General features: G+C 43.3%; 1 protein-coding gene and 1 non-coding gene across 2 annotated transcripts; both read right to left on the bottom strand.

Moving 5' to 3' along the window:
- Positions 1-18,526: 18,526 nt before the first annotated feature.
- Positions 18,527-48,338, bottom strand: NDST1 (N-deacetylase and N-sulfotransferase 1). The gene is made up of 14 exons (XM_063120867.1): positions 47,799-48,338; positions 43,533-44,015; positions 41,295-41,382; positions 40,052-40,206; positions 36,751-36,936; positions 30,603-30,731; positions 28,069-28,251; positions 27,326-27,422; positions 26,198-26,321; positions 24,827-25,001; positions 23,653-23,823; positions 22,878-22,987; positions 19,685-19,787; positions 18,527-18,802 (listed from the first exon to the last, which is right to left on the bottom strand). The coding sequence occupies exons 1-14, from the start codon at positions 48,303-48,305 to the stop codon at positions 18,683-18,685; spliced, it is 2,631 nt and encodes an 876-aa protein (XP_062976937.1). The 5' UTR covers positions 48,306-48,338; the 3' UTR covers positions 18,527-18,682.
- Positions 48,339-51,240: 2,902 nt separating this feature from the next.
- Positions 51,241-51,402, bottom strand: LOC134397057 (U1 spliceosomal RNA). Its single transcript, XR_010025338.1, has one exon. It is a non-coding gene; the product is annotated as a U1 spliceosomal RNA (small nuclear RNA).
- Between the last annotated feature and the right edge of the window lie 20,687 nt (positions 51,403-72,089).

Raw genomic sequence — 72,089 nt, 5'->3', positions numbered from 1 at the left:
ATTTTGTGTGTGTGTGCGCACGCACGCATGTGTTGTCCATGTTCTCGGGTGAGCACTCTACCATATAACAGTGAGGCTGAATACCACAACTAGTGCTCAGCATAATCTGACTGTACATCTTTCAGAAACCTCTTTGTATTGCAGATGTGCAGGGATTTCCAACAGAAAGAGGTCTCTGAAAGTAAAAGGCTGCTACTGTGCCTCATTCACGAAATTTGGGGTTCAGGTGTTGTGATCTCCCATTTGGAACCCTCGCATGCTTTGCAACAACTTCTTCTATCTTTTTTCTTACTATAAACCTAAAGTACAGAACAATACTGAAATCATCAAATTGACAAATTAATCCACATGAGGGGAAAACCAGTTAAACGATCAATTTTCATTGTTCTTTGGAACACTAGATATGCACAGATGGCATGATTATATTACCTGAAACTCTCCATAATACTCCATGCATCTGATGAAGTGAACTATAGGCTACGAAAGCATCTGCCAGAATAAATGTACTAGTCTTTAAGGTGACACAAGACTCTGTGTTGTTTTCACTGCGGCAGAATTGAGGGAAATATAGTATAAGATTTTAAATTGTAGAATGTTCCACTCTTCTTTCCACCGTATGAGAGGATAAATGCATGTCTGCTCCACTGAGCTACTACGCAAACACCTAGCTCTAGGGGGTGGATCTTGGGGATTTAGTATAAAAAAACTAAGTAGATCCCATAAGCCTGAGGTGTCCCCACTCCTGTCTTTCAGGACTCCATAGCTGCCAATTTCCATGAAGTAGTAACACAGTACAGTGGAGCCTTTGGTTGGAAGCTCTAGCAAGCCAACCAAAGCCTGGCCACCTCCATCCCTAATGCTGGGAAGCTTGTGTTACTGGTAGAGGAGAGGGGTGATGCCTGGCAGATAGGGAGGGGTGGCAATTGGATGGTACCCAGAAACAAGCTGGAGATCTCCGCAGCAGCAGCAGCAGAGGGAGAGTTTAAAGGCCAAGGACTGGAAGATTGGCTCTCTTCCTGCTGGGAAGCAGTGGCATCCAAAATTGTCCCAGTCCCCTGCCCTCAGCCAGCTGGTGTTTGCCTCGCCTGTACATTTTCCACAGATGCAGAAACTAAGGAAATGTCTTTGGCAAGAGGCTGGGTGGAAGGAGGTGTTTCAGTTCCTGCTTTGTCATAGGCATCCTCCCCACCGTCCAGGCCCCCCGTTTGCCAGAGAACAGCAAGGCAGGCAGGCTGTGGCTCCCAGGATCCCCATGCACCATTCCAACCCAAGGGAAGCTGTGCGGAACTGGCTGCAGACACCGCCTTGGCCTTTGAGGCTGGTCCAGGACTCCCAGTCTTCTCGCACGTAACTGAAAGGGATATGCACAGTTCTTCTGGCTTCAGTTCAGCTCTTTTCCTCGCCCTCTCCTGCACCTAAATATTTCAAGCCAATGACGTGGGCGTTTTTCTTTTTTCACTCCAGCTATTGTTGTTGCTGTTGTTGTTTCCGGCCCTTTTTTCAAGGACCCAAGGTGGCTCACACAGTCCTTCTCCTCTCCATTTTATCCTCACAGCAACCCGGTCAGGCTGAGAGCAGGTTACTGGCCCAAAATCACCCAGTGAGCTTCATGACCAAGTGGCGGGGACTAGAACCTGGGTCTCTTCAGTCTCAGTCCAGCACTCTAAGCCATGCACCGTATGTCTCTTGACTTCAGGCACCATCACTTCGTGCACCATCACTTAGATGCTTCCTGAATGTGAAGGCAGTCAGTGAGGGTTTCAGGTGAAGCAACTTCGGAGGGGGAAGACCGAGGCCCAAATATCACATGACATCACATTGAAGTTCTTACATTGAATTTTCTTCTACAAAAAGCATTCTGTGTGGGACAATTTGGACTGTGGCTGAGGTGCAGGAGGAGTTAAGCTGTTGTCCCTGTGCCAATTCCCCAGTTGAAATTACCCCACTCTCCGAAGACTGGGTTCACACAATACGCTAACCCACACTCAATCGTAGAGTGTGGGTTGTTGTTGAATCCTGGGTTGTCTGAGCCTAGGACATTTTCTATAGCGTGGGTGGTTAACCATGCAGCGTGGCTTATTTTTCTTGAACAAGCCACCTTGAGAACCCATGGTTTGTTTTTGGGTTGTTCAAGGTGGTTAACAAGCCACCCAGCAGAAAATGTCCTGAGCCTCAAATAACCCTTCCAAATAGCTTTATCCAATCGGGTAGCCTTCCCCAACCTGTTGCCCTCCAGATGTTCTGAACTTCAACTCTCATCAGCCCCAGCATGGTCTATGGTCAGGAATGCTGGGAATTGTACTCCAGATATTCTGGAGGGTACCAGGCTGGGGAAGGGTGCCATGTCCTTTCAAATGTGTGTTTGTGAAAGCAAAACCCTTGGCGGGGAACAATTTGGAGCAGAAAAGAAGAGGATACGCCTTGCTGCTTCTCTGCTCTCAACTGCCCCTCTGAAACTGCTTTTCTAATAAATCAAAAAGTTTTGTATTTCACATAATGGTCAGCTAGGTAGAGACTCCCATAACATACCTTTAAACATCTACGATAGGAGGTTCCCTGCCCTGAACAGGGCCACTTACCCTGCTCATCCACCTCTGGTAAACTCCTGGTACAATCTTATGGATGCTTACTCAGAAGTAAATCCTACTGTGACCAATGCAACTGGCTTCCTATATAAAAGTGTGCAAAGGTATGAAACACTCTTCTGGGTATATCAAGCTCCCCTATTTCCTCTCTTGCACATATAGCAGGATATGAAAATTTCAGGTCCCTTTTCTCTGCCCCCCCCCCCCCCCCGTGTCAGATGCCCGGCTTGGAGCCCTAACTAAACTGCACTTCATTTTTCACTCAGACAGGTTAAAATAAACCTCTCTAGTACCTAGTCTGTTATTCATTAGGCTGATTCTTAATTTCCTCAAGCATTTTCCAACAGCCTGAGTCTGGTGGGGCTGAGGTGGAAAGGAAAGTCGAGCGAGTTTCTATCTTTTCATCTGAAGTGGACCCCAGTTTGAAGGCAACATAACAGCATGCCAAAGCACTCGGGTTCAGTTTACACTCTCTCCCCGCTCCTCCACCGCCCCCGGGGTGACCTGTGGGGACCACATCGCAAGGGAATCTGTGCAAAGTCTGGCGCCAGATGGAAAACCAAGCAGCCAGTGAGCAAAAATGGACACACATCACTTCCCTTCTGCACTAAAGCGCAGTGCAGCAAGCACCCGGCATATCCAACTCCACAAGGGCCATTTTGTCGATTGTGCCACTTTGCCGCCAGGGGTGCAGTCACTGGAGTTGCAGCCGTGTGTGGCTTCCCGATATATGTGCAAAGGTGAAGCATGTTTATCTGTTTCACTCTTTGCATTTCATTTATTTATTAAAACATTTGTATCCCACCCTATATCATTGGGATCTCAGGGAAGCATACAGATAAAATAAAAAAAAATATGAAACAATAAATAACGTACACAGCTAAGAATGTATTAAACTATTAACTAGCTAAAAACGGTAAAAAATAAATAAAAGCAATTAAAAACAATTAAAGCTATGTGCAGCTTTAGTACATAGCTTTTGCATTCGTATTTGTACACCAAATAAATTGCCCCCAAAGTAATTGCTGTGAATCCATTTGTGATGTACTGCTGTGGTCCTGCCATTGTCATGAAATGGAAACTAGCACAGGGCATTATAAGCAATGGGTCCAGCCATACTTCTCTCCAATGGAGGAAAGCATGTTAAGGAAACAGATGCTAATTTCCTCCAGCTTGTTTAGTTTTTATAATAAAACAGGAGTGCTGGGGAGGGAATATGGTTTACAGAATCATGAAGACTATTTTGACAGCATTCCTTTCTAATCAGAAACTTGTTCCAGGAACTCAGACATCCGTCGTTAAAAAGGAGAAGGCTCTGTCTGCAGTTAATTGGAGATATTTCTAATCTTGAGCCATCTACTCTCAGATCCTGTGACAGTGGATGGAGATTTTAAAAGTCACACACACACACACACACACACACACACACAGAGTGAGCCTCCATCTGTGCACTGAGGCATCTGTTCAAGGGTGCAGGTTAAGAGGTAGGGATGGCAGACATCAGCTAGTTACCCAAATAGCATTGTGAATTCAATAAAGCATGTGAGAAACATTGGGTTGAATTATTCTAAGCCATTGGGTTGAATGAAGCCATCCCATGCTATTATCTGCAGTTACTAAGAGCATACTGGCATTAGTGATATAAACAACTTCCACAGTATTTCATAGGAATGGTAGGAAACCAGCTAAAAAGGGGTTTGGACCGTTGGATGACAAGGGAGTTTAAGGAGTACTAGAGGAGAACTAAGAAGATTGCAGAAAATGACTTCTCTGAGTTTTGCAGTGGAGTTCTCCAATTAAATGCATACAAAAATGTGCTCTTTATTTATTAATTACATTTCAGTACTGCCCAATAACTGAGGATCTCTGGAGAGTTCACAACAATTCTGAAAATAGCATTAAAATGCATTATATCAGGAAAAATGCTTGTGAAAAGATGAGTAGACTAGGCAAAATTAAGAGAAACAGATGCAAAAATGCATGTGAATTTTCACTCAAGTTAAAAAAAAAAAACCTCAACAAAAATTCAGGATGATCTGAAGATTAGAAAAATGTGAATCTGAAGCCCTAGTCAGGTGTTCTAATTCAGGTAAGGTAGATATATGAGGGAACAAGTGCACTAGCTCTGTCCCCTTTCCCTTTTGGTCACCCTTGACATATAGAGCTTCCTGTATTTGTGGAGTTTCTCCATGAAATTTTGAGCCCTGGAAAATCAGGCTTCTAAATATCTGGGAAAGCCTCCATGGAAGCAAAAGATGCTCCCCTGCAGAAAGTTGCCCTCTCTATGTGGAGGGTGGCAAAAGTGGTGACAGCGGGGGCTGCAGAGGTAGCATGCTCATGCCCACCCTCCCTCATCATGCATTTACCTTCCACAGGTTAGAACACCTGAATAGGCTTGAGTGAAACTGTACTGGACAGATGAGTTCATCCCTAGTCTCTAATCGAGCCAGTTTCACCAATGTTCACAGCGAATCAAATGCTGACCATACCAGAGGTTAGACTCAAAATCTAAAAAGACACCACACACACACGGATGATGGTGGGGGTAAGATGGGAAAGGATGATGGTGATGCCTGATTCAGTTACCCAGATGGATGGGAATATGTCAGTTGAACTACGGTTTTACACTGCATCTATTGCCTTTCTGGACTCTTTCCTTTCTTCGCTTCGGCCGTTTTTCAGCCTCATCTGCTTCTTCTCCCATCCCTTTAAGGCAAGAGGTTCCCTCAGGCACCCTGCTCTTATGTGATCTGTTATGTAGGTTTCACTAGACAGGTGAGTTGTTGTTTGCGGCATGAGGGTGTGTCGCTGCTCGCTGGTGAAGGAGCTGCTGCAGAGAGCAGGGGCAGGGATTGTATGGCCCTACCCAGCATAGCCAATGGTGACGCTTCATGGGAATTTCAGACCAAAAACGTCTAGAAGGCCACATGCCCCCCATCCTTGGCATATTGGACATAAATTCAAACTTACATGCACATGAATGCTGGAATGCGAGAAGTTGGACATTTCAGAATAGGGGCTTTCACCTGAGCTTACAGAGGAAATCCCGCCCACACACACTCTAACACAAATACAGTTAATGAGAACATATGGACTATAACATGGCTGCCTACAGCTTTCAGCAAATACTTGTGTATAGATCTAGCCATAGCCAGGGCTTTGTTTTGGATTTTAACATTTAAATCCTGGGTTCAAGCCTGCTCAGAAAACATCACTGACTCTCAGCATGTACTCGAAGGCACGTTCTTCTATAACTAGCCTCTGGGCACAGAGAGAAATGGCACCAGCCACACACAAGGGGGCAGTATCAGAAGGCTTTGGGGGGTCCCAAGGTTTGCAGAAATAGAAAAGAAGAAAAAAACGTGTGTGTGTGTGTGTGGGGGGGAAATACCCTAAAGTGGGAGGGGGCACCAAAACAGCCCGACAAGGACTTAGCATGTGGTCACAGAATGTGGGCTATTGAGGAGAGGGGACGGAAAACTGGGTGGCAGGACTGGAATGGGGATATCCTGGAAGAGGGCACAGCTGGCTGGAACTCTGAACAGGAGCCCTCCACACAGTAACATTGTGTTGCAGGTCCTATTTGTTGCATTCTGTGGCAGAGCACCAGCTTCCAAAACAATTTCCGGGGAGTGAAAGAACTAAAACCCTGATACAGACTGAGCTTAGAAGTCAACCAGAGAAAGACAAACTAAGTGACCACGTTGCTTGTTTGCACCCATTCTTGTTGACAGAACTCTGGGGTTTCATTAGAGGAACTAGATCCATGAAACAACAAACAAGGCCAGAAACCCCCCAAAACAGATTAGCTGAAACCACATCCCCCTCACAGGGTCTGGGAAATGTATTGGTCTCCTTGTCATCTGACCTTTTTTGAGAGCACATTCCAGTGGGGGAAATAAACACAACCCACAAGCCCCCAACACACTCCGGAGTACAAACTTGCTTCCTCGGCTGCTGTGCAGCAGAAGCTACACGGAAAGGCCAAAGAACAGATATCGACTCTGCAGACATCCCATCTGTATATCTGCAGTTCTGAAGAGGACATTGCCACCAAAAACATCCAACATGCAAGGCATTCTGTTTCCCCTTTAAATATGCTGCTTGTGCTGCCAAACTAGTAAAAAGGAGGTCAGAAAGTCTATTTGTGGTGAGCATTCCAAATAGCTCAAAGACCAACCCTGTGCTGTATTAGCATGAAGGCAGCAGAAGATTGAAGTGAGGCGGATGTTTTCAGAAACACAACCAAAGTCCAACATAATGGAAGCAGGCTTCTCTTTTCAGACCAGGTTGTGCCATGTAATGTAAAATGTGCATGTGCCTAGATCATACCTGCACAATCCAGTGCAAAGCTACACACACACACACACACACTTTCTGCACAATCCTCCTTGAAGGTACTTCATCTAGTATCCACTGGAAAGGATATAAGCAGGAGAATGTCTTCTTATGGAGGTTGGTCAATTTCATCAAAGGAGGAAATGGAAACTGACAAGACCCAGCTTCTGCATTCTGAAGGACAACCTTCCATTTAGTTTTCAACCAACTCTGGGCTAAGAGTGGTTTGTCATAGCAGCAAATTCTGGTTACTCTTGCAGAGTGGGAGGACTTCCAAAATAAAAAATAAAATAAAATGTGCTGCCCATAAATACGTAAGGGTTAGGATCAACCATCAATTAAGGACCATAGAATCAGAAGTGGAAGGGAAGCAAATGCCAATGTGGGATGCCGGTTGGGATCACCTATCCACCCACTCCAGGCCAACCTGTTCTGTCCAGACCACATGTGCCACAACCAGGAGCAGGCAGGCTGCTTGAGATGACTCATGCAGGCAAGCCAATTCATGCACCACAGAAGTAGGCATAAACTGCATCAGTCTCTGCCTGGATACAAATTCCCATTGTGTGCAGGCAATGAGATCCTTACATAGGAAGCTGCCTTGTACTCAGTCCATCTAGCCCCATACGGTTGCCATTGACTGGCAGCAATGGCTGTCCAGAGTTTCAAGCAGCATAATTTACTAGCCTTACCTGGAGAAGCCGGGGATCAAACCTGGGACTTTCTGAATGCAAAGCAGGTGCAATCCCACATCCCTTTGCCCATCCTCTTCTCCTATGATGAACTATGTGCATCACTTCCATGTTGGTACTAACCCTGACCACCCTCTCTGCTGCTCTCAAAGCATGCAGGAGACCAGCAGGGACAATGAATTAAAGATCACACCCAGCTCTGGGCTCAGTGTGTGCCCTTCCACAGCCCAGTGCATCCCCAGCCATTAGAATCAGAACCCGGAGAGGACAAGAAACCCATTTTTCATGGAATCCATCAAGTCCAATCCCCTGCTCAATGCAGGAATCCACCTCAAAGCATCCCTGACAGATGGCTGTACATCTGCCTGTTGAAGGCCTTTAGGGTGGGAGAGCCCATGACCTCCCTAGGTAGTTGGTTCCATTGTCATAGTGCTCTAACAGTCAGGAAGTTTTTCTTGATGTCCAGTCAGAATCTGGCTTCCTGTAACTTCAGCCCGTTATTCTGTGTCCTGCACTCTGGGATGATCGAGAAGAGATCCTGGCCCTCCTCTGTGTGACCACCTTTCAAGTACTTGAAAGTGTTATCGTGTTATCCCCTCAGTCTTCTCTTCTCAAGGATAAACATGCCCAGTCCTTTCAGTCTATCCTCATAGGGTTTTGTTTCCAGACTCCTGATCATCCTCGTTGCCCTTCTCTAAACCCCCTCAGGCTTGTCTGCACCCATCTGGAAGTATGGTGCCCAGAACTGGATGCAGCAATCAAGATGAGGCCTAACCAGTGCTGAATAGATGGGAACCAGTATCTCACACAATTTGGAAGCTATACTTCTATTAATGCAGCCCAAATTAGCATTTGCTTTTTTTTTTTTTTTTTTTTTTTTTTGCAGCCACATCACACTGTTGGCTCATATTCAGCTTGTGATCTACTACAATTCCAAGATCCTTCTCACTTGTAGAATTGCTGAGCCAAGTATCCCCCATCTTGTAACAGTGCATTTGGTTTCTATTTCCTAGATGTAGAACTTGGCATTTATCCCTATTAAATTTCATTCTGTTGTTTTTAGCTCAGTGCTCCAGTCTATCAAGATCACTTTGAACTTTGTCTTCCTGGATATTAGCTATCCCACTCAATTTTGTGTCATCTGCAAATTTGACAAGCGTTCCCTGCACCTCCTCTTCCAAGTCATTAATAAAAATGTTGAAGAGCACTGGGCCCAAGACTGAGCCCTGCAGTACCCTGCTCGTTACCCCCCCCCCCCCAGTTTGAGAAGGTACCATTGATATCCTAAGGGGACATGCTAAAACACTGCCACACAACATCCTAGCTCTATTTATGGCAGCTACAGCTTCCCCTGAACACATGGGGGCAAAATCAAAGTTCACATCAGCATGGGGAATTCCAATGAGAGGCTGTGAAAAATACTGGCAACATGATCTAGCCAGTCTATGTTAAAATTGCTCTGTACAAGCTTCTCTTGAATCTGCTGAAAATGGAATTGAGACATTTGGTGTGTGTGTTTTTTAAAAAATGGCAATGCTTACTGTACTGCTTTAGGATAATGTAAAGTTATGCATCTTATGATTCATGTTAGAAAATGGCACACCGTATTCATTTTTTATTTGGCTGGTAGAATTGATCTCTTTTTGCAATTGAGCATGCCCCAGTTATCCTGAATTGCCTGGCAGTTTGCAAGAATTTGTTTTGCATCAGGAATGAATTCAAACTTGGCCAGGATTCATCTAGTGTGGTTTTTCTTTGAGCCAGACCTCCATCTTCAAACACATGTATTGGGATATGTATTTCTTATAAACCACATTGAAAGCTATTGGAGGAGTGCATAATAAATTAAAACACACAACGCAGAAGTTCCGGTTACAACAAACAGATCAATAAAACAGTGGATGGAATTTACTCATCAGTCAGGAAATGTTTGCCTGAAAAGCCTTCAGCAAATGCCCAAAACAAAGAAGCATGGCTGGTGTCTGTTGAGAACCTTCCATAAGATGAGAGCCATCCTATGGAATTAGAAGCTGATAATAGCTGGGCCCCACCAATGAAGCACAGTATGATTGTCTAGCTAGGTTTGGGTGACCAAGTGACTTTCTGAGAAACCATACATCTTTATTGCTTCAACTTAGCTGGTGGGAGAATGAAATCCGTATCAAGGAGAAGTCAGATACTCTCCATTGACACAGGATTCAAGCACTCAAACAGAGAACCATTTATTGCATGGGAAGGCTCCTTAAAGGTATTCCACCTGAGGAGGTGGGCCATTTGTGGACTTGAGCTGGTGCATTATCACTCATTCTGCTGTCTCTGCCCACTCCCTCCCCGGACAAACATAACCCATGATTTTCATTTGGGTGGTGGCAATTCTCTTCACACTCAGTAGCCAGAACCTACAGAAATAGGTCACCAAACAGTATATTTTTAAGCAGGTGTCACACAAAACATAGCTCCAGAAAAGATGGTGTAGGTTGATTGAATGGTATACTGGGTGGATTGGGAAAGCGTACCTGTCTGTTCAGTTCCACTACTACCCTAGGCAGAATTTGGCTATTCAGGAGCATAATGCACATTCTATAGATTTGAAAAGGAAACTGTCTCCCACATATGCTAGTCTTTCTTGGAGCATTGTGACTTGATGGGACCCTGGGGTCCTGCCCTTGCAGAGGCAATAACTAGGAGAGCATTTATCCCTTAAGTAGTAATCACCAGTCCTCAAAGCCCATGAAGCAAGAACTTCCTTCCTTCCTCTGAGCAGGAAAGCTTTAACTTCACTGATGTGGAATCCTGTGGCTACACATGTTGTTCTTTAGGGAAATCTATTGGCTCCTGAAGAACTTGCTGCTGCTTTGATAATATGAGATTATTTTCCCCACCCCATCCAGGGTCATAGCAGGCCTTCAGTAACAGGGAATGGAAACTTGATAATCAAGAAGGAACCTTGAACTGCAGCCATCTTCCCAAGTGCAGCAAAGTGACAGAGGTTTCTACAGAGACCAAGGCAAAGATAAGTTTAGTATTTTATTCAGGGGATCTAATTATGTATGGCACAAAACTGCAGTAGGATGCCCTGATTTCTTTGCATGTGTGTGTGTGTGTGTGTGTTTATACTGACATCAGAGAATGCAGAGAATATCAGTGTTCTTTTTAGTTCTACCATCTCTTTGTTAGAAAACTATGTAACACAAAAACATTTCTACAAAAGACCTGCATGATGCTTGCATGTGCTCAAGCCAATGCAAGATCGTCTGACAACTTAACTTCTTTTAAAGTTGGCAAGGAAGACATTCTGCTCCCTCTGTAGGGAACAAGTCACAGGAAGTGCATCCTTCCCAAATATTGCATTAGAAATTTAAGGTGGAACATAAAAGGAGTAAGAAAAATCAGCGTGTAAAGGCAGATTCACACTATAAACGGCAGATTATAATGCAGCCTTCCCCAACCTGGTGTCTTCCGGGTGTGTTGGACTACAACTCCCAGCATCCCTGGAGGGCACCAGGTTGGGGGAGGCTGCTGTAGTAAAACACTTCCTGGTGAAATCTATGTGGGAAGTTATTTTGTGCATAAAGCTAATTTGATTCTCATGCATAATGCTAATATTTTCCCATTCAATCAATTGGAACAGGCAGTAAATGGAAGAGTTCTAGCAAAACACAACAGTGCTCAAACAGAAAACTTCACCCATGTTTATGATGAAGCTTACAATATCAGTATCATTTTAAGGAGGCCCAGAAAAAACACATACTTTTTATCCCTGGGGATCATCGGTTATGATGGACTTGTTCTGAAGAATGAACATCATCAGACCTTGCACCAGTGAACAGTTGCAAAAGCCATCTTGTAGTAAAAAACAAAACAGTAAAAGTGTTAGTTACAGACATTCAGAAGAGGAAATAAGGTTTTTTTAGTCTTCTGAGACATTCTTGCCAAAGGTGCAGCAGTTTGGCTGCTGTGTGCCCAGTTCTACCAGCCAAATCCCCCTCAGAGACGCATTGCATTATGTCTCCATCTGTACTGTCCTTGCTCCAGCTGTTGGCCCATACGCAAAACTCTTGGATTAAGAGTCCCTGTGGTGGGGAAGATGAAGATGGCTAAACAACAAGCAACTTCTAAACCTGTACCTCTGACAGCGACAGCTTTTTCCCAAGCCACGCAAGGATGAATATATCCTACAGCTAATGAACTCGGAGAGTTCCTCTCCACATCAGTGAATACTGTGTTTTGTGGAGTCCTTGGCAACAAGATTCCGAATTCCCACTATGTGATGTAAAGAACAAGCCACTGTGGCGTTGGAGGGGGTAGCGTGAGCCTGTTAAGTACCCACAGGAGCAACACCATCAACAGGAAAACTCCCTACATTGCTATTAATTAGCACAGTGGAAATGGCACCAGCTAAGATTGGGAGGTCACACTTTCAGGGACGCGTGAGAAGGCATGTAGCCAGTGCTCCTGTACCTAAGAGGAAAGGCAGAAGCAGAAAAAGTTCTCTGGTTTTGGATGGCAGCAATCGCACCTCTCCTCCCTTAGCGAATAGCTGCCATTGTTGTCATCCCTAGTTCCTTCTGGATCTCCATCCATCAGAAAGGCCTTATGGGCAGGCCTACCCAGTTGAATTTTAGGATGCCTTTTAATAATGTGCTGTTTTTAATGATGTATTAGTTTTGAATGTTTTAATTTATATGTATGTATGTATGTATGTATTTGCATTTGTATTGTACCCCGCCTTGATCCGGAGGGAGAGGTGGGTAACAAATAAAATTATTATTATTATTATTATTATTAGTAGTAGTAGTAGTAGTAGTAGTGCTTAGCAGCAGTGCATACCCACCCACGTTTCTTGGCTATCTTAAGCCAAAGGGTGGAATCAGAAGGGAAGTCTTTACTTCTGAGGCCCTGATTGCCCTCACTTGTCTTGCACATGACTAGCAACACACTTTGTACATGATGGGGTATACAGCATGGTTGCTGGCTGCCTAGAAATGTGGCTGCAAACACAACCATTTCAATTATGTCAAGGGTTCATGAAGGTGTCCCCACAAGGTGGCAGCATCAGCTCAGAGTTAAAGGCAGATGGTCCTTAAAAGTGTGTAACCGTATTTGTACCTGCAACCAGCCATATGAATGCTGGTGGAAATGCAATGGCATGAATTGCAAAATGTAGTCAGAGAAGAAGAGTGTACTGATGCTCCTTGTGGAAATTTCTACCATTTGCAATGGTATAATCAAAATGGCTGCAAACATGTAAGGAACCACTTCACACAAAGTGAAAGCTACATTCGGCTACACCCAGGCGGTTTCATCTCAACCAGCATCTTATCACTGATCTGGAGCAAACACAGCTATTCTACAGGCTTGGTTTTGCCTGTCAGCTGCATTTCGTTTCCAAGTTAATGCTGCCACCTTCTGGGGAACACCATCGTTAATAGTTTGCACAACACTAGCCGTTCTAAGAATGAGCCATAATAACTTTAAAAAACAACATTTAACAGATTCCGAAGTTGGAATCGAGCTAAAATAACAATAATTTTAAATATTTAATTTGGTAAAAAGAAAAATCAGCATTTCACCGTTGGAAATTCAACAGCTGGTTGATAATTACGCTGTTACATCACCACTGGCTTTAGTGGTTGCCTCATTATGATCATATGAAAAGCAAGAGCTCCCACAAAGCATGTCTAAGCTGGGAAGTTCAGCCTTGCCATACATCTGGTATTAAGCCGAGCAGCCAGGTCCACTGAAATGAAGAGGCTTATTCCTCTGTTGAGAACTGGTGGCCCTCCAGATGTAGTTGGACTCCGTTTCCCATCAGCCCTAGCCAGCATAGGCAATGGTGTGCAATGATGGACACAGTAGTCCAACAAGTTCCCCACCTTTGCTCTACTTGTTTGCAGCACTTGAAAAGTTAAGTGATGCCATGACCAGACTTTTGAACACTACGTTTTGGTTTTAAAATTGAACACATGCAGATTTGATCTTCCTACAGTCCAATTCTGAACTAACACACCAGAGCCTTGCTTTGGCAATACTCTTTGCAGCCAGAAATGCATCAGCTGCAACTTGCCTATGTCCTCACTCAAAGCTGTGGAAGCTGGGAGCCTGAGCATCCTCTAAAAACACCCAAGCCCTTTAAAATTAAAGCAAGATTTATGTTTTCCATTTGGAATTCAAGAAGGTGGAGAGGGACAGCGCGCACGCACGCACATGCGCGCGTGCACACACACACAAACAGACCGCACACTTATCTAAAAACAGACAACCCCGTTTTATTAGCAGTTAGTTCAACAGGACCTTACATTAGTGACACTTTTTTTTTCTGAACCCAAAATGAGCTCAAGTACAGATTAAAAATATGGGAGAAAGACTCTTAAAAGTATTCCTTTCCCTTTTCCTCCCTCCCACCATGAAAATACCCTTTCCCAATGGGAAACCATACAGAATCTCATGCAAACGTAAATAAAAAATAAAAAATGGGAATCCCAACTGGGCTCCAACTTTCACCAAGAACCAAAAGAACAAAAAACACCACCACAAACTAAATGAAACCAAAACTTGAGCTTTTTAAAACCCAGGTATTGACAAGTTCTTTGTGAGGTTTACTTAGCCATGGAGAGTGGTGCTTTGTGACCATGGCTGACCAACTAAGCGGAAAGGCAGACTTCTCCTCAATACAGTGCAGGCTAAATCACACTAGCATTTTGGGAGCAGTACAAAATCAATACTTTCAAACAATGAGCATGTATACGATCAGATCTTTTTGTCTTTGTTGCTTCGGCGATTTGATGCCACACACTGTAGATTGCTACCTTCGGGAGCTAAGCCCAAATTTATTTATAAAATGTCTACACCATTTTGTTATTTAGAAAGATACAGACAGTGGTGCACAACGATAATTGCAAAACTCATAATGAGAACGAACTTTTGAGCAGCAGCTACCATGCCCTCTGCAGATTATCTGTTAAAGCGATTTCCTGAAGTCTCTCCTGAGGGCCATCATGTGCATCCTTCATACGGACAAAAGAGGCCATGATTTCCATGTTATTCAACATCTAAACCTGTGGCTTGACCTTTATGACATGGGGGGGGGATTACAGTGCACGCAGAAGTTGGGGATCAGGAATGGGGCCGGAGGCTCAGGAGCCTCCTGCTCTTAAGCCGTAAAGAGCATCCCATCTATAAAGGGAAGGACATTATTTTGCAGAAGATGTTACACTAAAACTGTTTCTTGCCTTAAACTGAAGTCAAAATGTATTGAACGGGAATGTTAAATCTGTTTGAGCATTGAAATTGTAGAAGAATCAATGCAGGCCCAGCTGCCATCTCTCCTAGAAAAGGTCTCTTAAAAAGAAACTCATCACTGTAGGGCAAATATAGAAAGGACCCTTCCCACTCTACTAACTGGAGTTTCTCCGTGCTAGCACTCACACTTACCATCTCTTCGCTGAGTGACTCACATCACAAGTGATTTGGCAGAGCAATTCTCAGAGCCACATTTCAGCAGTAATGTCTTTGTCAGAAAAGCAATTTAATTTGGAAGGGCTTGCACTTCCTGTTATTGTAGCTTATTTTACAAGGCTGCAAACTATAGTGAAAACCTGTGATTGTAGCATTCTAGGTCTGACACTTTCATTAATTCTATCACTGGCCAAAATTGCCTAACTAGTGCACCAAGTCATACGAACAGCAGTGGTCAATGTGAAGAATTCTGGGTGATCGGTAGCAGATCAGCCAGGATTTTCTGAGAGTGTGGCTGTTTTTACACCTGCCTTTCTACCAGGGATCATCCCGGGATCATCCCTGTGCATGCAAATGACACACAGGGGATCCCAGGAGCAGGCAGGGATGATCCCTCCATTTTCCTGGGATAACCCTTAGTTGTAGAAAGGGCTTCAGAAAAACTGGCTGATCTACTGCAATTCACCCAGAGATCTAGGACCTGATCTACTTCCTGCCCACCCTTGGGACATGCCAGATGTATGAAGCACTGACCTTTGTATTGTTTTATCAGAAAGGGAAAGTGTGTGTCTGGACGAAGTGCCTGGCTGGAAAGGATCTCTTCATTGCCAGCACATTTTGCTTTTAACTACTGAAAGCCTCTTGGTGCAGAAGGCCACAAATAATATACTAAATAGTGTACTAAAAAGAGCCATTATCTCAACATAAATAGCCCTCCATGACCCCCAATTCAATTCTCTACATTGCTTCTACCCCGGTTGGGTATTCTTTATTGGTATAGTTGTTTAAATAAACTCATTACATAAAAGTTAAAAGATGAAAGGCCACCTTCATTTGCCGAGTGATCCACTAGATGGTGCTCAGGCACAGTGTAAGAGGGAAGAATATGCTTGTTGTAGGGATGTATAACAATTTTGTTTCAGTTTGCAAATTACTTGAAAATGCCCTATTTGCAAGCCCAAATGGGAGCACATGTTCTCAGAGAATGTTTGAAAATTCCCAAGCTTTTGCATTTGCATTCAAAAATGCACACTTTCCTCATTCAAATGAACTGGGGGGGCACAGGCCTCAAAGGAGAAGGGGGGAGAGCTGAACTGAGCTTGAAGAATTTTGGCCAGCTTGAGCATCCCCTATGTCTATATGACTGGGAATCATCAGATAGTGTGAGACGCATTACTGGAATCAAGAGACAAGGCGCTAGGAGTAATTATGCCAGAATGTCTCTGCCTCTCCACAGAGTTGAGCCAGACTGAGGTAGTAGGTCTCTCTAGCCTTCCTACTTCAGCAGCAATTACACTGAGAAAACCGACTGAGCTTAGGAAGAAATTTCACTGATTTCTGTCACCTCACCCCCTATGCCCAGGTCGAGAACTGTTCATTACTTAACATGGTGATAGCTAATTTGAACGACACCCGCAGAAGAATAGAAAAAGATCCCTGTTGGATCGCTCTACTCCAGCATACCATTTCCAATAGTGTGCAGCAAGAAACTTTAAGGTGGACCACAAACAAGGGATGATGGTGATCTGATGGGATAATCATCAGTGGCCCCCAATTCCCCATAGCACTGGAAAACATTTTCCTATGCTTGATTCTTTGAGTTGCTATTCTACCAATGCCTTCCATTAGCTTTGCTATCAAGTATTTCTGTTAGCTCTATCCAAATTTATATTCAAACAGGTGCCTGTTGAGCCTATAGTGTAGGTCACGAGTAGTGAACAATGGCACCAATGTTCCCCTGGACACCTTTCTTGGTGTCCTCCATGGTGCTCCATCCCTCCCAATTGCTGTTGTTTAAGTTAACACATTTTCTTACTGGCACCTGAAATCACTGCAAAGCAACCCGAGGGCTGCTCAATCCCTGCTGTCATCTTCATTTCCCATGAACGCCTCTGGGCAACATGGCGAGGTTCAAGGACGCTCCTAGGAACTGAACATGGTGGGAGTCCATAGCAGCCATTTTGTGATGCCCAGGATAAGTTCTCAAATTGCCAAATGTGCCCACGGGCCCCAAAAGGTTGCTTACCCCTGCTCAAGTGCCTCAATCCACCACTGAGACACATTAAAAAAAACCACACAACTCCCAGCACAACCTCAGGGTTCCCAGCCCCAACTGAACTGCCAGGCTTGCATAGTTTCCCTATGAAGCATAAGACTGAGTAAGCCAAATGACAGCATCTGTGGTTCTATTTAACTTGTCACCTTGGCCCAAATGAGAACATACATGAATAGCTCTGTGTGTGTGTCCCTGTGTCCCTGTGTAACTCACAACGCTTATACCCTTTCATTAGATTCATGCACTTAGGAAACTACATCGGCTGGCTGAACCAAGTTTCTCAAGCGCAGCTCCAATAGGAAACACTGGAAGAGAGGCGTCCATTGAACTGGACTCGTCCTTTAAAACTCTTCTAATATATAGATACCAACCAAATCCATGGGCCACCTTTTTTTGTAACAACAAACAAACGGGACAAAATAAAAAACTATTATCTGAAATACAAAGTCCGGCATTCAAAAAATGCTCAAAAAGAAAATTATTTAAAATACTGTTCTCTTCATGCTAAAGAGGCTTACCGTTCTTAAGTAATCCTTTGGGGAGCCATTATTCCAAGGCCTACATATCTGGCTAGAATACCATCCTGGTGTTTTGAGTTGGCAGGTTATGTGTGCTAGAAGGAACTAGGATACTGAATGGCCTCTGTCTGGCATCACAGGAACCACCTCTCATATTTAAAAAATAATAATATTGTGACTGCAGACAGAGGTATGTGAGGAGACATGAAGATAACCCTCCAGAGCAAGCTCTTCTGCCAAGCACTTTGCCAGATGAGTACGTGTTCCCCACTTGTATTCCTCCCATCCCTTCCCCAATATGTCCCCAAATAAGAAGATAAGATGGGGGGAAAAATCCATCTGGGATAATCTAAATATTGCCAGCACCAAAGTCTTTCAAAGTCACCTTGTATAAAAACAAAACATCTTTTAGCTATGCACTCAACTCCATAAAACCATCTGGGTCCAGTCTGGGTTTGAGCCCAAATTGCATAATTAGGTCCATGCTTGCAGCAGGGCCCCCTTCTGGCTCCAATGTCATGCTACCCATATTGTCCTCCAAATGGTGCAGGAACTATTACCCCGGCGAGTCCTTCGTTCCCTTCGTTCCCCGGTCATCTGATGAGAAGGAGTCTGCTTGCTGTAATACTATTTCAGCTGTCGGGACTGAAGTGTGGAGAAAGAGCTGACGATCCTTTGTGGATCCTCTTCGCCAGGAGGCAACCTCAACACTAGCAGTAAAGCACGGCTCCCGGGCAAACTGGAAGAGGCCTGTGTTGCGCCGGCTTGGTCCCGGGGCGTCGCTAGACATCAACTCCGGTAGGTTTCAGATGGTTGACTTCTTCCAAGCTACAATGCTAACTGTATGGGTCTTTTTTCCATTTCTTTCCCCCACCCCACCCCACCCCCGAAGACCTTGAATGGATATTGCTCAAAATGCTTCCTCCCTGGTTGTGTAACCGCACACCCATCACGTGATTTTGGCTCGGCGTCCAGGTTTGAGATCCTCCCCACGGACTCGTTCTACTATTGCTCAATACAAGAGATAAGAAGTGGCTATCTAGTGTTCTGGAGTTCCTCCCGCAGCCAAGTCGGCAGCGTCTGGCCCATTTTGTACAGTAGCTTGGATAGCTCTATGTTGTGGTCCCTGTAATAGTCCCTCAGGAACGCTCTTGACTGCAAGGAGAGGGGGGAAGGAAAAAGCAACAAAATGCCACTGTTATAACCGCAATATGAAATGGACATCCTGCTTGAGAGGGAACAGAGTCTAAGGTGGAGATGGCTGAGCAGCAGGCTTCACACCTGAAAATAAAGCCCCTCCCAAAATAGAAACTTCATGGAAGGCAATGTATTAATGTTCGATCAGTCCACTCAAAGGAGCTCAATTTCCCCACCACCAGCTGCCCGTCCATCCTAGTCCCCATGGGAGCCAAGATGGAGTAGCCGACTCTAGTGGTGGCACCTTCTTGGACTGGAGCACATGCACGCTGCCCCGTTCTTTGAAAGCTCCAGAAAACAGCATATCAACACAGCCGCACGCACCACCACCCCACACTTCTGTGCAGACCGCCCCCCTCTGCCCTCCCTGCAACTCCCAAATTGGCTACAAAGAAGGCAACTTCAACCCCTGGCAACTAGCCACCCAAATTCAACAGTACACTTCCTGCCATTGCACCGCTGAATTTGGGTGCAAACAACAATTTATATCCTGCTTCTGCCACCAGGGTGCAAATTTCAGTGTCGGATTCAGCAGCACGGCAGTGGCAGGCAGGAAGCAAAATTGGGCTCCGGACCCCCCGATGTTGCTCATTCTCGTATTAGGAAATAATAATGAAATGTTGTGAGTGTGGTGGTGGTGCGGATCTGACAGGTCCTGCTCACATTTCCCACATTGAGATGCTTACTAAAGTACCATAAGGAGGTGGCTTCCACAATGCGAGCTGCAAATGTAAATGGAGCCTGCAGCCAATTCAGCAGTTGCACAATCAATCTTGCCAACATCTCCAAAAAGACACAAAACAGAAGAGTTCTCGTGACTTCAATGTTTCTAATACTTACATCTAAATCCATCTCCGGGTATTTCCTTCCTTTGCTTTTCCCCAAGCACTTGGTTTTCCCTCCTTCCAGTAGTTGGCACCAGAAACCTTTTTTGGGATCAAACCTACAACAACAAACCGCAAAGAGGGACGAGTGAACAATAATAACCAATAATGTCCTTGTCCCCTTGCCTTGGAACTTGGAATGCTTTAGCTGTTTTTACAAATTCACCAAGTGCAAACTGAAAAATATGGAAAGCATCCTTGCATTTTTCCAACAGATTATGTGAATTTAACCCATTAGCACTTTTGAGCCAGTCTGTCTGTTCCTCAGTTTCAAACTCAGCCACAGAGGAAAACTTGTAGGAGGGATGGAGGGAGGAGAGGGAGAGAGGGAGAGAGCGAAGAGACTGGCATCCCCATGCTTCAAGATTTGCCTTTCTGAAATGTCTACTAATTTCACAGCATCAGGGTGCTGTTTTTTTTGTTTTACGTACTGGGTATAGGAGCGGTGACAGTATTTAAATTGCTCATTTTTAATTTAGGAGCTTCTCCCCATCAAAGTGACACATGCAATACAATCAGCTTTTATATAACTATGCCTGCTCAATTAATGTCTGTCTGTCTGTCTGTCTATATATATATAATAAAAAGCATTTGATGCCACTTGATTTACAAGTTTTTCCTTTTCATTTATTTTACACAGTGACACTATGATACATTGGGCAATGTAAAATTAATTGTTATACTTATGCAGTATTTGTAAAGAAAGAAAAAAATGTGTAATTTGCCATGCAAATGCTCTGAAGGAGGGTACTCAACAGGTACCCTGATTTACCCACCAACCATGTACTGCTTTATTCAGAAGTCATGCCTATACCTCTAAACGTGGGAAAGAAAGATTCAGTGGATTCTGTAACAGTAGCTCAGTGGTCCTTTACAAGAAAGAAAAGAAGAAGCCGTTTAAGGGGAGAGTGATGGGAGGTGAGGGTGCTTAACAGTATTTCCAACTGCTACCTCTCCCCCCTAAATCACGCCCCACCCCCAGCAGTTTTTCCCTCTGCATGAGTTCAGATGCATCGCATATACTTTAAATCCCACTGGGAGGAACTGCTTGGGAGTGTGTTTTCGAGCAGGCGAACAGCACGTGTGAAATGCTGACCAATCCTGCTATTTTGCTCCAAGTTCCCTCCTCCAAAGTGGTTCATCAAGAGGTGGGGGAGCGTGTGGGGCTACTCATTCATGAGAGTTTCTTGTGTACTTTGACCTCAAACTATGTCAGCAAAATGCACACTACCATATAGCCAGACATTTATGTAAGCACAGGAAGTGCTTAACGTATTTTATGCATTTGCTACAGCAAACATCAAAATTAGGGCTCGGTTCTGCAGAATACAAGCATTATTGCTATTGCAAATAAGGTAAAATGAACTTATTTCTCTCCTATCCATAATTATTGTGTGCTTGCATTTTCATTGGCCTGGCAGATTTGCAAACCTCTAGCGTGACTTCTGGGCTGGCATTAAGGGTGGGTGAGCTGGACGGTTGTCTGTAGCACTGAGCTGAGGGGAGGGGCCAAGGTAACCTGAAGGGGGGGCAAGGTGAGCGAAGGGGGCTTTTTCTTCTTTTCTTTTTCTTTCTTTTAGGGTACTGTCTGCAGTGAGCGAGGGTTGCAAAAAGCAAGTCTGTGTAAAAGTTCTACAGGTTCTTTAGGTACGAACTACAAAAATGTTTGTCCTTCAATTCACTTAAAAGTCTATTTCTTTTTCAATTTCCACTTTGACGTCATTTGCCACACACAAGCCATACAACTTGGTAACTCTGCAAAGCTGTGGGTGGGACTGCCCAAAGGTGGGGGGGGGGCAAATGGGGCAATTTGCCCCAAGCCCTCACAATGCAAGGCCTCCTCCATCTCAGTTCGTGTGTACCATTGGCCCCTGCCCTGACCCTGCCACATTGCTCACCAGAACTATTGGTATCTTGCTGAAAGTTTTCATGAAAAGAGGAAATGGTATTAGAGTGTAAGATGACACTGAATCTCAACATGTAATTATGAGATAAGAGAACTTCCCCCTAGCCACGATGAAGTAAATATTTTACATAGTTGTACTGTATACGAAAAAGAATACATGCCAATATGAGGCTTAAGCTGGCTGTAAAATGTCGCCTTGGGGGTCTGGAAGAGAGGGAGGGATAAAGAGGGAGAGATAAAGCCATCACGGTAAGGTAAAATCTTTTGTTATGTCTGGGCAGCCATAGAGATAAGATTGGCCAGGCAGGCTTATGATTGGCCTAGGTCAAAGAGTCTCAGTTACAGAGTTTGTTGTAAGGAGAGAAGGAGCAGGGAAGGCTTTCAGGAGGGATTCAGTGGCAGAATGTACTTCAGGAGAACTGTTCTGAAACGGCCTGTTCTGGCCACAGAAAGAACTCCAGGCCTGCTGGGGAAGAGTTCAAGGAGCAAACGCCACCTAAGATTTCCAGATTGTAAGCCTATGCGGCAGGGTCTTGCTATTTACTGTTTTACTCTGTACAGCACCATGTACATTGATGGTGCTATATAAATAAATAATAATAATAATAATAAGGTGCCTCTGGAGAGGAATTATTCTGTGCCTGCTACCGCAGGGAAGGCGTAAGAGTGGTGTGAGGCCAGGCTGTCAGGGAGGAATCCTTCTTGAGTGAAGCATGGAGAAGGCCAGGAGCAAGCCAGAAGCAGATGACTTGAGCTTCAGGAAGCAGAAAGAAGCTCTGCCGGGATTTGGAGAGGCACTCAGAAGAAGCACAACCCAATCCCTATTCCCTTATCCCCATGTAAGAAAAAATTAAGCACATCTCTCATTCTGCTTGATCCCAGGGCAAGGAGGAGCTGCAGGGGAGAATCCTCAGACACATTTTGTGCATGCAAGAATACACATATGCAGCCCTCAGCTTTGTACACATATGCATGGGTCCTTGTAAGGGCACAGCAGCATGGCCCCCAACATCACACCTGCCCTTGGAGTAGCCCTGCAAAGTTGACTGAGGTACTCCTCGCCCAGGGCACTATTTATCCTAGGGCCAACATTACAGTTCTCCTGAAGTACATTCTGAAATCAACTTCTCAATGGCCAGGGAGAAAATCTATGCAATGAGATGGTTCCCAGCAAACAGAACAGGCACTGGAAGTATATTCAAGGACTAAGTTGGTTCAAAGGGAAGAGAGGGGAAGGACTTACGCTAAAGTTTTGTGGTAATCTATGACGTTTGTCACTCCAAGAAATTTCTGGACTGTATCCATCACTTTGGCTGGTTCTGTGCGTAGCAGCTTGCCATCCAGAACAAGAATCTGAAAGGACAACATCGGGCTTTCTTAGGCCAATATATCAGGAGTTTGCATGTTATTTAATTAAATTTCTATTCTATCCCTTCCCCGGGGCACAGATCAGGTAAGGTGTGAAAACACACGCACAGTAACTACTTTAAATTTTGGACAGACTATAAATCCAACTCCATGGTACTGCAATGGAAATATGCACGACCCTCTCAATACACACACCTTTTTATGGCAGGCTAGGCCTCATTTTCCAAATGAACAGAGCAGAAGCTCTAGATATCAGCCCCAAACAATACATGTCAATAGCAATGTAGCTGATGGTATCCAGCGAGAAGTATTTGGGAGCTTAAGAGAAGAAAATGCTTAACGGTTAACACTCTAACACACTCAGATCAGGTGTTTACGTCTTGTCTGTGGTTTCACTGCAAAACAGGGTATTTCATCTAATTCACATGGCTCCCTCTTTACAGACTCTATCAGGACAACATGGATGAAACCACAAAAGTGTCTCCTGCCAAGACTCCAGCAAAGATATGAATCAGCCCTAAGAGACAAGGAGATTCCCTCAGAGGTTACTGTGACAACAGCTGCCATCTCAAACACTCCCTTTCCTAACAACAAACCCGCTCCCACGTGATTTTTGTGAGGATAACGCAGAGCATTCTAGTCTTTCCTACCTGGTTGGCATGGAAATTATTCAACCAGCGTTCAATGTGGGTAGCATACCAGCCTGGTACTAGGCAACGGTTCTGTAATGTCCGGAGCTTCTGAGAAACCTCAGGCCCAGCTGTAATCACCTCATGAAATGTGTACTTCAGGGCGACTGGGTCATCGTGTGCTCGCTGATGCTATTGAGAGAGACGGCATTTTAGAGAGTGTTACTGAAAGGGGGGCGGGATAAGTACATTTCAATTACATGATTTCATAATATGCCAGTCACGCGTGAGTCAACAAACATGCAAAGTAACAGGCAATACCAGGGTAAGTCAGAGGGGCCCAAATGGGGCCTAGCCTCACCCAGAAAGCTTTGGGCCTCATGAACTGGCTAAAAACATATGATCAATGCAGCAGAAGGAGCCCCTGCTCCAGAACACCCTGCAGGTTAGGGCCTTCCACGAGTGCATATGAGGCTTTTCTATGCTCGCAGTGGTGTGAGGCTCTTTACAAAAAGGCTTACAGCCCTCCCAGCAGCACTCCCCTGATATCCTGTGATCACATGGGCTTCTAGGAAGTGCTCCTGGGCTGTGAGTCTCTGGTGGGGTTTAGACAACAAGGGTTGAGCATAGGCTGAATGTGAGTGACCCTTGAACCATGGGTCTTGCCAGGGAACTCTGTAGCCAGTGGGAAAAGTCAATGCAATGGAAAACTCCATGGAGCCCGCCACACAACGGTTGTGCAGGAACTCTCTTCTGCACAGTGTGGATATTCTGCATGGAGTGGGTTTTTTTTTTTTTTTTAAAAAAAAAAACCTCCTCCACTGTTGCGTGGAGTTTTCCCGCCAGACAACACATTTCTCAACGATGGTGTAAAAACTCCACCGTGGAGTTCTAAAACCACCGTTGAGAAATGTGTTGTTTGAACTGAGCCAAGAACTTGTTTAATATTTTTTCTGTCCACAAAGTCCAGTAGTTGCAAAGGATATTTTAAAACAATGTATTAAAAGCACAGCAGTGCAGAACAGCCACCACCATTTCTGCTCAGAAGGTATTATATTTTTCTGCCATGTAACCAGAAAAAATGTAACGTATCTCTAGCCTCACTATTCAATGCCCTGGCAAAAACTCAACACGCTTTAGGACAAACCCCCACCCCCACCACCCCCACCCCACAAAAAAACCCAGAGTAACTTACCTGGTACCAAGAGTACGCCCGATCTGCTGGGTTAATGAGGATGGTGATTATTTTAGCCTTGGAAAGCAATGCAGCTGCCCGCCTGGGTGCTACTTCCGAGTCAAAGTAATTGGCACTCTTCTCAAAATAGAAGTCAGAAGTGGTGTTGGAAGGGATGGGGAAAAACTCCATATACCTTCAGAAACGCCAGTGGCAGAAAGGGAAAGATACACAGCATTGGGTGAAAGCAATACAGAAATGGTTTCAGCTCCTTCCCTAGTGCCAAATGTTTTACAGACGTAAGTCAGGATTTAATAGGTCAAGGCCCTGTTTCAAAAATATTCCAGAGCAAAACCAAAGTAATGAAGCCAAAGTAACACCTCTGTGGGAAAATGATGTATTTTATTCCACTGAGACATAAAATGTTGTTGTTCAACTATTGTTCTTCTCAAACAATAGATTATCAGGCTGTGATTTCTTGCATTTATAGGGAAGACTAATCACGATCAACTGTGCCTTTAACCACTGAAGAGAATGGTGGGGGAACCAATTACTGACCATCAGACTTGCAATGCAGTAAGCAGATTGTGTGATAGTGTATGCATGTGGGGTTGCAATATACATTAGATACAATATACTTATCTTTTTGGTTGCTCACGATGCAACACAATAAGTCAACGTATGCTTATTAGGGCAGCATCACAGATGCTTGCTCTAAGTGCAGGGAGCAGATAAAACACTTCTGTATTTCATGCTTATTGGGATGCTCTGCATTTATAGGAAGATCAGCACAATAATTCTTAGCACATTATCACTCCCAGAATAAAAATTAAAATGCATGTTTCTTCCTTGCTTGTTAAGCATCCGTTATACTTGCAGAAACCTTTGGCCAAGTAGACTGAAAAATGATTACCCAGTTGCAATGTGGGTTTTGGTTCCATAGAAGTGTCATTAGTAGGGATGTTGGAGAAATCTGCAATGGAACCAAATGTGCTTTGATTTTTAAGAATCTGACTTGCCAATTCTGTAGCGGACTGGCTTTTTCCCCATCGGATGGAGTCCGCGGACTTTCCTAACCTGAGCATATTTCATCATAGAAAAATGCACACACACACACAAAAAAAAACCTTTCTCTGATAGTCTAAAGCATGAAAATTCACATTTTGAGGAAATTTGCACATGTGCAACTTTGCGCAAATTCAGAAACTAAAAAGAAATCAGATTCGGTTGATGGGTGGGTGACGGAATGAAGGGCGTCCAACAATCCACAAAATACAAACAGAATGGATTTCTCACGATCCGTACATCCCTAATCACTACATGCCATGCTGTAAGACCCAAATGGAGCTTCCCACCCTCCCAGCCGAGGGGCTGATGTAAACTGAGGCCTACCAGTCAATGCCCTTGTGGTAATTATGTCCATTGAAGAACTGAATCTCTTCAAAGGTCTCCGAGCTGGGGTAGTTACTGCTCAGGTCAGGGTGCATCCCCAGGAACAGATAGAGGGCTGTGGTACCTTTACATGGAAGGGTAAAAGAACAGCGCTGAAAAATGATTTTCCTCTTTCACCTGCCAAGCTCCTCCCAGAGTTTTGTAGCCTGTGCGATCTTCTTAAACCTCAAAGCAGATGGAGCATATTCAGTCCCCATAACAGGTGCTATGAGCCAGTCAGGTGTTCTCATATCTGTATCCCATCACTCAAAAGTACCCTCCAGACTTCATTCTGTGTTTGCAGTAATTCACTCCTTTCAGTGCAAGGTGGCCTCTTTTGAAAGCGAACATCTTACAGGTAGAAAAATTACATGAATTCGTTCAGAAAGCCTGGGCCTTTAATTTGACCTTCTTATTTCTGACTGTTTTTGATGAGTGTTAAATATATTATACTTCTAAAATATGTGTAAGAAACTAGAGCTAGCAGGAATGGTTACGGTTTCTAGATTTCAGCTCATATCCCCAGCTTGAGCCATAATCACTTATGGATCATGATAGTTTGCATCTAATGTAGCTACTAAGTAGCTCCTTCACAACAGAGAACAAGCTCAAGAAATGACACCATCATTAGTGATAAATGGGTTCAAGTATACACCATGGATCAATGGGCTAGAGTCAAGGCTGCCCTGCCATTAAGCAGAATGAGGCAATGGCCTCAGTGTATGAGAGGTGGCAACAAAATCTTGGAGTAAAAGCATTTACGCTGCGCAGCTTGGTCTATGTCCCCTAGGTTAGCCTGCTGCCTTCAGGTGCAGTGGAAGATGCTGTACCATCATCAGTACTGAAGAGAGATTCAACTGACAGGCCAGTTGGCTTTCGTGCATGGAACGAGAGAGAACACCATCTTATTCTTGGCTTCAAGCAGCAAAATGTTCTGAGATGGCCATGGCTAGAGTAGTGCTAGAGTATAGTAAAAACTTGCTGCCCTCCAGATGTTTTGACTACAACTTCCATAATCCTTGATCGTTGGCCATGGTAGCTGGAAATGATGGGAGTTGTAGCCCAAACCACTCCTGGGTCAGAGCTTACCTGTCTTCTGAGGACCAATGATTAGCAGCTTGGGGAACCGGTCACAGGTCTTCTCCTTGGACCAAATGTCCTTGTGGCGTTTGTCCTCACAGGGATCCTGCAATGTGAGAATGTGTTGGGGATTCAATGGGAAATGGGTACAGGAAATAGGATCAGGAATAGGAAAGGGAGCTTTCACACCACAAATCAAAGAATCAGCTCTTACTGGAGAGGTCCCTCGAAAGCCACCAGTGACTTACATCCATTACAGCTAATAGGAAAAGGACACCCTCTTCTCAGCTACTATGCTATGCGTGCTTCATACCTTGCACTCCAAAGTTACTTCTAAGGATCTCGGCTTCCCCATCTTAAATGTGTAAGAAAAATACACTTTTCAAACTTTCACATAGTGCCCTGCCTTCTTCAGGAGGCAAAATGCTATGTAAGACCTTACCATCAAAAGAGGCGCTGTCACACCCTTGGTTTTCGTATCTACATCTGCCACTGGCAGCCAGATTCAACATGCAGCCCAGAAAAGAAAGCAGCAGAACACGCAAATCCTTTGAATTTTGCTCCATGCACACTGCTGCACAGATTTTTAACTCACTTTTACCACTCTTGCACTGGGCGAGGAGTGCTGCATAACATACAGCTAGCTGCTTGGTGTTATGTTAGAACCAAAAAAGTTAAATCGAAAAAGACAGTGCAGATTGACTTGAAGTCTTCTTTTGCTGTGCAGGCCCGGGGATGCAGGTAACGCATACCTGCCATAGCGGGTCTTTCTCCTCTGAGAATATCTGGAAATACTTTTGTGCCAGCTGGACAGGTGGCAGCGTCTGCAACTTCAAGTTAGTCCAGGAGTTGAGGAAGCGGACTAGGTGTCTAAAAGTGTACAAACCCAGGCGGTCATTTCCATAGTTGGAGAGGTGAGTCATGAAGATACTGATCTGGGAGAGGGGGAGAAGAGAAGGGGGTGGGATGGGGTAGAAAGGGCAACCAATCAGTATGATTCGTCAAAACAGCATTGTACTACAAGAAACTCCTGAGATCAAATATTAAATACTAAACTAGTGAGAATTACAGTACTGGATCAGGGTGGGATATAGCAAAGACAGAAACATTTATATAATCTTCCATGAACTAGCTGAAAACAAATAGGCCAAGCTGAATCAATATCCAAAAACCCAGAGGAAATTTACAAAATTGCCCATGATTGAGAAAGGGCAAATCGTTTGCATCCAGAATCTGATAAACAATGGTAACGTTGCTCCTGACTGTGGAAGTTCCAATTTTAGCCATCAATCTTCCATGTGTTCCATTTTACCTCACATTTGCACCCTGTCTTTCTGATAAGGCAATGGCATACATGGGAGCTATCCCCTTTTAAATGCATGTAAGCCTGTGGTCATCGCATCTTGCGGCAATGTTTTCCACAAGTGAAGTGTGTGTTGGGTAAAACATCGTTTCAATTATTACAAATTTATAGCCAAGCAATTTCAGTAGACGAGTCTCTTTTTACCAATTTCGATGGGTTTGAGAGAGAGAGAAAATGCTTATTTTACAGCATTCATAATTTTACCACATTTTTTTTCTAACCTCAAAAAAATTCCTAAGAAAAACTCCTCACCACATCCTTACTATTGAAAAACCTGTATAGATTAGCCTTTTTACCAAACTCTTTATTATTTATAAAGAGGAAAAGTAGCCAGGTTGTGCCATGCTAGTTGTGAATGCATAAATTTGTGGCCTAACTTAGCAGCACAATCTGGATTAATTGTTCAACAAGTCAATGTCTTCTTTTCCGATTAAAATAAATAAATAATAATAATAAATGATCCTGGATCACTGACCAATCTGATCTAGCAAGAAATGTATTGGCAATCTATATATGACTATATCAGGGCAAGCTGAGGAAGAAATGGGGACATCTGTCCTTTCTCAATAGGTAACTTGATTTAGCCTAGAATCCTAAAAGAAAAGTTTTATTTGCATAGAAGTTCTTTTAGATTTACTTTAGAGTAAACTGCTAAACCAGGGGTGCATAACCCCTTCCAGCCCAAGGTCCGAACTCAGTCTTGGAGTAGCTCTTGGAGACTACATTACAGTGGTGGGTGGGGCTGAAAATGCCATAAATATCAGCATATTTTAGTTTAAAGATCTTACTGTCAGTAGACAAGCCTTAGGAAAAGCATGTTAATCTTTTAGAATGGGGGGAAATGCACAAAAGCAAGACCACCACCAAGCAACTGGCGGTAGGAGAAAAGAAAACTAGGTCAGCGGAAGGGGCACGGCAATCTGGGGAATGCTGGAGGGCTGGACCCAGACCCCAGATGGGCTGTATTTGGCCCACGTGCCTGAGGTTTAACCCACATGTCCTGACGCTATGCTGCTTCATCACTTTGAAGCAAATAACTCTGAATTCCCACATAAAGACCTTCTACATACATAAGCGGTTATGTGTAGCATCTCACTGGAAGCCTTCTAAATAGCAGTGGATTGATAACATATGGTAGATGGGGCTTATGTACAAACTTAGTCACCAAGTGCAACAAGCCAGGAATCCCAATTTTTTAAAAGAGGTTGTTTAAGGTGACCATATGAAAAGGAGAACAGGGCTGCTGTATCTTTAACAGTTGTATTGAAAAGGGAATTTCAGCAGGTGTCATTTGTATGTATGGAAAACCTGGTGAAATTCCCTCTCCATCACAACAGTTAAAGCTGCAGGTGCCCTGCCCTCTTTTAAATCTGGTCACTCTAGTATAGCTCCTGCAGCTTTAACTGTGGTGATGAAGAGGGAATTTCACCAGGTGCGACATGCATACAAATGACACCTGCTGAAATTCCCTTTTCTATGCAACTGTTAAAGATACAGGAGCCCTGTCCTCTTTTTCATATGGCCACCCTAGGTTATTGCCCATGGATTGAGTTTAACTCTCACGTGCAAACACTTCCAGCTTCTGATCCCATTCCAATCGTATAGATACATCTCCCCCCACCCCAGCCCAAATGATTCAGTCATATAACTTAGAAATTCAGACTTTCTCTGTAGAGCAAAACAGCCTAAGGAGAAGGTGACTAACTGCCCCTCAACGAGATATTAAAGTCTGTAAATCATTGGGTTTTCTTTTCCTATTAGTGATCAAGTTGTCTTGCCATATGATAGTCCTCCTTTTTGTTGCCTGTGTTTTTAATTTTATTCCAAAAGTCCATGTTAAGGTGGAGGAGGAGGAGGAGGATGGAGGAGAGATTCTGAATGACTGCAAGGAGCACTTCCATTTCCCCTTGAGGTGGCACTCACAGGGTTAAGTAGCACAGTCAGAAAAAGCTCGCCTCCATTGATAATCTTATCCAGTTCATTGGAGCCACCAGGGTATTCGTTATAGAAGATGGTATGTGTGAACAAGCCACACGTTTGCCGTGGGAGAACCTGGAAAGAAAACATATCACAAGTTAAAAAGGATCTAAGAGGAGACTCAATGCGTTCCAGCTCTTCTTACAAATTCTGGATAGCAGGTTCAAGGTGTCCCCACTTTCTTTTAGGGAATTGTACACAGGCTGTTTGCCTAGCACTATGTTTCTGTGCACCATATCTTCTATGACTTTTTAACACTGGAAGATTATTGCACAGCCTACACACAGCCTTTCCTTACAAAGTCTAGGTTTAAGGGGACTTTGTGTGCAACTATACGCTAACACATTGTAGCAGACTTTAGAAAACCTGGGAGAGGAAGAAGCAACCAAAAAAGTTCATTCTTGGTTTTAAGTGCTTAAGATTTAATTTTCCACTGCTACTGCAAACAATATTTTCACTTTTATGTCTACTAATTTTGTATTTATTTATTTTAACACAAGTTGTATATTTCATTGCTCTTTAAAGTAAAAAACATCAGGCTGCTCAGAGGCTTATAGGTACAAATTTCAAAATAGTTACAGATTTTATTAAGCTAAGAATCAGAACCAGAAAGTCTGCTTGGAAGTGCCTTTCCTGTTGGCGCTGATGTGCCGTTTATGTATGGTTTTCATGAGTTCACACATTGTGCACGTAACTCTCAATCGCATTCCAAATTTGTTCCACTTCTCGTTTGGGAAGTACAGTACTAAATTAGTAGAAAAGAAAGCGGACTATTCTCCCTGCTGACCTAACCCACAGCACCTAACCCAAGATCCAGTGTAGATGTCTTCATCTGTGGGCAGCTGCTGAGCAACCTATTAGAAAGAAGCTGAACATTTTCTTCCTCATATTAGGCATTATAGCAGTTAAGTCTGGAAAAATCAGATTTCTCACCCTGCTTGAGCAACGAAGCTCACTGGCTCACAGCAATGCCCAACATGGCAATGGCTCCAGATGTTGTTGGATTCTAACTCCCATCATCCCCAGCCAGCATGGCCAGTGGCTGGGGATGGTGGGAGTGGTGGCCCAGCATATCTAGAGGGTGGCTTGTTTGCCTTGGAAAAGTCATTGCTTAGTCTAGTACAGGGAGGGGATCCTGTGGCCCTCCAATGATTTGGACTACAAATCCCATCATCCCAACAACTAGCCATTGATGGGAGTTGGAGTCCAACAACATTTGGAGGGCCATACGTTCCCCACCTCTATTTCAGAGAGCTGTTGCAAGGCTAAACGCATCACTCCAAGATCCTCAGAGGAAAGATGAAATATGAATGTAACGAATACATTCACTGTGTAGAGGAGGCAATTATGTTCCATTTCCTTCCTTCCCAAGAAGAAAATATCTCTTCCTGCTCAAAACTCACTGCACTCCAGAAGCCTTGAGGATAGAGGTAGAAAATACAGCAGCTGCCCCTTTTGACCAGATTAAGTTATCTCAAAGGATCATCAATTCCCATCAGCTATTGTAGAGAGCCAGTGCGATGTAGTGGTTAAGAGTGTTAGACTTGGGCTTGGGAGATCCAGGTTCTAGTCCTCATTTGGCCATGAAGCTCACTTGGTGACTTTGGGCTAGTTATTGACTCTCTGCCTAACCTACCCCACAAGGTTGTTGTGAGGATAAAATGGAGAGGAGGAACACGTAATCCATCTTGAGCTCCTTGAAAGAGGAAAAAAGGTGGGATGTGAACCGCCCAGAGAGCTTCAGCTATTGGGCGGTATAAAAATGTGATAAATAAATAAGACACTGCCTTGAAAAGTATGTGGACCATCTTGAACATCTGGAAGAAAGAGCTCCAAAGGATTTGTTCCTTTTTGCCCAATAGGATGCACTCGAGATCATTTGGAAGGCTCTATCAGCTGCTTGGGAAATTGGCTAGGCTCAATGTTCTCATCAATGTCATTTATTTTTGTTTATTTTGGTTTCTATTATAAAGCAAATGTTCCTAGTTTTACAAAAAATATACTTCTATAAGGCAGAAAACCATACATGGTACAACTTTACATTCTGAATATTCTGTATTTAACTATCTTCCTATCTTTCCTCTTCTGTAACAAAAGGATGAGAGCCTGTCTGTCCTTCCATGCACCCATCAGCACTATATTGCCATGACCATGAAATCTAGAGACCTGAAACCTGGCATGCATACACAGGGGACTCCAGGGAATTATTTGCACCTTGGAGTTATTTTGATTTTAAAATGCATTAATTAATTTTTGTTAATTTAAATGTATCCATGTGATTGAAGCCTGGAGTAATGTTTTCAGTCATTAGAAGTATTACATAGCTTTGCAGTCCATACAGTCTGAAGCCACAGGAGATAAGTAGGCTGATGGACTGATTTATATGTCTTCTCCCCTTCCCTCTGCTATGGGGCAACCCAACCTCAGAAGAATAGGGTCAACAGGCTACTCCCTCAGTGAGCTATAGGGATGCACCATGGCAGGGGCTGTGACTTCACGCACATGGAGTGGGCACATTGTTTCGAACTCTGGCAGCTGTGTAAGTTTGCTTGCAGGCTTCCCTGCATCAAAGTAAGGGCTGTTCCAACTCATGTAAAGCCAGATCCATTCGCTAGTGTATATTAAGACAATTTAATAAGCAAAGCATTTGTCCAAATTAATCTAATACCGATGGAGCTTTGGCCAATTTCCCAATTGCAGCTGTACACATTCTTGCTGAAGCTAACAGAAATAAGGTTCCTCTAAGACAAACTGTATTAAAAAAATCCCAAAAGTGCATTCTTTGAATTATATTGGATGTCATGCCCATTCATTTATTTTATTTTATTTATCTAAAATCTTCTCATAATAGTTTAAAACAGCTGGACAGTGCCAAAAATATATTAAAATATATGCTCTTTACCCCTAACATCCTCAGTTCTGATGAACAATGCCACAAGAGTTGCAGTTCGTAATAATTCTCCTTCATTGCCATACTAACCATATTTTTAATTACATTTCCCCAGAGCCATTCCTCTTTGAAGATGGATTCCCCCATGGACTTTTCCATTTTGCTTGGAAGTCAAGACTGCCTACTTCTTGTTTTCAAAGCAGCTTATACCATTTTCCAATTAAATCTCTTGTCTTCAAAGACGTCAGTAAGTCTTCAGCTTCTGATATCTCCTGAACACTCCCATATTTCTAAATCAATGCACTTCTTCCTTGGATGAGCTCAAACAATACAGGCCCCTTTCCCCTCCATGTTAGCTATCATTTCTTGATAAAGTACCAGCCTGTCTCCTTGCTATAACTCACCTATTTGCACTAAGCAAAACTTATACCAGCTTGAAATGTCAGGCAATATCTCTCAGATATGACGTTATAGAATATAGATGTTTAAGATGAAAACGCTGGACTGAAGGTTCTTTTAAATCTGTATCAACCCTCAATGCTTTTGCCATCTATAAGAAGGCGTGTGGTAGAGGGGAAAAGCACCACTGGACAGGTGATAGACAAGAGACATGTTGTACTAAATATCCTTTTAATTAAGATGTTCCATGTAGAATTTCATGTAGAATTTCATATAACACTCTAATCAGCTCAAGTCCAATATCTCAATCAAACAACCTTCTGTTAATGTTAATATTAACCTCCTGTATAATATTGCCAGGATTCGATCATTTTTGTCTGTCTCTTCTGCCAAGACTCTTGTTCATGCATTGGTTATTTCTCGGTTGGACTAGTGCAACCTTCTTCTCACTGGCCTTCCTTCTTCTCACATCAGTCCGTTGGTTTCTGTTTACCACTCTGCTGCTAAGATCATCTTCTTGGCTCGCTGCTCTGACCATGTAACTCCACTTCTGAAATCTCTTCATTGGCTTCCAATTCACTTCAGAATCCAATATAAACTTCTCCTGTTGACCTACAAAGCTTTTCACTGTCTAGCTCCTTCCTATCTCTCCTCTCTCATCTCACACTATTGCCCCGCTCGTGCTCTTCGCTCCTCTGACGCCATGTTTCTCGCCTGCCCAAGGGTCTCTACTTCCCTTGCTCGGCTTCGTCCATTTTCTTCTGCTGCCCCTTATGCCTGGAATGCTCTTCCAGAACATTTGAGAACTACAAGTTCAACCGCAGCTTTTAAAGCTCAGCTAAAAACTTTTCTTTTTCCTAAAGCTTTTAAAACTTGATTTTGTTCTGACTTTATACTGTTAGTTTTACCCTACCCAGTGCCTGTTTACCCTACCCTGTGCCTGTTTGCTTTCTCTTCCCCTCCTTATTGTTTTATCATGGTTTTATTAGAATGTAAGCCTATGCGGCAGGGTCTCGCTATTTACTTTTTTACTCTGTACAGCACCATGTACATTGATGGTGCTATATAAATAATAATAATAATAATAATAATAATAATTCTGTTCCCTTGAGAAACAATTTTTTTTTAAAAAAAAAAAGCTAACAAAAAAACCCCAAAATGAACAAAGTTTGTTTCATTATGGGTGTTGTCCCTCTTGCTATTTTGTATTTTTAACTGTTCAAATCTTATCTGTTTGTAGCCCCTGAAGAAGGATTTTGTTAGAATCTGAAACGTCAAGACTTTGATACAAAAAGAAAGATTATTTTTTTTATACTTTTCAATAGCAGCAGAGCCTGTCTCTCGTCTATCAACCATCTATAAGAAGCCACGGACAAGAGTTCATCCCTAGCTGATGACATCCAGCTTTCTTTCTTGCTGTGTTTTACTTAAGCATCCAAGAGTAACTTCCTGTGCCCTTAAAAAGAGTGTCTGGAGGCTGAGGGCAGGAACATATGGAGCAATAGGTTGGACATGTAGCCAGACAAGATGTGGAAGTGATGCCAGTAGGGAATGGCCGTAGCCTGGGAGAGATAACGCTGTCTGTGACTGATGGAGCTTCTGTAACCTTTCTGAAGAGGCAAAGGGCTTTTCTTGGACCCACCAGTGCTTCATGCGAAATACGTCAGAGCAGTCGCTAGGGTGTTGCCTTCATGGCGCTGCTTTGCTGCTAATTTGGAGAAAGCCCCCACAGTTTCGCTGCTGCAGGGTGGAGGTGGGAAATTGCCACAGCAGAGAGGAGTGTGGGCTTTCCCAGCAGCGCTGGGAGACATTGAGTTTGGAGCTTGCCCTCTGTCCAGCCCTCCTGCGTGTCCCCTTGACTTACCGTGAGGCTTGATTACCCCCCCAACACCTTCAAGGAGAAGCAAGGACACCACCAACAGCATTAAATGGAAAAGCCATGGTAAGTCAAGTGGTTTTTTTCCGTGCTGTTTCGCTGGAAAACCCCAAACTGGGTGCGAGTTGGCGGCTGCATCGTATAAACAACGCAATCCTGTGCCTGTTATATTGGCTGCCAATTTGCTTCCAGGTCTAATCCAAGGTACTGCTAATTGGCGGCCAATCGGCAGGTGGGGAACATGTGGCCCTCTAGATGTTGTTGGACTGTGACTCTCATCAGCCCTAGCCATCATAAACAATGATGAGAGATGACGGAAACCTGCCCCATTCCTGCTTTAAAACCTTGCACAGCCTGGGATCCTCATACCTTAAGGCCTGTCTCTTCCTTTATGAGCTCACTGGCCAACTGAGGCCTAGTTAGCAGAACCTTGTTTGCTCTGTCCTTGCATTGGATTTGGACAGTAACAGCCAAGACCCAGGCTCTCTCAGCGATTGCCCCCTGTGGAACCCCTTCCCAGAAAAGGTTACAAGAGTTTACTGGCTTGTTGGGAAGGTTGCAAACCCTCCCAACAGACCTTCGGTTGAAAAGTGCCTCTTCATTTTTTTATTGGCAACTGATTCTTTGTTTTTACTTTTGGTGTATTTATATTCCTTATGTAAACTTCTTCAAATTGTGTTGAAGAAGTTTACATCTGTGCTTCAATAAATACGTAGACCCAGAATGAATGGCTATTGGGCAACCAAAAAGATGAGACTTTTAAGCCCAGATTTTAAACAGTATTAGCTATTGTGTTTTCAGTTTATCCTGTGAATTATCTTAGCAGATTCCTTAGAAGGATATTAGGAACTTTCCTCCTTTTGAATTGGTTGGTGTACCAAGAGAAGTTCAAAAGAGCATGTTAATAATCTGTTACCCTTTCTACTTACCATGATTCCATCATGGATAAAGCCTCGTCGGTAGCGGGCTGGTTTGAGGTGAGGATACTCTTCGGTGCTTGTGACTCTGATCCCCCACACTTGTTTCCAGGCCTCATACAGTTGCACATGGACCGGGTACACTCCTGAATGATGGGGTGCCACTGCATATCCCATATCAGTGGGAATGCCATGCTCCTAAGACGAGAGAAGACAACTTGTAATGGCATGAGCCAGAAAAACCAGCAGAGTTTTAATGAAAATATCCTATTGCAAGTGAACAGGATCCGGCCTTTCAGTTTTTGAAATTATCTTATTGGTACTCTGCCATACAATCTATACTATATACAACCCGCATCCTGTGGACCACATGTGCCCCCCCTGACACATGTTCTACAGTCCCCATGCCCCCACCCCTGGCTGAATCCCAACCTCTCTCCTGAGCCAATTAGTGGGGTCACTGAGAGAAGTCTCTCTACAAACCAAAATTAGCAGAGGCAAGTGTCAGGATCCTTCATCAAGAATTGGGTAAGAGGGTTCAAGGTAGATTTTGCCCTCTCTGTGAGATAGAGAAAAATACACTGAACGGGTATCACAGTTGCAGGCAACTAGTAACACAGAGTTCTGCCACTGCTTCCCATACAGATCAGACAGATCTATGCCCAACTTGTGTATCTCTACAGCAATTTCTGCCAGCAGAATGGGCCTGAAGGTTTTTATTTGATCAATGTGCCCTAGCCTGAAACCTGTCTCAAAGTTCTCCAACAGATGCAAGAGGGTTGAACTGGATTACTATATTTGTACCCTCTTTCACAGCCAAGAGACGTTCTATATTATGTCTAAGCAATTCTCCCTTGGGGACACAGGGATGTCTGTAGTAACACATTTTATGAATCCACAGCTTATAAAACACTGTAGAATATGGACTGCCACCCAATAGTAACACATCACAGCTTTTGTGTTTAATTATTTTAAGAAAGGTCTTCCCCAAGATTTCATGGGTATGTTTCCCCCTCTCCCCTTTCCTGGTGTTTCATTTATTTGTGATGTTTGCAAATAAAACATCACAAGGTGATGTTTATGATGGCCAGTGAGGTGGTGTTTGCCCTGTCCTGGACGGGGTTGAACTCTCCCTAAAGGATCAGGTCCGTAGTTTGGGGGTGCTCTTGGATCCAGAACTGTCACTTGAGGCACAGGTGAACTCAGTGGCAAAGAGCACCTTTTATCAGCTTAGGTTGATATACCAACTACGCCCTTATCTGGACAGAGATAGCCTAGCTACAGTTATCCATGCTCTGATAACCTCTCGTTTGGATTACTGCAATGAGTTATACGCGGGGCTACCTTTGAAAACAGTCTGGAAGCTTCAGCTGGTACAAAACAGGGCAGCCCATTTACTAACGGGGACTGGCCGGCGAGTTCACATTACGCCAGTCCTTTTACAACTTCTTTGGCTGCCAGTCCAGGTCTGGGCCCGATTCAAAGTGCTGATATTGACATTTAAAGCCCTAAACGGTTTGGGGCCGGGTTATTTGAAGGAACGCCTCCTCCCATATGTACCTGCCCGGACCTTAAGATCATCTACAGGGGCCCTTCTCCATGAGCCCCTGCCAAAGGAAGTGAGGCAGGTGGCTACTAGGAAGAGGGCTTTCTCTGCTGTGGCACCCTGGTTGTGGAATGAGCTCCCAGAGAGGTCCGCCTGGCGCCTACACTGTACTCCTTTTGTCGCCAGCTGAAGACCTTTTTATTCTCTCAGTATTTTAGCACTTAGTTTTAACTTGAATTTAAATTTTACTGTTCTGGCTCTGTATTTTAATCTTGTGTCGGTTTTGCTGTGTGGTTTTATCCTGGTTGTGCTTTTTATACTGTATTTTGTAATTGTGCTTTTAACCTGTTGGTTGTTTTATTATGGTTTTAATTTTTGTGAACCGCCCAGAGAGCTTTGGCTATTGGGCGGTATAAAAATGTAATAAATAAATAAATAAATGTGTAATAGCACAGAAACAGCTCCCAAATTCCCCATAACTTTTATACAACTCATCTTAAAACAACAACTAATAATTTAATATTTTTGTTCTCCACTCCCTTGAGTGGGTCTATTCAAATTGGCTCTCTGCCATGCTGAAAGAATTAAAACTGAAATGTGCATCCCACTGAAGGCACCACTACGACGTCATTGCTTGGCAGCACCCATTTTACCAAAAAGAAAAAAAGAAAAAAAAAGGTCAGATAAGAATTGTGTTGAAAGGTTTAGAATCTGACAAGTCCACTGGAATTAAGGAGCTGAATGAATAAATAATAACGTCTTACATTAGAATGCACTCTGCAAAACAAAAGAAAACTAAACAAAAGAAAAAAAGAATCCACACTTAGAACAAAAACTACAATTGTGTTAAGTTAAACTAAGAAATGTTCAAGAATTCCTTAGATGAACTCAGCACAGCAACAGAAAAGTTGGAAAAAACAGGAACAAGCAAATAGTGATAAAAGCTCCTGTCATTCTTGCAAACTGGTAGCATAAAGCAGAGCAGCATATAGATGCACTAAGTATTACTAGGGAAACCATTTTTCTGTGCTACTCACCAAGAGTGGCATACTCAGGGCAATTGCTGGCAGGGATTTTGAGCCATCAGAGTTGTCCTGGATAAATTAAGTTTTGTGCTGAATAGCTCTTCAATGACAACATTTAGGATTTAAGTTTATAACAGAGATTTGCGGAGGTGGGAATTAATAGTGGATGGACTATTCACTATGCTCAAAGATTTACATTTCTATTAAGAACAGACAGAAAATGGTGGAACTACATATCAATGGCTGAGCATATAAAGCAGGACAGGAGTATGACATGGGGGTTGGGACTAGAGAGGCAGGGGGAAACAGCCCATGTATTTCTCCTGAAAGCCCAATTCAGTATAATTTCCCAAAGGGTGCAACAGTTCTGTTTGACAAGAAGATAGGATGAAAAGCTAGTTCTAATAAAATCCTAGGAGACTAGAATATTGGGAGATTTTTAAATACACCCAAATATCCCATTCTTTCCATAGGAACATGTCAGAAAACAGGGTTTCTCAATCTGCTGTAGCAGCCATAAAAGTGTACAAGCTTTAAAGAATGCTGCTTCTTGCTATCTTGATTTAATGCACTATGACCTGCTAATCCGGTATTCTCCTTTCCTTTCGGAATGGCAAACTTGTTATAAACTTCCATTTTGGACTGTAAGCAGTTCGAAAGCTAATACCTTCTTCGCTCGGATACACAACCTGCCTTTTTGCCCCCACCATCTCGCTCTGCCCCTGAACGGCATCTTACTCACAACAGCAAACTTCTTGTTCATGGTCATTTGGTCAGCCAGCACAGATTGGTTATGGAAGAGGTGAGGCTGCATGTGACTCCACATGTGGGGGAACCACCAAAACTCCTTCACGTACGAGAGCAGCAGGTCATCCCCCTCGTCTTCTGCATCTGTACCTGTCAGGCCCAAACCACCATCATCATCGTCACTCATAAAGGCTGAAGCCATGAATGAAAAGCCATCCCTCACAGGGTCAAACCACCCAAACGTTTTGCCACTTAAAAACCTGAGCAGCATTAACTGACTGGTTTTTGTACCTCATGGTAAAAACAAACAGTTTTTTTTGTTTATTTTAAACCCTTGTTAGTCATCAACAAGTGGGAGCGAGAAAGCAGGCATGCTAGCTCCCAGGCACCCACCTGCTCACTCCCGCTGAGTTTTTGTGAACCGCCCAGGAAGCTTTGGCTGTTGGGCGGTATAAAAATGCAATAAATCATCATCATCATTATCATCATCATCATCATCATCCCAGGGATACTCCATCCCTGGGTTGTTTATCATGACATCTAAATTGGAATTGTGGGTTGTTGGGGGAGGAGCAACCCAGATTTGTAATCTATAGTTCTTGTTCTTGGGTTACTAGTCTGGCTTGTTCCTCCTCCAACAACCCACAATTCTGGGTTTGGACATTACGATAAACAGCCCAAGACTGGAGCATCCCTGGGTTGTTTAACTCTGTTTAACTCTGCCCAGCTACAGTGGGAGTGATTGAGCTGCGAGAACTAGCACGCTTGCTCCTATTTCATTCACAACAACTCACAGTTTAACAAACCATGGGTTACTGTGCCGTGTGAGTTGGGTCAGAGATTGACCACACCCAGAAGCCTTGATCTCTAAGCGCAAAAATGAAACAAGAAAGAAGCTTCATTGGTAAATCTGATGCACAGCACCATCACCACACCATTTCATGTCTTAATCCACCTGCATGTTTAGGCAGGTAAAACATCTGGTTCAGGAACCACATAAAGTGAAGGTCTTGTAAACCCAGTAAGATAACACACTGTATATTTATTTATTTATTAAATTTATATACCACCCCATAGCCGAAGCTCTCTCGGCGGTTTACAAAAGTTAAAAACAGTGGACATTAAAAAAAAAGTATTCAAAATTTTAAACCATCAAAAATATATAAAAACAACAGTATAAAACAGTATCCATTTTAAACAACAACAGTATATGCACACTATACCATCTTCTTTCTTACCTGTGTGGAAGAATTTCCCTGAGTAACCCAGATTGAAGGTGAAATTTGGAATATGGGTGCGCAGTTCATTCTGAGTATCAAACAGAGCCTACAGGGTGGGAGGAAAAAAGAACATTTAAAATCAGCGCCTATGCACACCACTTACACACATTACAATGTTGGGGGCATACAGTCTGCCAAGTTACTCCTAGACTGCCTCACCCCCAATTCTTTTGGCTCAGAGCCCAAATAAAAGCAGCACATAGGTCATACTATAGATCATGGATTGCTACAGATAACTAATGATCCAAGTAATCATTAGATTCCAGTGCCTTCCTGGTCTTTATGTCACCCAAAAAGGTACACATTTGCACAAATGTCTTAGAGAAGCAAAGATAGGAATGATTGAGAAGGTATTGGCTTGTAGGTGTTGTGCTACATCATTTGCATCTGCAAAGGAAGTCAAATTGGAGAATATTCACAGCAAGAATTTCTGTCCTTACCTGCAGGAGGCAGGGATGAATCTTCAAGGCAAACTATTGTTCATCACCGCAGCACCCTTAACTATACAGCTTTGTTACTAGATCCAACTTTGGGCCATGGCTATGGCAATGCTGCCAGACCTCTTAATCATTCAGCTCATTTTGTTGTATATCCGGTGTTTTCTATCTTGTGGGCTCCTTATTCCATTGCTCAAAATTCTGAATCTGGCACAATTGATGAATGAAAAGCTGCCCATCATCTCCTAAATTTCACAAGCATGCAGCCACACACCAAAAAGTGTAATCAGGTGCACCCAACATCAGGCCCTCTTCTCACATTATACTGGTGACACTGGAGTTGCTACAGCAAGACTCCCTCCCATGTCACCAGGATTATGTAAGGAGTCCTACGCTGCCTGGCAGCAGCCCTGAGTGCAGCTCCTTCCCATCACTGCAAATTCCAGTTTCCAAAGAGGCAGTGGGGAGGAGCGGCAGCACTGGCTCTTTTCCTATGGTGTCTGCCTTCTCATGCTATCCCAGTTGTGATGGAAAGAGCCACACAGCACCAGTTCCTAAGCCACCAATATAAATGCAAGTAGGCCTTAGTGCTAGTCAAGACACTGGGTTTTGCCCACACATCCTTACATGTGCACTTCAGAGGTTAACATGCAAGCCAGAAGATCATTCTTACTGGGCAGTTGCAGCTTGCCTTTTCTGAGATAACATTTTGCAGCTGCCCAGGCTGCAGAGGCCAACAACCCACAGTCTTGGGACTCACACATCACTTTTGCTAATATGAGCATGCCCTTGAAGACAGCTGGGATGGATCATGTGAACAAAAAGTGTATTGACTGACTTAGCCTTTGGTAGAGAAACACTAACTATTTAGAAGTGGAGGTGTATCAGGGGGGACATTTCAGATGTTCCTCACCAGGCACATCTAAATCTTGCAGAACTGCTCTCCTGGGAGAGATGGGTCTTTGTCCGGAAAGCAGCTGCCAATGAAATCTTTGATTGCAACGCATTTATTAAATTAAACTGGTTACCTAGGATGTTCAATAACCATCTCTATTTTTGTTAAGACAACAGATTGTTAAATCTTTGCCTCCTCTCTGCTTTACAGTGATACTCTCTGAAACAATTAAAACCAAGACGGATATGTGCTTAAGTGACCCAGTGTTAAATTTGTTGCATGATGTATGTCTTTATTGCTTAAAAGGTGCCCAAGACTTAAGCCATCATTTCTTTGAGCAAAGACAAATAATCTAATCCCCCTCCCCCACTCTTCTCAAAGCAGACAGTTAGTGACAAAAGCCTTAATATGTAAGAGATAAATATTTAATATTTGGTTCTGGCCAGCTGTATTTGGTAATTATTGCTATGTAGTTCAAAGCTCATTTTTCCCTTAAGCAACTAACATTTGTCCCAAGGTCATAGCTCTCTTGGCCTGTTGTATATTTTTTAAAGCACCTGTATATAGGACTATAGTCTTATAGAAAGTTCATGCTCTTCACTGATACAAAAAGACGGACTCATTTTAAGAGCATGAGCTCTCATAGACTATAGTCCTCTTCATCAGATGCTGCAAGAGCTGCAAGAGCTGTCCAATATGTACCAATTCTGTTTTGATCCACCATATTTTAATTCTACTGCTAATTGAAGCACAAAGAAACTGTAGCAATAACCTGTAGCTTTTAGTCCAAAGAAATTGATTCACAGATCAGCAACCCCCATATTTCCCTAGAAAGCCAACCTCAGGACCTATGGGTGTAATTACCTTGACATCATCCACCTTCATCCGTGTGCCTTCCTTTCCGACAAAGATATCATCTATGTCTACCAAGATGTAGCGGTCAAGGGAAAGAGAAAGCCTCTTGCCAGTGAGGAAGGAAACTGCATCCACAAAGACTAGTTTGTGCAGCCAGAAGTTCAGGTTGTTGCCAAAGAGGACTCTCTGAATGCCGTCATGAAGACCCAAGTCCTGCACCACAGTAGTATGGAGTGCGGCATCAATGCTCATGTGTGGGATGGATTCTGCCGACTTGGTTTTGGCCAGGAGGACAGGTTCATAGGTGGAATGGTTTGATTGGAATACTGTCCAGTCCTCCCCTGGAAGAAGCCCCTTCTCTACGTCGCTGGGCCGAGTGATGTATAGGAGTGGAGATTTGGGATTGATGCTGCAGTCCTTAAGCGCAAGGTTGGAGTGGAGAAAGAGAGGGAAGCCTTTCAACTGAGCACTCAGCAAGCTGTTCTCATTGGCCTGTAGAGAGATCACATGAACTTAATGACTACTTTAGACAGGAATTTGTCAGGCAGCAATTAAAGCATGGAGAAGCAGGAAGGACAGAGCCTGTCACCAGAGAGATAGAAAAACATGCTCTGGTCTTCAGTGGACACTTCAATAACTAAACTTTATTAACTTAATGCATCAGATGAACAAAGTTTGACTACTACTAACCACAGTCTCAACCACCGAAACATGGAGAACCTCAGGGTGGGGGGGAGCCATGAAACAGAGCATCTAGAGCAGACTTCCCCAAGCTGACCACTGGCCATGCTAGCTGAGGCTGATGGGAGTTGAAGCCCAAAACATCTGGAAGACACCAGGGAGGGGAAGGCTGAGCCAGAAGAAAAGAGGAGCCAGGACTTGATAGGCTGCTTATCCCTTCTCATGGCAAGCCTGAACTAAGAGTTGTGTCCTAAGTGTCCATTTCACTGCCTGGAAGTCCACAGCCAGCTTTACAATCTGCACTGCTCCCCCCACCACAACACTGGTGCTATGTTGAGGCACCTTTAGCAATAAGGTGCCTGAGTCATACGTCAAAACCTGGAAGGAGTGGGTCTTTGGTCTGGTTCCCAAGCAATGGGGCGGGGGGGGGGGCGCAACCATCTTGCTGTGACCAGTTCCAGCAGTCTCCTTGACTTCCCATTTGGATATGACCACACAGGGCTAATAAGAACAAGTGCCCAGCTCTCCCCGAGGTGGTAAACTTCTATTTGGGCTGTATCACTTCAGACTGCAGATGAGGGCTCACACAATCAAGTGCTCCTCCGTTAAAAGCTGATTCTCTCCACATAGAAAATTAGAGTAACTTGGAGTCGCCTTTCTCCCTGACATCTAATTTTCTTTGTAGAAGAAAAGCAAGCTGTACGGAGAGTCATTCCATCACGTAAGCCCTCATCTGAAGCCTGAAGTGATGCAGCTCAGACACTGGTTTACCGTCTCCAGGCAAAGTAGGTCAAGATTGTGACATTCAGAGTGGCATATATGTACATAGAGGATCCACTTAGTAATGCTATCATTTTCAATGCTTTTAGAGTTTCCTATTTAGAAGCAGGATGCAGAGAATTTGAGAGAGGTGACCTTTTCACTCTTTAGTTCTGATGCGTGAAGTACTTATTTAATAAAGTGGCACCATATACAAAAACTCTTTTAGCTACCAACACTTAGAAAAGAATAGAGAGGGGTTATGAAAGTGTGGTGAAGAACTACAGCCCTATTTTATCCCACATTTAAGTATTGGCAATGCTTAAAAGGGAGCATAATAGCATCACGTGACCAGTGTACAGAGAACTGAATTTCTGAAAACACCTCCATATGTTTTCTGAATATGTCACACCAGGCTTCTAGAAAAAAACTGCTCTATGGAATTGAAAAGCCAAATCACTTCCTCCTCTCTATAGTCACAAGGAAACAACTAAAATAAGTGAGTGGGCTGCTGGCATAAAATCAGCTAGAGAGAATGAGAATCCAGGAGCTGTGCATACTGAAAATTATAAAATTTCTATTTAATTCTCTGCCTCATCCAAATCACACACCAAGTCTGGGGCTGTTCACAGCATCAGGATGTGTGCCCCATCTCTAAAAGAGAGTTAATGGAACTGAGATATTGTGAAGAGAGAAAAAGAAAAGATACTGATTCTGAACGGTCAGATGACAGCCTAGAGAAAGTTGTTCTAAGACAGATCAAAATCAAACTCAGATTTTCTTCCTCCTTTCTGACTTTCCCACCCTCAAAAAAGGGCTAAGCCAAAGAATACTGGAAGAAGTAGTCAACACAGCTCCACCTTATAGGATCATGGTGGGTGTCACCTGGTGCTTACATCAGAGGAATACAGATGGTTCTCAAGAGATATCCTATAAGATTAAAGAATGGGAGTGAGGGAATCTTGACAACGATGGAAAGGCTGCTGTTCCCACATTCTAGTGGTGACTCTTCCACGCCTTCCACTTTCCCATTAATGTCAAGGGGAGAGAAGTCATGCATTAAACCCCTTTATTACAGCAATGTGCATGTTGTGTGGTCTATGAACTAGAGAGAGAAATGAACTCTAAAACACACACACAGGCCTTAGCTAGACCTAGAGGGGATTTTTTCATCGCGAGATCTCCCCCTCAGTTCACATGTGGCATGCGACGACCTCAGACAGAGAGGTGTCGCACCCGCCATTTTTGTTTGTTTGTTAAAGCGACAGCAGTGCACGAATGCTCGTGCGCAAAAGGTAAGTTTCCTTTGGCTCTTTAAAAACTTAACCAATTTATTATAATATGAACCTTGCCAGGCACGAACCAGGAAAGCAAGAGAAAATCAGAATGGAAGAGAAAAAGATTGCTGTGCAGGAGGAGTCCATCAAAAGCAGCGGAATAAAGCCCCATTTAGCCCCCTTCACTCTTCAATCCTTATCCTTCTTGGCTTACCTTGTCAAGCACAAAAATGCAATAGACCTGTGACAAACACTGGATGGATTGCCTTGGCCTGCACCATTTAGGAGGTAAAAATATCCACCTTGCTTCTCTCCTGACTGCCTCCTTTAAAGCTCAGCCCAAAAGCCACCAAGGGAAGCAAGAATCTAGGGTAGGGTGGCCTTGTCAACCTTTAGACAGAGCCACTATGGTGTCCCCCAAATCCCTGTTACAATCTATTCTCCTCACACATTAATCAACTCCCCCCACAAAGGACCATTACTGTTATCTTTGTCCTGTCATCAGCAGAGCTACAGCAGCGTAGCCTCATCTCAAAAGACGCGAATTTGTAAATCCGTTCTTGGCATCAGTTAAAACACACAGCACTTTTACTTATCAGGCTTGGCGCTGGCCAGACATCAAGCCCTTCAATAGCAAGCAGTGATGATGAGAAGGTGTCCAAGAAAGGCTGACATTTTTGCAGACTGTAGGCCCTTCAAATATGAGCCAACTAAGGGCGCCTTCATACAGCACCTCTCTCAATGTTAACATGAGCAGATTATCACCTAGAAAATAAATCAAATCAGCCAAGACCCATCCATATAAATGGTGCCGGTACTCAGAGGAACATGGCCACTTTGACAAAACCTTCAACCTTGCATTCACTCACAGCACTGTTGCAGTACTAGCACAAAGGCAGGGAGGGAGACTATGGCAGAGCCTTCTTCAGCCAATCAGTTCAAAACCTTTGGCAGAGAGAATTGTGTTGGGGCCACTGACTCTGTTAAGAAGCTTGGATGCAGGAAGGAAATAGGGGAACTGAAAAGCTTCCTAGAGTTAAGCAGGGGCTCCTTTCCTGACATGTACACAAACAACTAAGGACCAAAACAGACATTACTTTAATTCCATATCTAGCAAAAACATCTCTCACTTTTTTAATTTTTACTCTAGAGTAGGCACAGGAGACCTGATCTGAATTTAAAAGCCCCTACCCTGCACCCATAAAACGAAAACTAGCCCATCAGGGGAAAAATAAATCTAGCCCAAAGGGCTGGGCTACTATTTGCTGGGCGTTTGGCTCATAGACCATTAAGAAATTATCACCTTCCACAGTTTCAAGCCAGGGAACTACAGTCAGAAATAGTGTAGCTCCGTCTCTACCACCACATTTTGTTGCGGGAGTTAGCCAAGACATACTTGTCTTTTTGCAGAGAGATAGCTCTGCTTTCCACTACTGCACAAATCCTGTCCTCGTGTAGTGGGCGGACCACCTCCCCTTTCCCTACCATGCCCGTAAATGCTTCCTCCTCCTCACCCCCACCTATTCCTGCAAACGCTTTCCCAAATCAAAAGCAGTACCTTGAAAAAGCCAATGATTCCAACACCATACTCTACACAGTACTTGTCCAAGAGCTCACGGTTCCAGGCATCGAGGTTCACATACTTCAGGATGTTCTCATAGATGATCAGTGCAAAGCGCCCTCGGTCTTTGTCAGTCAATGTGGGCATGTCCCCCTTCCCTGGAGCAATCTCCGTCAGATATTTGAAACGACTGGATTCCAAGATGGCCACAATCTCCTGGCCCAGCTGAGAGTAAAGACTTTCCACAAACACAAGAACCAAAGGGTCTGTGCGAGAAGAATCTACCACTTTGATGGGCTTTAATGGAAGTAGGCGTGAAGGGGCAACCTTCGGTTCATCACAGTCTGGGCTGGGGATGTCCCCGGAGGGCTCCAGTCCCCTCTTCCACCCATATAAATAGTATGCCGAGACAAAAACACTGAGCAGGCAGAAGGCAAAGAGCAAGAATAGCACTACCTGAGGAGACACCTGCCGGAAACTCCTCCGAAACCTTACCAAAGTCATCCTTGCTTTGGAAGAGAGTGTTCAGGTTGCTTCCCCTCCCCACCCACCCTGCCCCCCTCCCCTCCCTCCAGATCTTGACTCAGGCAAAGGCAAAAGATTATTTCACTAAGAGGCAGGGCCTATGTGGGATTGCCGCTGTGACAGTCCGTTATCCATCCTGGCCTTTTTTCATGTCACCATGGCAAATCCATTCAAAGTTCCCTTCCAAGGCAAAAATTCCAACAGCTGCCCATCATCACTGTCCCATCAGGATGGAAATTTGGCAGACTTCAGCTTCTGGAACACCTCTCAACAGGTAGGGATGCATGGTGATTCCTTGCGTCTGCAATCAGAAGGACCGCTCTGCAAAAGAAGTAAGTGGGTATTAGCAAGCCATTCTGAGAAGAACCTCGCCTCCCAGTCTAGGATATCCCTGAGCAAGATCTGCCTCTGAAATAAGGGATTCATTTCCAGGAATAAATGGGATATATTTATGGGCTCCTCATGTGGTCTTCATATCTTCAATAAATGAGAAAGCGCTACAGCCTAAGCTGGCCTTGCAGTCAAGACTGTCTGCACACACAAAATGGTAGGGAAATTAAATTTGCACATGCTCAGGCGCTCCTCCCTTTTTTATTACTACTTCACATGTACCAATGCAATGCACTTGTTTTCGCCTTGGGGCATAGCAGGAGCTGCGTTTTTTAATAGGTTATAGGGGTGGGGGTGGGATGTGAAAGTGGGTGGGTGGGCAAGACACTCAACTAAATGGTTATTCTGAATCTTTTCAAATTAAAAAAAAACCCTCAGAACTTTTCAAGCTGACGTAAGTAGCACAGGAGTCAGAGAAAAAAGCTAAGGACATTCAAGATAGATACAAGTAGGGTTGGAGTGTTTGTATGTGTTTAAATGCAAATATAGCTTACTGGATCCTCCTGAGACCTTTAGTCTGCAGAAGGCAGATAGTGCATTACCGACTAGCTTCAATCCCGTTCAGCTTGCATTAAAGCGAAACCAGAAATGTAGGTTTACACACCACACACACACACACACACACCCCTCCAATCTTGGTGTACCAGTCAAAGTGCCAGCTGCCATACAATCCAAAGGGCTAAACACTCAATGGGCACAGGGAGGGCCCTTAGTTTGTTTTCTTAGTCTAGTTGTTCACTCCCCCATAGCTTTGAGGAAGCCGCCACGCTCTCTGCACCTGCTTCAGCTTAGTGTCAATCACTTGCCAACACACCACAAGAGGCCTTTAATACTTAATAGTTTGACAGTGCAGAGGACTGTAAGGATACTGCTGTTTCTTTGTACAGTTAGAAAGGGTGAGGGAGATTGCCCAGCTTTAAACCACAAAACAAAACAACAATTCTGATTTCACTCTCAAAAATAGCCACTGAGAGCAGCCATTTGAATGGCCTCTGCTAGGGAAAGAAATCATCCAACGGAAAATAGCCCCCACTGGTCCTAGCCACTCTTCACCTGTACCTTATGAACATCCTTTCAGGACAACCTCAGCAACACACACAGGCAAACCAAATGTTGTGTCCGAACAATTCCCAGTTTCTGAAGAACACAAGTGTAAGGCTGCCATTGTACTCGTGCCCCACTTGTGGGCTTCTCACTGGGGCATCTAGTTGGCCACTGGAACAGAATGCTGGACTAGATAGACCTTTGGTCTGATCAAGCACAGCTCTTCTGATGCTTTTTAAAGACAGGATAAGAGTAATTAAGCTACCAGTTTCTTTGTAACCAAGTTGCAGTACAGGGCAAAAAGGGGTTGTATTTTGTCAGTCATCAGGTCATGTAAAAGGATCCCCAAAAAGCCACTTCTATATCAACAGTAAGGGCACATCTGATGAGGTTTCCCACCCACCCCAGGGATCCAGTTCACTCCATACTATACCCACACTTTAGCCCATGTTGGTGTCCTTCCTGCCTTGCAGATTCTGTGCTGTATTGGCTCTATTAACTGCTGATCTTAGAAGATTCACTAGAATTTGCAGTACATTATTTAGGGCCAAATTGGATGTGATCTTAAATGTGTCTTTGCATTGTGGTTGATAATTAATAGAATTGTAGCAGGTTTCCTCCCCTACTGCAGACCTGAGGAAAATCCCTCCTCTGAAGCTGATATTTACACTCTGAGGAAATCCCCCAGTGGTGACAATTAGGTTCTTTATCCCACTGCAAATAGCAGCAGGGGAGGGATTTTCCCCAGGACTACAGAAGGAGAGGAAATGGCAAATTCCCCTCTCACATCTACAGCAATCCTATTAATTATTACACTCCCCAACACACACACACAAAGTTCATGCCATTTTTATTCCAAAAACAAACAAACCTGCAGGTTAAATGCAAAGACGCATTTAAGTGTCACATTTCACTCGCTCCCAAGGTTCTGGTTCAATAGCGACATGATTTTCTTCCTACTCATCTTTTAAAAATCATTTGTGAAGCAGCATCTGGAAATTACGACATCTGCAGCTGAAGTCTTGATTTCAGATGCAAGTAAAAAACAAGCATCTGGCAAAGCTTCCAAAACCTGGTGGTGGCCTGTTTAGACTTGTATCCGACCATTCAATTGTTCCAAGGCCATTTTCAGTCTGCTTCCCTTCTTGCATTTTTCAAAACACAGAGAATTAAAAAGTCAGGAGAAGCTCCATCAGTCCATAGGGTACACGCTGCTCCGAACCCTGGGAACATTTCTTTTGTATTGTGCAAAAGTATTATATATTAATGAAGCCTTTTTAGAACAGCCAGACTCACTGGTCCACCAATGTGGCTACCAAAAACATTTAATTCCATAGCCCCGCAGAGAAAGACTCCTTCATACTCTGTAGAAAGAAACTTTTTTTAAAAGCAAAGAACACCTCTTTTGGAAGCAGTGCCAGGCTGTGGTGCAACATTTATTTATTTCATTTCTATACCGCCCAATAGCTGAAGCTTTCTGGGCGGTTCACAAAAATTAAAACCAGTCAATCACAAATTATGCAGTTGAGTTTCCCGCATTTGGGGAAATCGCAGGGGTCAGTACACCCGGAGTGCAATGGATGAGCCTCACCCTGGGAAAACCATCTTTATGATGATGGTGTCTCCCCTGCCAGGTAAGTATCATGGGTGTCAGCATGGGTAAAGGAAAGGGGTTGGTAATAGCCCTAATGCACTCCAAATCACCACTCCTTCCCAGGCAGCAAGTGCAAAGGGATGGACTTACTTGCCCTCAGAAAGAAGAGAGAGAAAACAACTAGAAACAATGGCTGGCTATAAAGCCCAAACAAAATTTGTGGCCCCCTGGAGAGTCACCCCCCGCCCCCCCCGGCTTCAAATGTTAAAAAGCATCCCCAGCAAATAATGCTAATGTGGAACACCAAACAGAAGGTGGTGCTCCAGCCAACTGGCAGGGAGCATGTGGCACAACAGTCAAGAGGAAACTCTGGCTAAAGATCACGAGAGTAAGCATTCCCCCCCCCCCCTGGCCCCGCGGTTGCCGGCTGCCCAGAAAGAGCACAGAGATCTGTAAACATCCATGCCGTGCAGGAAGAGCAGAAGCCATTTGTTTGTTTCAAAGACAACTGGCCTGGAATTCAGTGAACTTTGGATGAGCAAAGTAAGACACTGACCCTTGATATTGAACTCAAGGTCTCCCATCGTGTTACATCCTGCCTCCTAGTTTTCTATTTAAGAGAAGCCTTATAAACTTAACGCTAGGCACATGTATAAACACCAGCTACTGTCCAATAACACAGCCTTCCCTAACCAATGGCCATGCTGGCTGGGAATGATGGGAGTTGCAATCCAGCTTACTAGAGCGCACCCACGTTGGGGAAGACTGTATTATACAACCTTTAACAACTGCAAAATCTGCAAACACTGAGGCTGCCTATCACTGTTTAGTTCTGTATGCATGGCAAAACGCTGTTTGCTTATTACTTGCAAATCTCTGCTCCAAAATGTTCTTCTGCACTCCTGCTTTCAAACACAGTTCTGTTGCGCCTGAAGAGCTGCCCAGTGACAGCCGGAAGGATAGACCTCTCGGTCACCAGCAACACCCTCTGGATTGCAGCAGAGTTGCAGTTAATGTCCTGCTGCTTTTGACTTTGCCACCTTAGCAGGGGAGAGCAAGGATATTAATAGACTCCAGCATGAATCGCTAGCAATTCTGTGAAGGCTTTTCTAAAGGCCACGGTGGAGAACCTCCCAGCTGCAATAAGCCCTTGGGTGTCCTGCTAAATCGCAGCTCTGAGGCTTCTGCCCAGGGCTGAGCTTGACTCCTCTGCCCCCTTTTCAGCACTTTTAACACATTTGTTAATCATGCAGATGGACAGTTTGCTTCCTCATCCATCTGTGCAGAAGAAGAATCAAGTGCACAACCCCCAAAGTGGTTGAAACACAAGATGCTGAAAACATATTGGGGTGCGGGGGGGGGGGGGGGGGGGGGAGAAAGCAATGAGATTAAAGGAAGCTGGTTGAGAAGTAACCTAGATTATACATGGCTGAATTCGGTCATTGTGTCCCTACCTGAAATAAGGAAATAAAAAGAGCCAACTATGTACCACATATCTAATTCCAAGGGTAGCTAAAGTTCTCCTATGTCACCTTCAAGTCTCACTGCTGAGGACCCAGAAAAGCCTGAAGCCAGACTGTTATGCCCCTGGTTCCTGAAGTCCGTTCTCTTTCTCTCTATTCCCTACTGTCCCAGGTGGATGGGAAAAGAACGCTAGCACACCACACAAAGACACACACACATTTTTTAAAAAGTCCTAGGAATTCCAGAAGTATGCCCATATTACAAGAGTGCCAGGAGAGGTTTTTCAGAGAAGGAGCAAAGCTGCTCTGCCAGTACAACACAGGTAACCCCATATAGTTGGATCACTGGCTCAGCAATGGTTGAGGGCTGGGCAACTTGTGGCCCTCCACAGATGTTTTGACCTACTATTCCCATCAGCCCTAGCCAGCATAGCCAATGGTGAAGGAGGATGGGAGTTGCAGGCAACTTGTGGCCCTCCTCGTCATTGCCTATGCTTGCTAGTTGTAAGAGAATCTCGCTATATACAGCTCTTTCCATCATGGTAACTCTCCTTCCTTGAGAAATACCCTATTTCTTCGATTCTAAGACACACTTTTTTCCCCATATAAACATCTCTAAAAATGGGGTGCATCTTAGAATCGTGGGTGTGTGTTAGGTTTTTTGTTTTTTTTCTGTTGGTGGTACTGAAATTAGTGTGCATCTTACAATCGATGACGTCTTACAATCGAAGAAATACGGTAGCAAGAATCATCTGTCCCTTTCCAGTAAAATGCCACAAGACAACTCAGCCAATATTTGTCCCAGAAGGACTTATTCAGAATACCTTGAAACAGTGCCATATATGAAAGATTTGCTTATGGGAGGATGCCTGGGTCCTTAGGATTCAGACTAATATTTCCAGTACACCCTCCCCACAAGCACTGGCTTTCTGTGATAGCAAACCACAGCCTTCAACAGGATCAGGAGAGGCAGGGCAAGCAGAGAGAGCAAAAGGAAGAAACCTGAAGAGAGCAATGGGCGCAGGGTCATCAGAAAGAAGGTTCAGTGACACTCATGGTCAGTCAGCCTTGCTTATTTTAAATCCTTAAATCGTACAGTCAACAAGACAGGATCAGTTTATGAGCATAAACTTTTCTAGGATACATTTTGGTCAGGTATTGGAATATTCTTAAATTGAAAGCTCAGCCTACTCAAGTACACCTGTCAAAAATACCAGCCAATACTGAGCTACTTGATATGATTGCTTCTTAGATGAGCAGGACCTGTTTTCCTTCCTCCTATAAACTTGGCATGGTAATATGGCAACCACTGACCTCAGTAAGGCAAAGAAGACCAACTTCCAGCCATAATTATGCCTAGGCAGAGGCCGTCCTTCCGTTATGCAGAACTTGTGGCACACTATCTAGCATTAGCTTAAGAAATGTTTGTAGAGGCCGCAGCTCCTTGCTGCTGTTTTCTAGCCTGAGGCATAGCATCCCCTGCCAGAGTACTCCAATGAGACAGTCTACAGGAAGTCCACAGGAATTCTATAACTATAGCACTGTCAAGGAACCACCACTGTTATTAAGAGTCACTGGCTGCACTTTAATTCCACCCACAACTCTTGCACTAAAGTAACTCAGATTCTTTTATCATTCACAAATTGAGCAGTCTTGGCAAATTTGAGATGTGTTGATGATGGAGGATGACAAACAACAACATGCTACCTATGTGACTGTGACCCTGTTCAGATGACACACTAAGCCACAGTGATTAAGCATTTTGAGTTAAACATTATGGCTTAGCGTGTTGTGTGAAGCATTCCTACATAACCCCAGTTTAAACACACTCACTAACCATTTGCTGCAAAAGGATTAGCGGCCTAACCATGGTTTAGTGTGTTGTCTGAACAAGCCCACTATCTGTGCATCTTTAAAAGGGCCCTCTGCTGTGGTCCAAGCTACAGCTGTCTCACACAACCACATTAGCCATTTGACACAGCCAGACTGTTTTCCCTTGATAAACTACCACTTGCAGATGATTGAGCAAACCACCCTGGTTTTCTGAACGTACTCCTTCACACAATGCATAATCAATGTATGGAATTCAGTAGTACAAGATTTGGAGATGGCCACTAGCGGAGATGAATTTATAAAAGGGGATGAGACAAATTATGACCAGGAGTCATGAGAGCTATATGCAAACTCCAGGTTCAGAGGCAAAAAGCCACTGAATACTAGCTGCTGGGGACAAAAGCAAGAGAAGGCTACTGTGTCCTGCTTGTGATTGGCTACTGTAGAGGGCTCTTTGGTTTGATCCAGCAGGGCTCTCTTCTCATGTCCTGCCAGGCCTAGTGAAACTGTGATGGGAAAATGTAGAGTGAAGCTTCATCCTCACTACATCCTAGAACATAGAGCAAGAAGAAATGTAGTTTTTTTTAAATCACATATAAAAAGACAGGTTAAAAATAGGTTATCCTTTCTGTTTTTATTTTTTTTAAATGAGAACAACACACAAACAACTAAACCTGGGGAAAAATAAACACAAGAGCAATATTCAAATAGCAATTTACACTGAACGGCCAACAAAGACAGTAAAATGGATCTAGGAGCCCCTTAAGACTTGTGTGATGTTCTACACACCCCATATACACATTTTTGTGAACCGCCCAGACAGCTTCGGCTATTGGGCAGTATAAAAATGCAATAAATAAATAAATAAATCTCTAATACAATGGATAGTTATGGCCTTAAATTAAAATTAGGTAATTAAAAATGATTACCTGTGAGATCAGTTGTACTCTAGCAATAACCTTTGGCCGTAAATTCTGAATAAATCATTAACCAATAGCAGGGGATCAGGAACATGTGGCCTCCAGATTTTGTTGGACTGCAGCTCCCATAATCCCTCGCCATTGGCTATGATGGCTAGGGCTGATGGGAGTTGCAGTACAACATTATCTGGAGGGCCACATATTTCCCAATCCTCTCGTTTAGTGATATTGGAATCTTCAAGTAACGACAGACAACAGAGAGGAACAGGGTTAATAAGAAACACTGAATTGAAAGGTGGTACATTCTCAGCTAGCCACCTCCTGCTCCCAAATCCCAAGGTCAATTTGAGTCAAAACCTCATAATTTCTTTGAGCAGCTCCATCTACTCTGTGGCAGGAGGGCTGTAATGAAGGTTTTACTCTGAAGTAGAACTATAGCTTTCTCTTTTACACTTTGAGCACAGGAACAACATGAAGATGGGCATGGGGTGGGGGTGGGAAAGCAGAGGTTTTATGTCATTTAATTAAAGCCTTCCCCAATCTCACACTTTCCAGATGTGTTTAGGCTGCAACATTCATTATTTCCAGCCAGCATGGTCACTGGTGGTTGGAAATGATGGGAGTTGCAGTCCAAACACATCTGTAGGGTGCCAGGTTGGGGAAGGCTGATATAATTATAATTAATTTGCTCCAATTCTAATGAATGGCTGTGTTAGAATTCCTGAAGCACAGAGCTTAAAAACTTGAATGTGTTTCATTTGACTGTGAGTAGTCAAATTTAGCATACCAGTTCTCCTTACAAGTTTAAATTACATATTTAAATACATCCAGATTTAACATTCACAGTTTATATTTCTAAAAATAGATGGAATTCATGGACTTCATTTTCAAGCTTATGAAACAGCTAAGAGAGTAAACCAGCCTGACAGTTTGAAGATTTGTTATGTTCCCATAGCCAAACAAATACAATTTACTACTGCTTGAAATTTTGCGATCAGCAAACTGAAAGTCTATGGGATACAATTTATTTGTTTTTGAAGAGGTTTTTTGTTTTGTTTGCTTATCAACAGATCTCAATAAGTACCTCTGAAATGAATGGAATTTCACAGTACAATATATGGCACATTAGGCCCCCAGCGACACAGTATTCCTATGATGCAGAAAGGATCATCATTGTAACAGAGAAATGAAGGCTCAATAAAATAGAACTTTTCAACAAGATGACTTATGTGATACTTAAGAAGAGTTGTGAATTTGCCCCCAATATTTACATGTCTTGGGAAAAGACACTCAGAGGGTAGATGCTCCACCAGAGAAAAGCTCACAATGGCCATATCCCTTCCTGAAGGAAGTAAAGAGTTATAGAACTCAACAATAGTTTGACAAGGGTTAGGTTTTGCTTTCAACTTCAGCCTGTGACTGTAAGAGACATGTTTGTAGGCAAAAGCTCCAGAGGAGGGTATTTTGAACAGATCAAAGATAGTCGAGATAAAGAACTTCAAGCTTCCTCGGAAAGACATTTCCTTGCAGACTCTTCCCCTGAACAGCATTTTGTTCTCCCCTAAACCCTGCTCAGCACCTTCGTTTGTCAATCAGAAATTCCCCCAAAGGCAAACGCTTTGAGTGACAGGAGCACTGCCACGTTTCAACAAGTTCCTTTGCTGAAACTGCAAGAAGAAATGGCATTTTTAATCTCCCAAAGTGCTTACTAGACATTAACCATTAAGCTCCCTTTTCCCTCCCCACCAACAGAGCACACCCCAGCACTTTTCTTCCACGGGAAAAACTACCATTTATAATATTAAAGGCGGGGGTGGGTTGGGGAAGACATTGAATCAAGGATCCCACCTTGGAAGCACCAGATGGTTCTCTTTTACTCTCTGTCTACCATTTACAATCATGAACATCCCACCAACCAGCCGCCTCCTGCCTTCACTAGTCATCCTTCCTGCATGGAAGGAAAGTCACAAGCTCTCGTTAGTGACATCAGAGTTCCCATGGCTACACAGGGAGAACTCACAGCCAACAGATTTAATGTCAGTGCATGAAGAGGCAGAACGGGCTACAGTTACTGACAGGAAGAGATCATGCATTCATCTTTAATCACCAAGAAGAAAGAGACTTGGGTGATGGGGGGAGTTCAACATTCAGATCAACTTTGCTTTAGTAAGGCTCTGTTGTCTTCATTCTCCTCCTGTTCATGTTCCTTGTTCTTCCAAAGAAATGAAAGGGGGGGAAGAGTTGTACTATTGTTCCTGCGGGCCACCGAAGATCCATTTTTTAATCAAAGTTCTGTGCAACTCAAAGCTTATGTTAGCGCTCAGAAAGCGGAGTTCCCATAACCAAATACAGCCCCAGTTGCCAATCTAGAGGGAAGAGAGACGTGTGGATGGAGCAGCAGCTGTTGCAACAGGATTTTGACTCACCAACTTCCAAACATTCCTCAAAGCAGCCCTCTGTCAGACGTGGTTCTCGGGCACAAGATTTTATGTTCACACACCAAATACCTGTCTTTCACCCCATATATAGGCTCTTGCAAGTAAGATGGCCCAGGAACTAGTACTATCTTACTTGTTTCCGGACACCTGTATGCAACTTAAAAGGTCAAGGAAAAACAAGTATCAGCCATTGGAAATTTCCAGCCATTTCCTTCATTAAATTCCCCCAACCCGTCTGTGAATGCATTTAGTTCTACAACACTATGCTGGAATTCCAGAGATCTGTGTTTCATACATACCAGCCTTTTGGGGGGAGTTCACAAGGGGCCAATGACCAATGTACCTACATGCCCCCTGGACTCTGACTCATAAGCACTGAAACATTGTGACTGTTACAAGTCCAAAGCAGCAACTCTGAAATATTTTTGAAGTCTCTGATACAGAAGCATTTGCATGGATGAGATGAATATTATGGGGAAACTGCCAGAGGTGACAGGTTGGATTTGAAGTTTATTAACTTTGTAACGGTTATAGTAATCCCTCTTCTTGCTTTTACTGCCCACACACACTGCAAAAAGTGGGGAAATACATTCCAATGCTCTGGCCTTTTCCTTTGGTTAAAAGTTACTTCCACTCACAACTTCAGGAATATGGATTCTTGCTAAAGCAGCCACTTATATTTAAGTCTGGGACATCTTGTGTCGCGGTCCAACACGCATGCTCTAGTTCAGCAGCGCTGTGCAGGATGGAATTTAGCTCAGCATGCAAAACAAAAGCTTGTAGCAATGTCTCCCCTTCTGCTGAGACACTACTATTGCTCCATGCTCCATTTCCTCAAGATCAAGCCAATTCTACCCCATGGAGTCCTATAAAACACATCCTAGAGCACGCAAACTGTACAAGATGTAATGGACTAGAACACCTCCCAGCATGAACAGCAAATACCTTTTGTTAGTTGATTATGCTCCACACTCTAAACCACAGCTTGGGTACTGACAGCCAGAATATTATCTTTATCAGGGAGTCTGAAAGGTTACAAAGCAATCCACATAATCTAGATCACAGCATGCAATGCCACATAAGGCCAAACACAGCAGACGAGGTTGGCAAAATACATAGTTCCAGATGACTTAGACTCATGATGGTGAGCCATCAACAAAAAGGCAACCCCACCAGCCCCACTCAGACAGACACACAAAAAATATGGTAGTCAGATTATTTCAAGTATGAAATAAGAAACTCACAAAACTCCTTTTAAAGGAGTTGAAAGTCTATCCCTGGCCTTCCTTGAGAAAGGGCCATATTTCAGCATTAGAGCACGTGCTTAATATCAGGGGTGGGGAACTTGTGGTTCTCCGATGTTTTGGCCTACAATTCCGATTGTCCTTCATCACTGGCTCTGTTGGTTAGGTCTAATGGAAGTTGTGGTCCCCCAGATATTTTGCCCTACATGTTGCTGCCCACACCTGCTTTATATGCAGAAGGTCCAAGGTTCAATCCCCAGCATCTCAAGGTAGGCATAGTAAAAAACCTCTGAAACCCCAGAGAGCAGTTGCCAGTTAGCGCAGGCAATAATGAGCCTGATGAAGGAACGGTACGACACATTGTAAGACAATTTCCTAGCTGAGTGACCTTCACCACCACCACCACCACAACATCTATCTCCAAGGGGCCACATCTAAAGCAACAGAATAGCCTTCATAAATATCTGTTCCCATTCTCTTGGAGATTATTCTAGAATTGTATGCCACTTGTAAACAGATGCCTTGTGTTCTCAAATCCAATCATTACTCATGGCCAATTTATTGCCTTTAGTTTTTATGCTGTCTTCCATCTCCAATTTACTAGATTGCACCCTCATTTATCTTCCTCAACTCCCTTCCAAAATCCTATTTGTCAAGTTAAACAGGCTGAATTCTCTTTACCTGTCTTCATGAAAGGGAGATGCTTCAATTGTATGTTAGCTGGTAAAGTACAATCATTTTGGGAAACTGTCCACCCTCAGAATGCACATATGGAGGGACTACTTTTTAAAAATGTATCAAATTCTCCAATATATAAGTGTTCAATGAGAGCCAGTGAGGTGTAAAGTGACAGACTGGGAGTCAGGAGATCCGGGTTCTAGTCCCCACTCAGTCATGGAAACCCACTGGGTGACTTTGGGCCAGTCACAAACTCTCAGCCCAACCCACCTCACAGGGTCATTGTTGTGAGGATAAAATGGAAAGGAGGAGGATTATGTATGCCGCTTTGGGTTCCTTGTAAGAAAAAAGGCGGGATATAAATGCAACAAAAACAGCAACAACAACAATAATAACGTACAGAGATGTTGTTGTTGTGACATGAGGATTCTTTCAAAGAAGCAATCCCCTACATGCCTTCTTCTGAGATGCAACGTTTTCAGGAAAGAGCTGTACCATGGTTCTTGGGAGGGACATACTAAGTCAGAAACAGAACTTTTCAATTGGCTTAAGATATATAGCCATCATTGCAATGATGTGTTACTCTTTGCATTTCTTTGAGTTTCTGATTTCAATTTCCTTGCAGACCCAAAATGGGTGGTACTGCATTTAAAACAACACCACAAGAGTGCCTTGTGTAACAACCCTATCTTCTGTTATAAGTTAAATTATGCAGTGAGAAGCATACAAATTTGAAGGGAGAATTCCATGACTCGGTTATTTCACATGGCACTAATTAGGGTGAGTGTAAGTTTACACACAAACAAAATATTTTCTGGTTTCATTTGCCCCAAAGAGAGCTCTCGTATATCCGTAGAAACACAGGGCCCAACTATCTTGCTACTATGGGCCACTGTAGAAAGGACAAGAACAATCCTAGGATTGTAGACAGAAGAGGGAGCCTACCACCCTCCTGGAAGCCTCCAATACTGTTTTATACAACAACGGTTAAGCCCCAGAACATCCTCACTGAATACTAGAGCATCATCCAAACCCTCCTTGCTGTCCTGTTGTGCCTAGGGTGGAACAGGTTTACTTAGCTGGGCCCTATCACAAGTGGAACTACGCAATAGATGGACCCTATCAAAGGTTTACAAAATCCACCTAACATTTGAGTACAGGAAATGTCTTGTCTTTGTAGCTTTAAAGACAATGGATATAATCCTTCAAACATATTCCATGGCTGGATCCAAACAGTCTATCTAAAAAGGTTAGGGTTAGGGTTACAGTTCAACAGATGCTGAATTGCAATTGCTGCTATAAGTTAATTGTTCTACTTTTAGGTGATAGAACAACAGAGTTATTTACAATAAAAGCAGCACTTTATTAGCAAATCCAGATGATCGCACTGCTAAGTCACAACTAGGGATATATCACGAACAGAATTAGATGACAAAATCCTGGGCAAGCTTACTTTAAACACAAACAGACTTTATCTCTCAAACAACTAGTGATCCGAAAACAACAGTTTGGGTTTAAGAATTCAGTTTTCCATTCTGTACAAGTAATTACCCTCAAAAGATGCAAGATTTCACAGACAGCTGACAAAGATCTTCTAACATAGCATAGATGTAATGCCTATTTGTGGCCTGCTATAGAAATACCTATTAAGGTTACTTGCCTTTCATCTCTGGCCTGGGAGTTCAGTCATTCATTTGATACCCTCCCTCTATAACCATCCCTTTATCCACTGTCAAGCTGACGGTTGGGGTGGACCATATCGCAGGTTTACAAAATTCACCTACAGTACAACATTCAAGTGCAGGAAATCTCTTGTCGTTGCAGCTTCAAAGACAACGGATATGATTCCTTCAAGCAGTCAGGCAAGTGTGTTTTGCTCCCAAAAGCTGGAGCAAAATGTTGGTGGGAGCAAGGAGCACTTATATCCTGTGCTTGGCATTTAGACGAAAGAGGCTCACCTTCTAACCATGTCCCAAGCTCAGTCCCCTGAAGGCAGACTCTACTCTGTACTTAATGCAGCCTCTTCTAATCTGAGATCCCTGACAAACAGCATTAAAATCAACCCAGCTTTCTAGGCAAACTCTCCGCCATCCTGCCCTCTCCCTCCCCCCCACCACCACTCAACTCCAGCTTGCTGTAGACATCCTGACACATTTGTTCCTCAATTACTCTCTTCCCTCCCAGTCAAGGCCACCTGCTCCTCAGGGGGGGTGGAAAAAATACATCCTTGAAAATTGGAGGGGTTATAATAGAATAATAACATTCTATTATTAATGTCAGGAGGTCTGAGTACAGCCAATGGAAAGAACATTAGCAACAAACAGTCAACTTTCCAAAGATGGGAAATTTTAAAACCAAATGAATGCACACATGTTTTGCACTCACCCGCCGCCCCCCAGTGCTACTTGTGTCTGCATTTGATCACCTGCTCAAAATAAACCAGGGTGCATGAAAATCTTTTATTTTGTAAAAATAAAAAAGCAGTTTAAGTTTTCAAGTGTATCTAAGCTGAACTTGCTTTAAAATGAAATGCAAAATTAATACGAACATGTCGCCTACTGGTCTCTTAAAATACTATTATAAGCATCTATAGCATCTATCAAGCACATAAAAGCATGATTTTCTATGTAAAAGAGAACCATGAGAAGGGGAGGAAGAATATAATGCTTAACTTCAAAAGGCAGATAAGTGACACTGTGATATCACTTACTGTATTGCGGGCTTCCTGCTGGACTGCAGAACTAGCAAGTAACTACAATTGCTAGGACCCAGGTATGTATTCCTGTATCCCACCAGAATCATCCATGGATGGCCTTGTATCCTGGTTTTATGTCCTCCAACTACCTCAGCTCTGACTGTGTTCATTTCTCAAATTATTATTTACAACTCTGCCAAACAAACAGCTTGGTCCCCTGGAAAACAGAGAACGTTTTTTCGTTCTTTCTAGAAAGCTGTGGACGCTTGAAGCACATCCCTGTTCACACTGACTCAGAAGTGCCACTTTGTTCAAATTGGACTCATTTCCATGATATACATAGGACTGCAGCCATACGAGTGAGTGTCCTTGCTTGTGTTCAGAAAAATACAAACAGAAATCCTCTCTCTAAGCTGATATGCATCTGCAGTGCAAAAGACACATGGGGCAGTATCCAATGCGCCCATGCGACAGCAGAACCCACTGCAAGCGCTTCCTAAAGCAACTAGAAACAAGCTGAAATGCTCATGTCCAGAACAGGGAACATCAGTGGAGCTCACAGAGGGGATCTCCAAAGACCTGTTCCATTCTGGAAACAAGGGTTTTGGCTCATTTCCATGGCTGTTTTAGAAAGCGTTAATTTCCTGTTGTGCTTTTGGTTGATCCTGCAGCCACAACAGAGTAAATTGAGGTGCAAGGATACTGCCCATGAACTGCATGATTAAAGATTTTGGATTATGCTCCTAGGTTGCATAAAGGCTCTATTTAGTTTTGTATTGTTACAAGTTATAGGTTTTATATTGTTATAGTGACTGAAGCTGGTGTTTTATACTGAAACATTTCACATTTAACAATCTGTTTATATATTTAAACGTTTAACAATTTTAAAACTATAAAATTTAGAAATTTTTAAAAATGTTTAAATGTATAAAAATTTATAAACAGGATGCGCTACTAGTGGTGATTTGTTTTATTTTTGGAGTGCTGTATCATGCGCAACATATCACCGGCCTATCTATTGTTATAGCAACCAGTGTGCAGGAAACCTATGAATTTCAAAATGGCAAATGTGATGTCAGTCAATGATTTGACTCAATCAACCCTGAGATAAATTACATCAATCAAAATAAAGTAGCATTACTGATTAGGGGTGTTTTAAGTTTTCTTTGAGTACTTTCTACATTTGTCCCATGGTTTTAATACTAGGGGGTAACAACTGTATTTGCCTCAAAGTTCTAGAAGTGGCTTGAAAGAAGGAAGAATCCACCCAAAATAGTTGAAAGTAGAAGGTGTATGTATGTGAAATTCCATTTGTATAGGAAAATGTGGCTCACATCTCTGCCTTGCATCCATGGCAAACACCATCTACTAATATTACACTGCAATCCTACATGCACTTCCCTGAAAGTATGTCCCATTTAATACAATGGGTAGTAAACATTTTACTAAGTTACAGTGCAAGCCTATGCATGTCTACTAAGGATAGACTAGGGATTCTGTTAGTGTACCGGCTACCCCGCTGCCTATCAGACTCCCTGGCCAAGCTCACAGAACTGGTCCCGGAGCTGGTGTTGGAGTCTTTTGGTCCTGGGCGACTTCAATATTCCATTTGAGACCAGTTTGTCAGGTACAGTTCAGGAGTTCACGGCATCCATGACAAACATGGGCCTATCCCAATTGGTCTCTGGACCCACACATTCAGCAGGTCACACCCTCAATGCTGTTTTCAGTTCCGAACAGACAGATCTGTGGGCGGAGGTGTTAAATACCTCTGCGTTGTCATGGACAGATCATTTTCTGGTCAGGGTTAATATCAGGGCTACTAACCACCCCTGCAGGGGTGGTGGACCCATTAAGATGGTCTGCCCTCAAAGGCAGATTCAGAAAGGCTTAGAGGGTTCTATGGCTGGTACCATCGACGATCCTATAAAAGCCCTGGTCAACAGATGGAATCAAGATCTGACTATGGCTATCAACACTATCGCCCCCCAACGTGCTCTCTGGCCTGCTTCTAACAGGGCACCCTGGTATACAGAAGATCTCAGGGAATTGAAGTGGGAAGGCTGATGGCGGGAAAACTCAACTCATATTTGACAAGACACGACATAGAGAACATCTTCGTTCCTATGGGGTGGCAATACGTGCAGCGAAGACAGCTTTCTTCTCTGTACACATTGCATCTGCGAATTCACGTCGAACAGAACTGTTCAGGGTGGTGAGAGGTCTAAGTCAGACACTTCCCCCCACCCCCAACCAATTTTAGAGCCTTCAGTAGTTCACTGTGATGCTTTTAACGATCATTTCACAGATAAAATCTCTCGGATAACAACCGACTTAGACATTGTCATTATAGCAGAAGCTCACATTGGAGTGTCCAGCAACTCCGTGAGTAGGATTACACTGGATCAGTTTCAGTTGATGAGTACCGAGGATGTGGACAAACTGCTTGGAAGAGTGAGGAGGATGACTTGCCCTCTCAATCCCCGTCCTTCTTGGCTGGTCGTCCAGGGAGGAGACGCAGTTAGATTACAACTATAATATATTATTAATGCAGCTCTAAGGGAGGGGAGTTTTCCACCAGGTTTAAAAGAAGAGGTAGTATGGCCGTTTCTAAAAAAGCCCTCCCTAGACCCCCTGGACCTTAATAACTACAGACCAGTGTCAAATCTTCCGTTTTTGAGCAAGATGCTTGAGAGGGCAGTTGCCTTCCAACTCCAAGCAGTTTTGGATGATACAGATTTTCTAGACCCATTTCAAACCGGCTTCAGGGCAGGATATGGTGTTGAGACAGCTATGGTTGCCTTAGTGGATGATCTACGCATGAATATTGACAGGGGAGTGTGTCCCTGCTGGTGCTTTTGGACCTCTCAGCGGCTTTCGATACCATTGACCATGGTATCCTTCTGGAACGCCTGGGAAGTTTGGGAATTGGGGGCACTGTGCTTCAGTGGTTTCGGTCCTACATCTCGGGCAGGTTCCAGATGGTGATGCTTGGGGACAGCTGCTCCTCAAAGAAGGACCTGTCATATGGTGTGCCACAAGGTATCCCTAATGCTGATTAACATCTACATGAAACTGCTGGGAGTGATCATCCGGAGGCATGGGGCGGGGTGCTATCACTATGCTGATGACACCCAAGTATACTTCTCTATGCCTTCGACAACAGCGTCAGCTAAGGATAGTGTGTCTCCTCTGAATGAATGCTTGGAGGCGGTAATGGGCTGGATGAGGAGGGGCGGAAACTGAAGCTGAATCCAGACAAGACGGAAGTGCTTGCTGTCAAAGGCCCCAATCTGGGTTTGGAGGTGTGTCAACCAGTTCTGGATGGGGTTACTCCCCCTGAAAGATTGTGTTCGCAGCTTGGGGGTGCTCCTGGATCTGTCTCTCCAAATGACAGCCCAGATAGATGCGACGGCCAGGAGTACCTACTATCAGCTTCGGCTGATATGCCAGCTACACCCCTTCCTAGAGTTGGAAGACCTAAAGATGTTAGTGCATGCGCTGGTAACTTCGAGGCTCGACTTCTTCAATGCGCTCTACATAGGGCTATCTTTGTGCCTAGTCCAGAAACTTCAACTAGTGCAAAATATGGCAGCCAGGTTGGTCACCAGTACATCTAGGGGTGACCATATTACACCGGCTTTAAAATCACTACACTGGCTGCCATTAGTTTCTGGGCAAAGTATAAAGTATTAGTTATTACCTTTAAAGCACTACATGATTTGGGTCCAGGTTACCTGCGGGATTGCCTTCTCCTATAAATCTGCCCCACACACTCAGGCCCTCTGGGAAGAATTTACTTCAGCCAGCAAAAACTAGATTAACCACTGTTACCCAGTGGACCTTCTCTTCTGCCGCTCACAGACTGTGGAATGGCCTGCCGGGAGAAATCCGCCAACTCAACAGTCTTTCTGAATATAAAAAAGCAGTAAAGACTGATCTCTTCCGGCAGGCCTTCCCAGTTGAATTTTGAGATGTCTGGCTGTTATTTTAATAATGTATTAGTTTTATAAGTTTTAATCAGTTTTATGTATTTTATAATATTTTTGTATTCTATGTTTTTCCCCACCTCGATCCAGAAGAAGAGGCGGGTAAGAAACAAATACAATATTATTATTATTATTGTTGTTGTTGTTGTTGTTGTTGTTGTTGTTGTTGTTGTTGTTGTCTCACTTAGTAGACTCCCAGTTAAGTGTGAATAGGAATACAACCTATTTTTTTTTTTAAGGGAAGAACTTTGTGAGCAAATATTTTAAGGAGGATTGCCTTAGAGGCTGCCAAACACAATTCCCTAATGTCCCTCACTTGATGAGAAGTGGCTAATTCACTCCTCACATTGTATATACTTCGGGAATTTCCCCCCACTGTAGTGTTCATTTCTTAATACGTGTGCAATCTTTCAGTACAAATTAGGTTGGTTGGTGTAGGGAATTTTGTACAGCATCCTGAAACTATTCTCTCTTTTGGGGTTTACCTTGGATGCTCATCTGACTTGCATGTAGGCAATTTTAAGACAATGGTCATATCAGACACATCAAAGAGGCCTAGCTAAAATGTCTGTCTGAACCAAAGTTTGCTTTTGACCTATTACCGGCAGGCAGCTTTACTTGGGCAAACAGGGTATTATGACAAAACTTCTTGGTCAATAAGGTTCATGCCCCCAAACAGTTCAAAACCACAGAGAACAAGTTGGGAAATTTCTGTAGAACTATAGAAGTAAAAACAAAACCCATCAAATATTAATAAATATGAAGAGGTGGGATTAAAACAGTACAGTCGCAAATCAAAGTACAGTAAGCAATCAAATATAATGTTCAAGTGTTAAAGTGTAGGAGTAACTTCTGCTAGCCAAAAGATGTGTTATTAAAGTATATTCTATACTTTCTCTTGATCTCTTTTCCTGTTTTTCACAGGGTATGTGGCATGTGTATAAGTGTGTGTCAAATTCTTTCTTATTAACAAAAAGCAATGTGAACTCCTTCTATCCAGTTGTGGTTCAGTACTCTCCAATGCCAAGGGCAAGTCACATCATAGAACCTTAACCCAGATGTAGACAGGAAGTAGGAGTCTGTCATGAAAGTCTGCTTAATTAGATTTATTATCATTAAATTCTTTCTCCAACAGTTGGATTCTCCAACATGGTGCCCGTGGGTACCAATGCGTTCCCTGCACCTCCTGATTTTTATTTCATTTCATTATTATTATTATTATTATTATTATTATTATTATTATAAACTGAGGAGCTGGCATCCTGCAAAAGAAATAGCTGCCCTCCACTGCCTCTTTTATTTGGATCTGAAAGAATGTTTTTGTGCTTTGGAGCTCAAACTCCTACTTTGTTTTGTATTTAGGTTTTAGGGCAAGTTATTTCTTCTTTTAGTCTCACAGTTTGCCTTCTGGGAAATGAGGGCTTTCTGACTGGCCATGCCCTACATGGAAGCCATTTTATTAACAGAGAACCCTTCCTATGACAGCCATGTTGTGAGAGCATCCACCACACTCTCTCAAAATTCCAAATGTGCCCAACAAACCAAAATGTTTATCCTATTGTTAAGAATTTTCCAACTTCCAAAACCGCTGCCTTTTCATCGCTTACACTCTTTCACATGTTATTTGCGTTCATGTTAAACAGGCAGGGGATTCAATCAAATTCTTCTGTTTAAAAAGCACAAGTTTAAAAAGTGTATGTTGCATGAAAGGGGGTTTAGATTGGCCCTTTTGTCAGTAGCAAATCCAGGCTCTAAAACTCTAAAGCCTATTCTATCTTTTTTCCCTTTTTCTTTCTTTTTCTTTTCTTTCCTTTCCGTTTTTTTTTTTTTTTTAAGCAATTGGTCTTGTACTACCTTCCTTCCATCTCTTGCAAACAAGGGACTAGTGAGAGATTGCAGAAGGACACCAAGCTATGAAACTGTCTTAGGGTTGCTAAGACAGCCCCCAACAAAAAAAGCAGAATACATGTGAGAACAACAAGCTGCAAGACAAACTCCATCTCAGCATCACAAACTATATATTCAGCATCAATCTCCATGGTCACCCACAACTAGCTGCTCGTCTCCAACAGAAGAACTGTATGCTGTGACCAGGAAGAAGAGCATTCAGGCCCAAAAACAACATGCTTTTGCTTACTTGGCAGTAGAAATCTGCATACAAGCAAAACTTGAGCTCATCGAAGTTCTCCAAATTCCACTTTGAAGCTTGTTCTGCCTCATGTCCGTATCAGATTCTGCTCTTTTTTTCTTTTTCGCGTTGAAATTAGTGCATATTTCCCCAAAACTTATGCGTCAATTGTGCATATCTTTGAATTGGTTAAAGCATGTTTGTGTGCATTTTTGAAAAGTACACATTTGTTATGCACAATATTCAAAGGTACACATGCTGACAAACACTTTTCTTTTTCCGGCTCGCAAATCACATTGCAAGCTTGGAAATGTCTGGACTTCAACTGCAGGTTGTGTTACAATCCATGTTTGATTCAGTGGCTGCAAAGTGGGTAAAACCTAATCAAAATCAAACTGAAATTAATTTCTCATACATTCCTACTTGGCAATTATGCTGACCTGGTTGAAATTTTGCAAGGGAGGAGAAGGAAGAACAAGTTATCAGTTCCTGCTAGAAAGCCTTTAGCTTGGCAGGCAAACAAGCTGATGCAAGAAGCCAGTTTTCCCTTGGAACTCCCAAGTGCTACCATATTTTTTTATTGTAACACAACAGAAGCTCTGTCATTCTCACAAAAAAGCGAGTTGTGGCACTAAAAATAGCCTGATAACACATCTGTCTGCAACAGCCAAATAACCCCCTTGCTCCAGTATATTAGTCACCATTTGTCAACGGAAGGCACCAGAAGTAACACCATTTTTACCTATAGCGCAGTATACTCCACTTCAGCTAAATCCCAAAGGAAGGCATCATGCAGGTAGTCTGGACTTACACCAAACAGCTGTGCCTGAAAAGAAGGCTCAGCCACAGTAATTGGACACTTGGGATTGGTTTCTTGCAAGCACATGTTGAAGGGGTCTACTGCAAGGATGAGAAAAGGTGACATATTGCTAGTTTCTTCAACACAGAGAGCTTCCAAAAGGAGTGCTATTAAGTTGATTGCAAATGCTCCACGGCTCCAAAAGCAGAGATCAAACCAAAGGGAAGGAAGATGTAACCCTCCCTTCATCATCTTCCTTGCTTATGCTTCTCCCTTCTCCAGATCCTCAGTTTTTTAAAACATGTTTTCTTCCCTGAAGAGCAACTTAACAAGCAAAGCAAAAGTCTGAGAGATAGCAATAGGAGAAACCAAAAAGCTTACTATTTAACTAACCACTTCATTAGGGCCTTCTTCACACAACCATCTGGGTGGCAGGAGCCTCCTGGAAAAATCTGCATATATTGTTCTTCGGGGCCTGGCAAGGTGAACAGGTGGTTGGTGCACACTGCCTTCATGCAGGATCTGGTTTTCAGCACTTGCTAGCAAAATTCAGAACTACAGTAGGGTAATTCCTTTATTAGGACTGAGTAAAACATCAGACCACCAAGCTAGCTTCTGAGTATTCTAGAACTCTTTTTCAGACTTAATGCTAGAGCAAAGCAACAAAAAAAGAGGGAAGAATAAGCTGGGAAGGTGTGGAAACCCAGATGTCTGCAGTTTCTAATAGTTTAAAATTGGAGTGTTGGGAGCATTAGGCTAGATTAGACTGGTTTTTGTTGCTGTTTGTTTCTAATGATTTCTAGAAAAATCTCAACTTTCATTTTTCACCAACTTAGGCAAAAAAATGGACCCAGTGCAAGGAAACGGGAGCATATGACCAGCTCACTATGGTTTACAACAGCCAAAGTTATGCCCTCCAGATTTGTTGGATTACAACTCTCATAATCCCCAGCCAGCATAGCCAATGGATGCCTGAAGAGACACTGCTGTATAATGATACACAATTATAGAAATAAAGTGTGCAGTGGCACACTTTCCATTTAACCAATTTTAAACTGAACACCGTATACAGAACTCTCTTCTTAAAAAGGCAAATCAGCTACTCTAATAAATAAATAAACCTTTTCCTTTGGTAGCTCTGTCCAGTATTCTATACTGCTGTTGCACTTCAGCTAGTTCTCTAGTGCCAGTGGGATCCACAGGTAGCACAGCAGGAACTAGCACTTCCTAAAGTAACACCACAAATGAGCAGAAAAGCTACTTTCTGGAATAATTTCTTCCGTGAGCTTTGCTGTCCTGCCCTGTTCCAGAAATGAGCATTTCCATTTGTTTCCAGAACTGCTAGCTTCCTGTTGTGCTAGAAGTAGGGCCCTTAGGGCGCAGGCAATGTAGTATATTTCCAAAAGTCTGCAACAACCACAAGGTTTGTATGTATTCCAGGTTTCTGTGCAAATGAAATTTTTGGTACCAAATACAGAATTCAGGAACCCAACCACCTCAGCTTTGTTTTTAAAATCAGAATTCTAGACCTACTGGCTGTAACCATAGGTTGAGTGTATAAATTCTGGCAATGGTTGCTGAAGCATTAGAAGTGATAAGGGGTGGTTTCAGCACCTTGCATATTTCCATGCCTTGTCCTATGACAAGTGCAATACATTAGACAAAATGAGTGAATATACACAAGGTCCCATAATTTATACAGGGTGCAGAATTTATTGTTTTCCCCTTCCCTGCAAATATCACTGCCAACAACTTTCCCAAGTTTCTTTCCCCAAGACCTTCTCTTACGACTCACTAATTCATCATCATCATCATAGGTGCTACCTATACATTTGTTTCAATGGACCACTTTTTAGCAATACAGATTGCCTTAATGGGATCGCAGCAGGAGGCAAAGGGTCAAAGATCGCCTGTCACCCATGCTAGGGTCCCAATCCAGATTGAATTCCTGGAGCTTACTTTAGAGGAAAAACAAAAAACAAAAATACTAGCTACATCTTTTAAGTAATTAGACCCTCAGCATTTACATTTAGCCTTTCTGACATATGCTGCACACAATCTCTTGACCACACATTCAGCATTCATGTGCCCACCCACCCCAAGACAGGAGTGCACATTGCATCACAAAAGAAGCATGTTGATGAAACCCAGACAGATTCCCTTTATATACCGAGTATACTGGTCATCTGCTACACCTCCAGTGTTGCCACAGCAAAGGAGCGGTTAGTTAGCTATGCATTCACAAAAAAGTAAAAAATAAAATGTTGATGACCTCTTACATCTGAAGAACATGCTGGGTTAAGGCACCACTGATATTCATGCCAATACCTCTACTCCTTTTATTTCTCTTATCTGAGGCCACAACTATCTACTTATAAGTATGTTCAGAGGAGGGCAATGAGGATGATCAGGGTTCTGGAAACAAAGCCATATGAGGAGAGACTGAAGGAACTGGGCATGTTTAGCCTGGAGAAGAGAAGATTGAGGGGAGACATGATAGCGCTCTTCAAATACCTGAAAGGTTGTCACACAGAGGAGGGCCAGGATC

The sequence above is a fragment of the Elgaria multicarinata genome, chromosome 3, assembly GCF_023053635.1.
Source record: "Elgaria multicarinata webbii isolate HBS135686 ecotype San Diego chromosome 3, rElgMul1.1.pri, whole genome shotgun sequence".
Lineage (NCBI taxonomy): Eukaryota > Metazoa > Chordata > Lepidosauria > Squamata > Anguidae > Elgaria > Elgaria multicarinata.
This window is presented reverse-complemented; position numbering and strand designations above follow the sequence as displayed.

Excerpts from the sequence above, each read along its gene's own strand:
- NDST1 (XM_063120867.1), bottom strand. The coding sequence starts at position 48,305 with ATGACTTTGGTAAGGTTTCGGAGGAGTTTCCGGCAGGTGTCTCCTCAG. Across the intron at positions 23,824-24,826 it reads GGGCGTACTCTTGGTACCAG|CATCAGCGAGCACACGATGA; the intron begins GTAAGTTACTCT and ends CTCTCTCAATAG. Across the intron at positions 18,803-19,684 it reads ACCCGGAGATGGATTTAGAT|TCAAGAGCGTTCCTGAGGGA; the intron begins GTAAGTATTAGA and ends CTCTCCTTGCAG.